Raw genomic sequence first — 72,089 nt, forward strand, 5'->3', positions numbered from 1 at the left:
AGAATTATATGACTTCTATGGTTACATAATTAATTCATGATGTTTTTAAATTTTATGCCATATGTATCCTGATAATCCAACCATGTAACAACATATATAATTTCTTCACATAGATATTTAAAGAAGAGAATATCAATTGTAGATAATAACAACATAGAGCTGATTTTAAAATGAAAACATCCACAACACCATTTGCAAATAAGGAAACTGATTTCTGTATATTACTTTTGAAAATAAGAGTCTTGTTCTTGGAACATGAGAACTGCTTGAAACTTGAACTTCTAAAAACTTGTAAAAGCTTAAAACATATATCAACTTGTCCTTTGTAAATGATTACATCAAGTACTTATAACACATCACAGGGTTACACCCTTTGAAAAAGTCTTTTGGAAACAAATTAAAACATTAATATTTAAATGAAAGTAGTTATCATCTAGTAAGGTACAAATGCACTTTAGTTAAGTGTGCCAAGTATTTCTCACTGAAATGAGTATCACAATCATGAACAATGTCTCATGCCTCCACCTCCATTAGCACCATTCCCTCCATGTATTTTTCCACTTTGTCGATGTCCTCAGCTTTGGAAGCTTTCATTACATCATTGAGCACCTGTTGGCATTCCCCAATCTATTATGTTGAGTTGTTGAGATTTTTGGGAGATTTTTGTAGTCTGTTAGATTTGGTTGATGGACTTGGATATGTTGTTTTTATTTATGTCAACATATTCCTATGAGTTTTTCCTATTAGCTTGTGAAGATTTTCTAATCCGGTTTGTTGTTCTTTGGTTACTGGTTCCTGGTGTTCATGTTGGTGTTTCGGTTGATATTCCCTCCAGTATATTCTAGAATGATTAGATCTTGTGCTGAGACTTTGAGATGTTGTTTGGTATGATCTTGTGTATCTTCATTTCAGGTGGTTTGTGATTTGGTGACCCGCAAGTTATCTTTTTTTGTGACAGTTGTTGTTTGGTTGTGTTCTTGAGCTTTGAGACATTGACTGATGAAGATTTGATTTGAGGTGTTGGTGCAACTGTTCTGGATGATTCTAATGTGTTTGATGGTGTCTCCTAATTGTGTCCTATTTGTTTTGGCAATCCACATTGATCATTCTCTGATTTTTGCTCATTTCTATCAATCGGTGATGATTTGTGTGTTATGTGGTATTTCTGGTGGTGTAACATGTTGCGGTTGATCTTGGTGTGATTTCTGGTGGATATGATCATTTGGGAATTTGAATTATGTCCATGCTATGTAATTTAAATCATAATGTTGGTCTGGTGATCAATCTTTATATCGTCTAATGTAATTTTTGTATTTATGAGTTGAGGGTTGAGGGTTTAGCCGACCTTGCTATCAAGGTTGATATACTTAGGTGATATACTTATGCAATTTAGTTGTTGATGTGATATCTTCATTATCAGAGAGATTTGTGTGTGTGAACAAGAGATATATCATTCAGTGAAGTGTTATGTGAGATTGGTGTTGTAGAGTAGATAATTGTGCTTAATTGGAATTATTATCAAGCATATGTAGATGTTATTATTGCATTTCATTTTTTCTAGATTGTAGTCCAATTCATTTTGTCAGTCAGTGAAACTTCCCTGAGGGTTGGAGCCTTTCGGGCATATATCTTTTGGGCAGTGAGCCTAGGCAGTGTGCTTGAATGTATGTGCATTCCCCATTGTAATATTTTTACATACTACTGCAGAGTATCATCTTATTATGGGTAGGTTCCCACCGTGGTTTTTCCCTTGACCAGGTTTTCCATATCAAAAATCTTGGTGTTGTGTGGTGTGTTGTTCATTTTCTTATCTTTCAATTGCTACAGTTTATCAGTTTATGCTTTGGTGTTTGATTATCTTTTTTTTGGTGAAGACTGATTCACCCCACCCCCCCTCTCAGTCTTTTTCTTGATTGCTGCCAATAATTGGTATTAGAGCTAGATCCTCTGGTAGAAGCTTAATCACTTGGGGAGATCTAAGATGGAAGCTCAAGGTATTCTTTTCAAGAAGGACAGTCTGAGGTTTGATGGAAGCAACTATACTGTGTGCAATAAATTTATGGTTGCACTTGAAATTTCTTGGAGAAGATTAATAAGAATGTCTATGTTGCTCCTCATAATGGACCATCCACTCCTGATGAAGATAAGGTAGTTGAATATAATATCAGAGCAAAGGTGAAGCATTACTCAGTGCCCTGACTGATTCTGAAATGGAAAATGTAATGGAACTTCATACCACACATGCGATCTGGGTGAATCTTGAGATCCTATATGAAGGTGATAGTCAAGTGAAAGTTGCTAAGTTGCAGAGTTTGAAAGGAAAGTATGAGACATTGAAGATGGGAGATGATGAGAACATACATTCATATATGGCTAAGGTGAATGAGCTTGTCCTTGGTATCAGATGTGTTGGTGGGAAGATTGAGGAAGATGAGATTGTTGCTAAGGTTTTGAGATCTTTTCCTCCTTACAAAAATTAAGGTTGTTGCTATAGATGAGATTTAGAGTGTAACTATAGTAACAAGAGATATGTTGGTTGAAGAAAATGTTGCATTTGAGCTGAGCGAATTTGGAGAATCACATGGAAAGTCTAAGACAACATTTAGAGAATCAGCATGTATCTTTGGTAAGCAGAAGTATGATCTTGATGAATGCAGGATATCCAAGTATGAAAGAGAGAGAAGAGAGATTGCAGAGCAAGAGAGAGAGCTTGATGATCTTGAAGCATTGATTGCGTGGAGATTGCCTAAAGGTGTCAGTAAGTATGATGGAAAGTTGCCTTTGAAATGTTTTACTTGCAATAAGATAGGCCATTTTGCTTCTAGATGTCCGGAGAGAATGGCTAAGTATGATAGACATGATAAGTTTGATAAGTATGATAGGAATGATAGATATGAGAAGCATGAGAAGTATGATAAGCCTTATAAGTCTAATCAGAAGTTTAGGAACCAGAAGAACTGTTATTATGTTGCAGATGAAGGTGTTATAGATGTAGAATCAGAAGGAGATGAAGTTGTGTTTATTTCCATTAAGGAAGATGGACCTATACCTATTGATTCCACTAGTTGTTATGTTGAAGAAAAGGCTTTGGTTGTAAGAGTTGAAGAAAAGAGTGTATGGGTGATTGACAGTGGTTGTTCACATCATATGACCGGTGATAAAAGAAAATTTGTATGGAAAAGTATGATGGTGGAATAATCAGATTTGGAGATGACAAAGCCTCTATAATCCGTGGGAGAGGTTCTATTTCTTTTTATGGTAAGTATAACACCGATTATGTCTTGTATGTTGAAGGTTTAAAGCATAATCTTTTGAGTGTTGGATAGATGGTTGACAATGGTTATGATCTATAATTCAAGAATGGTAAATTCAAAATCTTGAATGCCTCTCGTATAGAGATTGCATCTGGGACTAAGACTGAAGGTAACATTTTTCATTTGAATGCTAGTGAGAGAAGTTGTTTGATTACTAAGATAGATGAGATTTGGTTATGGCATAGAAGGACACATCATGTAAACTTTGATTCACTAATCAATATTAGTTTTACACATGTTGTTAGAGATCTTCCTAAGATTGTTAAACCTATTAATTCGGTATGTAAGGAGTGTTAGTTGGGTAAGAAAACAAGAATTTCTTTCAAGAACAAATGATATACATCAGATAAATTTCTGGATCTTGTGCATACTGACCTATGTGGACCTACAAATGTTAGAAGTGTGCAGGGAGATAGACACTTTATGCTTCTAATTGATGATTATTCTAGGATGATGTGGGTTGTCTTTTTGAAGGAGAAATCAGAAGCATTTGAGAAATTCAAGATATTCAAAGCTAAAGTTGAAACAGAGTCTAGATTGAAGCTGAAGTGTCTAAGATCTGATAGAGGTGGAGAATTATGTTCTGGTGAGTTCAATTCTTTCTGTGAGATGCATGGAATCATAAGACAACTTTCTGCTCCTAGAAACCCACAATAGAATGGAGTTGTTGAAAGGAAGAACCGTGCTATTTTGGATGCTACAAGGACTATGTTGATTGAAGGAAATGTTTTGAATATCTACTGGAGAGAAGTCATTAGCACCGCAGCCTACACATTTAACAGAGTTCATATCAAAGGTGATATTGGTATAACCTCTTATGAGCTTTGGTTTGGTCATGTTCCTACTATGAAATATTTCAAAGTTTTTGGTAGAAAATGTTATATCAAGAGAGATGGGGATATTGGAAAGTTTGATGCTAGAAGTGATGAAGGTATCTTTTTGGGATATTACACAAAGAGTAAAGCCTACTGGTGCTATAATAAGAGACTGAGAAATATTGTTGAGAGTGCATGTGTGAAGGTGGATGAGAACCTTGGAAAAGATATCAGAGCTTATGATGAAGGTCAGCATGATGTTTGAGCTCCTATTTAGTCTTAAGGACTGTTAGTGAACAGATATGCCCTTTGTTTTCAAATGATTAATCTTAAACTCTGTTACCTTATTCTAAGAACAAATGATTCACTGAACAGTTGGGTAAGTGTTGTTCAAATCACTTCCCTCTGAATTTTGCATAGGTATAGCTCCTTATCTTAGTTTTTCATGAAATGTGTTTTATTTCTATTTATATCTGAATGAAGCTTTTAACCAGAAAGCGTATAAGGCCGCCTATTTCATTCTTAGATGAAAGGCCATAACTTTCCTCATGTCTCATAAATAATGGAAAACTATTTTCTTTAATTTTTCAATACATGTAACTACAACAACTGAAACAAAGTTCAATATACTTCTTCCACCTAAACTAATTAAAGATGAATAGATTCAAGAAAAATAAATCCGCCTTCAATCATGAATCTTTTCTAGAGTAAACAACATGTTCAAAGGAAAGAACATCAGAAGAATAATGAAATATTGCAATGAAATGATCAATTACTATTACTTGATCGGATGAACATATGCAAAGACATGTTATCTATTCGGATTCAAAATACACAGATCTTTCTTCTCCCCAAAAAACAATATGATCAGATTTCATATATATCTCCTTATGCAACAAAGACACAAAAATATATCTGCTAATCTTTTTCACAACAGGTTCCAATCATCTGATTCCTCCTTTGAATAAGAATAGAAAATACCAAAAACAACGCTTCAGTCGAAGTTAACAAAATTAGTTACTAAAATCTAACCCTTCTATCCTTTGTTTTACTTAATTTATAGTCTAAACGGGGGAGGTCTCCCTGAAAACTCGACCACTCCCCGATAAAATAGTTACGAAACCAACAGAAAGTATTTTGGGACAGTTGTCCCGAAGTTTTTGCATAACTATGAAAAATATTTTTAAAAATAAAGAAAACTAGCCCAAAGTGGATGCATTATGTCATATTTCATCATCATCATCTTCTTCATCTTCACAAGCATTATGAGCAGCTGTGAGTTCTTGGATCATTGATTGGCTTGGGACTTTTATTGCATTGAGTTTCGCCTTTGCCACTTCTTTATTCCACTTGTGTTGCACCATCTTCTCTGAGTGCTTCGGCAGTTGATCATTCCCAATGAAAACCATAGATTCGATCCTAGCCACCTTGGTTATATCCTCCAGCGTGAAACTACTCTTAACTCTGATCTTCTCCATATTCAACCGGAAAGACTTGACTACTTCCTGTGTGCTTGACCCGCAGATTCCTAGCTCCCAGTCATGATCGGGATTAACCACTTTATTATCCTTGACTATACTGCTTTGCAAATCATGGAGTTCATAGATAGAGGTTTTTGCATCCGTAATTACCGACTGAAAGGTGAGCACCCGCCACATGATAGTTTTCTTTAGCATGAAAATTTGGCATTCATCAGCTACCAACTTAATTGAATGTTTTGTCAGAAATCTAGTAGCTCCATACTCTTTGATTTTGGTAAACAGAGGCAGGACATTTTGCCATTTGTGTTCTTCTTTCTCCCACGATACAAGCTAGTTTTGGATTTCAGAAATCAAGCTCTGTACTTCATCACACAACTTCCGAGAGTTGGTAATGTATTTTCACCATCTTTGATTACCTGTTCAATCCACTTCTCAACCGCTTCAGCGATGCTCTTAGCCCATTGAACTTGGTTCATCAACTTCTTGTTTTCCGGAGAGGTTGGGTCAAAATTCTCAGTGGCATGGGATATTGGAATTGCTCCAAGGCAACCGATGCTATCGATGAACTGAGCCAAAACACTTATGTGTCTTTTAAGTTCTCTTTTCTCCCGTCCATCCTTCTCTGACTGGGTAAGCATTTTCTTTGCTGACACTTGGAAAAAATGGTTATCTGTATCCCTGCTCATCCTTCCCAACTCTACTTTTGTGATTTCAAAATCGTCAAAACCAGCCTCTTTGCTCTAATCTTTTAGTTTGTAAGAAGCAATTTCTGCCGTCCATTTACCAGTTTCTTTGTCATTGTTTAGGTGAGCGGTGGTCTTGAACCTCTTTGGCTTTGGATTCTTCTCAGAGTACTTGGCAACCATCTCCTGAATTGGAATGGTCACAGGAAGAAAGCTCCTTTTCTTGTTCATTGAGGTTGTTAACCATTTAGGGGTTGCAGCAGAACAAGAAGTTCCTTCAATCATTTTCGGTGGTGGTGTCATTGCCATAGTCACTATTTGGGAGTCTAGAGCAGAAGCAACTTCACCATCCAAATCTTCAATTTCAAAAATTTGAGCCTCAAGCACGGTATCTTTTACTCCCATATCCTTGACCTGGTCCATCTTCCTCTGGGTGACACTACATGATCGAGTATGCCGAGGGGTACTGAAATCCAGAGTTGGGCTAGACCGGCGTCTAGGCTGAGCCGACTTGATTTCCTTACCTACACGAACAGGAGCACTATTAGAAGGATGTTTTGGTGAAGATATATTTCTTGTAGAAAGGGATTTGGCACCTGGCTTCATTGCTTTCTTTTTAGCCACCCATGCCACGGTTCTTTCTAGAACTCATTCGATTCTCAATTGTATGTCATCATTTTCCTCCTCATCCCAATTAATTGGGGGCATTTCAGTCTCTGCATGGGCTAAATACCCTAGTTCAAATAGTTCAAGATAATCTTCTTCAAGCCCTTTAATGTCTAACCTTATTTGCAAAGAGATAACCTGTTCCAGCACCAATCTCATGTTTTCCCTTTTGAAGACTTCAAGTTCATCTAAACAATCTTCCCAAAAATCTTCTAACTATGGCGTGGGAAGATAAGGAATTAAGCCAAGGCTTCGAGAAAATATTTTATTGTCAAACCCTTTTCTTTCAGAATACAAAGAGAAATTAAAATTTCTAAGGTCTGCTCCTATACTTATTGCATCAAACATTGAATTACAAGATAACACTCCCAATTGTATTGGAAAATGACCTTCCCACTTGTCCTTAGCCTGTGCCTTCTTGACCATGGAAGTCAGTTTTCTGCATACTTCTTCTAGGACAAAACAATCAAAATAGAAGTGTGGAAGCTTGAAGGGTTCCTCTTCAAAGCCTCCTACTCGTATATAGCAAAAGCATGGGAACTGGATGTAAAAGCTACCGAACTTCTTAATCAAGGTTTGTGCATCATCTAAAATCTATTTAGCCTTTGTACCCTTCAGTTCATGACACATATCACCCAGGAATGCATTGTGTATCCTTCTAAAATCTTGTAGGGCATTGTCTTTTTGTAGCATTGGATAGAACTCGTACACCGAAACATCTTACTCAGTGGGCTGCTTGGGTATACCCGTTAACTCTTTAACACAGGCCAGACAATACAAAAGATACGAGGACATGAAGAAGTTTTGTTGAAACTACTTGGCTAGACTCAACTGCTCTCTCATTGAATCAGCAATTAACTCTGCCCAATCCAAATATTGTTTTCCTTCCAGAACTAATTGCACATAGCAATATATCCAATCATCAAAGCTATAAGTCTTGGCAGAACCTCTGGCTTGATGCAACAGAAGCATCACATTGTGGATATGTGGCAACATGTGGTTCTTGTTAGGATTTTTATGTAGTCTAGAACCACCTCTCTGAGGGACCTTCAACCAGAACTTCACCACATTATTCCTATGTCCGGCTCTATCTGCATTGAACTCACTAATTGACTGGGCAGGAGAGAAATTAGAAAACTAGTAATCCGATATCTTGAAAACTGAAGCAATTACCTCGCGGTTAATGGTAAGAAGGGTTTTGCCATTATCTCTCTTAATAGTTTCAGATACAGGGTCATATCTAGCAATACACTCCCGAACCAACTCTGGACAAGGAATTGCTGGAGGAAAGGTTGCGGCTTCTAAAAGTCCACTACTCAAAATCTCTATACAAAAAAACTTATCAGCACCCTTGAACACCCTTTCTTTCAAATCTTCAAGGTTCTCTCCCTTCAGGTCAGTATCACTAACTATGGCTTCTGTGGATGCCAAGCTAAAGACGTTTCCAAACAAGTGTAGGGTGGACTTCATGATTTCAAAACAAGAAACCTAAATTTGATTGCAGTGAAACCTTTTGTATGAGAGAAAATGCAAGGGAAAACACTGGAGAAAATAAGGAAAGACTCACCTTCACAATTGTCTAATTGGACGACAGCTAGCAGTAAGAAAGACTCCTATCCAGGGATAACATAAACAAAAATCTAGCAGCCAGTAGCAAATGCAGAACACAAATGATTTTCATACCTTATTGAGAAAAGTAATGATACAGACACATTAAATGCAATGATTTCACAATTTCATTCCGAACGTGGCAAATTGGTAGATTAGACCCCGCACGCATGCATTGAATGCATGGCTGCGTACTTTAAGAAACTGCCAGTTCCCAAAACGTTCACTTATTTTGAAAAAGCCAAAGAATGACATCACTTTACAATATGGTTTTGCCTCTCTGTATTTAGCAATAAGTGCACTTCTCAAAACATTAGAACCACGGGACCCACCAACATTGAACCTGTATGAACATCTTGAACCAACTTCTTGAGTGTTCAAGTAGTTCAAGATGTACACCGCGTCAAACTATTGACCACTTGCCATGTTGAACACGTTGAACATATTTGAACCCTTTGAACTCAGTTCAATAAGTTCAACACAAATGTTATATCACCGAATAGGAAAAACCTTTTGGAAGAGCTGCTGGAAAATACTTAGAGAAAACGTTAGTATGAAATTTTTTTCCCTGAACACCTTGGAACCTATTGAACCTAAATGAACCTGTTGAACCTAGTTCAGAATGGTTTAATGTGTTCAAGGAGTTCAATCAATTGTCTGAACTTGACTTAAATGACTAGAGAAGGGATTTGAGGATGCATTAAGGACTTGAACCAAGGTAATATGGCGTGAACTAGGACTCCAACATAAAAAGGAAAAGATGACCCACTCTTACCATGAGGAATAAAGGATGTGGTAACAAGGACCTAAGCAAAATGATCTGGTAGAGACAAATATTGTTAATCCATATGTTGTTATTGTTGATGATGATGTGCAGGAATCTAAGAATCAAAAGACTCTAAGGTATGTTAGATGAAATCACTCTGAGAATCAGATTATTGGTGATAAGAATATAGGTGTGATGACTATAAGAAGTTTAGTTGTAGAAGAGGTATGTTTGATATCCAAATTTGAACCTAAAGATGTTGCTAAAGCTTGTAAAGATGAGAATTGGATAAGGGCCATGGAAGAAGAATTAGATCAGATTGAAAAGAATAATACTTTGGAACTTGTGCCTATACCTAAGGATAAAAATGTTATTGCTACTAAATGGGTTTTTAGGAACAAATTGAATGAAGCCGGTGAAGTAGTTAGGAATAAAGCTAGACTAGTCTACAAAGGGTATTCATGGCAAGAAGGAATTGATTATGAAGAAACGTTTTCTCTGGTTGCCAGAATTGAAGCTAATAGGTTGTTACTTGCTTATGCTTCTTATAAATATTTCAAGGTATATCAAATGGATGTCAAATTTTCATTTTTTAATGGTGATCTAATTGAAGTCTACATTGAACAGCCTGGTGGATTTTCACTGTCAGATGATGGTGATATGGTGTGCAAGTTGAAGAAATCACTTTATGGATTAAAACAAGCTCTTAGAGCCTGGTGTAGACGTATAAAAATAACCACTTTCCTAAATGAATATTTAATATTCCTTTTAACTGCATTCCTCTATTTAATTAAATTATTCACATTCATCTATTTGATAAAAAAAATTATTTAATTTATTTAATTAAGTTCACCTAAGCCTTTCATAGCCTTTAATTAAATAAATCACTTTATTTATTTAATTCCCCTTTCTCCCTTTTTAATTACATTTACATTTAATTAAATTGATCCTTGCAAATAAATAAATCTAATTTATTTATTTTAATCCCCCACTTGTATTTATGCAAGTTGCATCTATTTTTGTTGAAATAAAGTAATTTATTTTAATTACAATTCCCCTCCATCCACTTGCAAAATCCTACATGTCCCACTTGTCTCTCTAAACCCCCTTCTAGTTTCTTCTAATCACTTCCAATTTACCCTAATCCATCTCTGAAATATTGTCACATCCCTAAGAAAAGGGAAGTCACTTCTCAAACCCTCAAAGTCTTCAATAACCATTAAAGGCTTTATGTCTTCAACAAGTTAACCTTCAAAGTCTTCCTAACCATTAATGGTTAACTCAACCTTCTTGCATGATTAGAGACTTTCTCTCTAACTCAACTCTCATCTAACCCAAGGGTCTCATCAGGAATTAATTGCTTTGACCTTGGTTATCCCTTTAACCCTTGTACAAGTGTTTATCCTTTGGGTAAAAGCTTTATCCAATGGATGACCCTAGCCTAACCTTAACCCTTACCTCCTAAGGTAACCATCATGTCTTCTCAAGAATTTAATGCTTCTTATATCTCCTCTCAAGAAGTCTCTTGTTGACAATTGTCACCATTTCATTGGTGAGAATTGTAAACATGGATTGATAACTTTCAATTCTGGCCCTTGTTAATATTATCCAATCCTAACCCTCCATTGCCCTATTTTCCTATAAATAGAGCTCTCATTCTCTCATTTTGATATCCAAGTTTTATACATCTAATCTATAGTCATTTTACTAACCATTTAGCCTCTCTTTGATAAAATCATTTTAATAAGCATTTTAGAAGTAATTTTAAATATCATAGCACATCCATGTTAGACTAGTATATATTGTTAGGATAGGATTAGACATCTTTATCATAACATCATATTCACGCTAGTTTAAATCATTCTAGTTTCAATATCATACACATCTAGGAATGCATTCATGATAAATTAATAAAACATCCCTCATTCTTAGAGTTGTCATTCCTGAAGTCACTTTGCTCAGTGATCTGAGAGAAAAGGCATTGACTTGAGGGATCTTGTGAGATAGAGAACAATGGAACATCCCTTGGGGATTTGAGCTATTCAATATAGCTCCATAACTTGTACCAAGAGTCTCATTGGTGTATGCACCTTTTTGAAACCAAATTTTCCATTTCTTTGCACCGCTTTTCCCGCACACATTTCTGGAGCCCACCGTGGGTCATAACCCCATAATCATTTTTCATGTAGGGGTAACATTGCAGGTGCACATAAAAGATGAGTTAGTGCATTGGACCATTTTGTTAGTGCGTAGAAACCTTTTTCTAGCGCGTCCAGTTTACTATTTAGCGCATAAGACCCTTTCATTAGCACATTTGGCATTTTAGTTAGCACATAATATTCTGACTATCAACTGTAAAATTATAGTGCATTAGGAAAAAAGACTAGCACATCCAATAATCAGTTTAGCGCATAGAGATCATTTTGTAGCACTTCTGTGTGTTTCTGTAGTGCATAGGTGTAGCAGTTTAGCGCATTGTTGTAATAGAAAGGAAAAATTTATAACCGAAGGAAGATCACTTTAGGCTTGTAGAAGCCCACACTAAAATTTGATTTTTCTTGCTAACTGGTTGTATGCAGGTTCTAATCTTTTTGTGCAGGAGCGACAAAAGTTAGTTTAAGTTTTTTTTTCTTTCTTTCAAAAGTTGAATAGAAAGAACTCACTCTTTTTTTTGCAAAATCTTAAAATAAACCTCATAATTTCATTTGGATTCTTAAAACAAACTTCATACTTCCTTTTGGTGTTCAAAACAAAACTTCATCTTTTCCTCATTGCATGGTAAAAAGAACAACTAAACAAATCTCTCATTCCTGCAAGTTAGGAAAAACATTTTGTTTGGGGCTCTAAAAAGAACAAGCAAATTTACTTTTAGCAAGGTTAAAACAAACTTCGCCCTCCTTTGGTGTCTAAAAGGATCAATTTCAATTAATTGAAAAATTAAAAGAACCCCATCTTTATTTTGTGCAAGGCAAAGAGGGAAAGTTTTCATTTATCGACTTTAATTTTGTTGACCAAGCATCACGATTTATTTTGTTGACCAGGCTTGTTTTACAATTTTTTTGGAAATACACACTTTGCTGTGAAAGATTAAAAGTAACATCATGCTTGTTGGAGCAACATCTCCAAATAGAAGTTAGCAAATCATTGCCTTAAAGGTTAAAAAGAAGATTGTTTTCTTTGTCTTGAAAGTGGAAGGCATATGCTCTCCCCTTAACTGGGTGACCAAAAAGCCACACCGTTCTTTCATGCTTTCTTCAATTCAAGTACTTAAAACCTTTAGCAGGCCTGCCCTCTCGAGTTTCTCTTAGAGCCCCATTTAAATGGTCGGTGAGAGGGGAATGACCTAAGTGGGAAACGACTTTATCGCCAAGTGTTCCAACCCACTATAATCAAAAGTGGAGGTTGATGAAAGTCCCTTCAACATTTTTTCTTATAGATTAGCCTTCCCCCACTATCTTTAAGATACGTAAAGCCTTTGTTGTAAAGGTTGGGAAGCCTCTTGAGGGATTTTATCACTGAAGACCGAACAAAAGCCTGATTAAGAACTTTAGAAATAGAAACTTTGAGCCGAGTAAATATCCAAACATATTCAATATCATAGTGCAAGGGTGGAGAAGAATCTGCCCCCAAGATCACTCACCATATATCTCCCAAGATAGCTACTCAATTGTGAAGCAATTCACTTTGAGTTAATTTCTGGCAAAAGCCAAAAAAAATGGGCACCCCCTAGGGGGTGACAAGGTTGTTTGAGTTGACGAAGTATAGAGACTAGTGGGCTATGATATTGATGATGACCCTTGAATAAAGAGTCTATCTGATTTGTATTATTTGTTATCCAAACCTGTGAAAACATTGGGGATTTGAACACATCCTCACAGAACATACACTATCTATTTAGCATAGGCAAAATTGGTTATCTCTTTTATGTCATGTTTTCAAGTTATTTTCATAAAATCATCCATCAAAGCAAACAAGTGTTAAGATTTCTAAAAACAACCAAAAATAGAACAATCGGGACACTTTAGTGCGTAGGAGCAACCTCCTAGCACGTCTCGACCATTTTATAGTGCATACAAACTAGACCATAGCAATTTCATTAGTCAAACTAGCGCATAATCGATATCATAAAATTTAGAATTTCAGTAGCGCTTTGGGAGACCATACTAGCACTTTTAAGCATCAGCTTAGAGCATTGGAGGCATAAATTAGCACTTTCAGTCTAAACTACAGCATGCAATCAGGACATATTAGCGCATAACCTTTCTAGTCAGAACTGTTTTCAAAACTCTGAGTTAGCACATAACATAGGAAGCTTAGCGCATAGAGAAGTCTCTGTGGCACATCTAGATCATTAGTTAGTGCATCCAGTCTCTATTTTAGTGCATGGTAAAAACACAGAAAAAAAGAGAGTAAACCAGGCATTTTGGAAAAAAATTATCACCAGTCCTGAACACCCTTTTGGGCCTTTTGTCAAACTCACCAATCAAAATACAAACCAAATCATTAGAGAAAACAATTCCAAAATCAAGCAAGCATCCTTAGAACAAAATTATTGAATCTTAAACTAGCTTGAGATAAGACTTCATCCAACCAAAATTAGGCAGTATCATCACATTGATCAAAGTTTCACCATCTAACGGATCCTATCACAAACAAAATACCGAGTTTAATCCTTAAGCTATCAAATCGAGTTTCTATATTGGGAGACTCTTATCCATATCATTTGACACACTTTGTCGTGGGGGTGAATCTAAACCTCTACTTGATAAAGTAAGCTTGATTTTTTCAAACAAAGTATCACAATCCAACATCAAAGGAAACCCTTGATCATTCGTGTATGACCACTCCTCATATTTTGATAAGAACAAGTCTTCATCACAAAACTGAGTTGAAGAAGAGACAACCTAGTTCTAAAAAACTTGCAGAAAGGAATAAGTCTCTCTATATCAATCGCCAACTTTTTGAATCACATCATGCATTCTTGCGTCACATGCAATTGTATATTCAAGGCAAATCAAATGAGTTTGACAAAGAACCTTTAAGAAGCAGAGCTTATATTCAGAAAGCAACATTCAACCAATTCTTAAATCATGGAGGAAGGATCAATCCTTCTTTATTCCCACAGTTTTGTATCACTTATAACGAAGCTCGACCTGAACCACCAACCCCCAAGAGAGAAGAAGAAGACAAAACTCCCTTTGTAACTAAAAGTTTTTATTGAGGAACATATTCTATCCACCAAACACCATCAAAAACTCTGATACAAATAAATACTCGCTGTCACTCGCTCTCAAAGAAACTTAGGAACAAAGATCACTGAGGAACTTCTCTAGGAATGTCAAGAAAACCCCTCATTCCAAATCTCATGGAAAGACTCATTGAAGCTGACAAGGAAAAATATATGCTCATGCTAACTAGCAAAGGAGTTAGACTTCCTGAAGATTTCGACGCTGAGAACTTAAGGAATGTAGATGAACAAATTTTTAGGACAAGGACTAGAAATTACACCTATCAATACCATCAAAGGGAAGAATAAATGAATGACCTTGAAATCATACCTGAACACAACCATGCCCAAAATAGGGATAATTAAAGGTAAGAAACTTTCCCTCAATGTACAAATGCACCCATGGTTGCTCTTACACAACAAATTCAAATGTTGCAAAGGCAAATGCAGGACATGCAATAGGGGACCACAGTGCGATACTCCTTAGAAGAGATTTTTCCTTACCCCTTTGATAGGAGATTAAACATGATACCTTTTCCCCCGAATTCAGATATACTAAAATATGATAAATACGATGGTAAAAGTGATCCCCACGATCATGTTCGGGAATTTTGTACCATAAGCCTAGAGTTTTCTCACGATGACACTTACTTAATGAGACTATTCCCAAGAAGTTTGGGAGGGAAAACAATGGAGTGGTTGTCTAAACTCACACCTCCCATCAAATCCTTTGATGATTTGGTAAACAAATTTATCACACAATACTCCTATAATATTTAACACATGATCACCATGTTGGATGTATGTAACACCAAACAAAAAAACAATGAAACATTCATGGTGTTTCTTCAACGTTGGAGATGTATGGTTTCAAGATATCCTCGAGACATGTCTGAAAAGGAAAAGATGGAGATTTTTATCGATAATATAAATGGTGAGATCAGTTATCAACTCAAGTTCCAGTGCATACCATCTTTTTCCAAGTTGAGAAAAAACGGAATCCAAGTAGAGGAAGCTTGCATCAAGAAAGGAACATTGAAGTTCTTTAAGGAAGGAACTAACTCATCCAACACTCACTCCTTTAACAACCAAAACAACAACAACACATTAGACAAATCCAGATTCTGGACTAGAAACAAAAATGTTGTTAATGAGGGAGGAGTTGATGCTAATGATATGAAGTCCAAACAACCAATATTAGCTTTATCAGGTAATCCACAATCTAACAAGAATCAAAAAATTATTAACCAAGGCACTAACACTTATCCATAAAATACCAATCAAGGACCTTCAATTTCAAACACCAACAACAATACACAAGGCAAAAACAATAACCAAGGCAACAACACTAACCGAGGGAATAATACAAATCAAAGAGGTAACACCAACACTTTCCCAAATAGACGCATCTACACACCATTGGGTAAAACCTTAGAATCAACATTTTGAGAACTCCAGGCAAACAAGATTATCACATTGCCAGCCATAAACAACTTTCAACCCCAAATCAAACCACCATGGTGGAATGACTCACATTTCTATGATTGTCATCACAACAAAGGACATCACACAAATGATTGTATGAGGCTTAATAATATTGTTCAAGATATGATCAATAGAGGTGATTTAACGATTGATGGTCTCAAAACAAATGGTGATCATGATGCCTTTTAAAATCATCTTTCGAATTACAACAAGGAAGGAGCTTCATCATCAAATGATACAAGGGAAACTCATATAAATAACTTGTACAACAATACCATTAATCACATATCAACAGATGATAACCAAATAAATGTCATAAAGATCAAGAACAAACAAGACCATACATCAATCAATGTGACAACCAAAGCTCAAAAATACATCTTGAAAGGGCATACATCAACATCAACCACTATCCCCAAGACTCAATATGATTTGGTTAATCAACTGCGGAGAACTCCAGCTCAAATATACATACTTGATTTAGTCGAACTCTCACCGAAACATAAGGACATCTTAGAGCAAGCACTAGTTGAAACAAATGTTCCTCAAGATCTGGACATTGATAAATTTCAAGCCATGGTGGCTCATATGATAGGGCCTCATAATCTCACCTTTTCCAAACATGATAATATCTCTTTGAGTCATCTGCATAACACTCCCCTTCATATTGAAGTCTTAGTCTACAAACATCGAGTTAAAAGAGTATTAATAGATGGAGGAGTTGGTCTCAATATCTGTACTTTAAAACTTATATGTGCATTAGGCTTCTCTGAACAATCTATTGATCCACACAAGAAGATCACCATCAAGGCCTATGATGATGAATAAATATCATCCAAAGGAACAATGATACTACCTATTTAGGTAGGATCGATACAAAGGGACACTATGTGCCAAGTCTTGGACATAGACTTAACATACAATATTTTATCGGGTTGTCCTTGGATACATGAAATGCAAGCAGTGCCTTCAACATACCATTAGTGTGTCACATTCCTATATAATGGACAGGAGATTTCCATATATGCCGATAATAATCCTTTTTAACATTGCAATGCTATGGGGGCAGCTCAAAACAGCCTAGTTCCACACAACAGGGAAGCTCTAGCTTCCTCAACATTAGATCATCATCAAGAAAAGCTCAAGTCTTTATCCATGGATTTCAAACAAAAGATGAAAATCAAAGAGCAAGGCATGGGAGAATACTATTTTGAACCCATGTGTCTATCCAAATTGCCAACATCACCAAAATCTCATGGACAACCTTCTACGTCAACTCATCAAGCAACACAGCCCATCACCAAGTTTGATGGCAAATTTATCCAATTGGGCACACTAGAAAATGAATCAAAAGATAAAGACATCCTTAGTTGGCTATACAAGGATGAGGAAGAGGTCAGAGCTGCTACTCTAGAAGTGGCCATACCAACACAACAATATAGAAAAGGATTCTTGATCATGCAACAGATGGGATACAACGGTAAAGGACCTATAGGCAAACGTCAAGAAGGCATCACAGAACCACTAGACCCTCCTTCACAATTTTCTCGAGACAAAACAGGATAGGGATATGGACACATCATACCCCCAAGGAAAAAACAAAATAAGTATCAAAAACCTCAGTGGAAAGAAAAGAAGAAATACAATGAGGACTCATGGCAAGAGGCACTACACCAAGAAACAAAAACAACAAGGAAAGAGCGAGAACACTAGGAAAAAGAGAAGCAACAAGAAGAACTGATCATTCAAAGGGGAGAAACATCTTATGAGAAATTACATCATGTACAAGAACCTATTCAAAACAAGACAGAGTCACCACCTGAAGACATCACTACTCCCCAAGGAGAAATAGTGTATGAACAAATGCAAAGGGTACAAGCCGATTCTGATTCTGAATCTGAAAAAACTACAAGATTGGTATCAATTATTAGAGATCTTTTCTCACCCTATAATGTACCTGTCAGCAGCACTAAAAGCCTCTGGGACAGTACTTCTGAAACTGATTCTAATGACTATGAATGGGGTAGTTGTTCAAATATTACTGAGGATGTCACAGAAGGTACTATCCATTCACACACACCCCTTTCTCAAGAGGGACAAGGTGTAGAGTCTCGATTACTTGAATTCGGTCCACAACATATCTATGAAGCTAAGGAAAATGAGCAACGACACTACAAACAAGTCTACACGGAAGATGATACCATCAAAGACCTTGACAATATCATTAACCTAACCAACATCCCAGATAGTCTTAATGATACCTCTATCATGACACTTACCGCAGCTGACCTTGACCCACCAAATGACTCTCTACCGCTCGTATTTCTAGATTTGATAGACTGGGATGAACCTGAACACCATGATATACCTATTTTCTCAGATGATGAATCCATTACCTATGTGTAGTCAACCCAGAAACAGGCTCTACCAGTGAACAAAATAATGATATCTACAATCGAGAGAGTGTCAAGTCTCTCAGTCACAAAAATGAAAGAAACAAAGGATCTAATGCTGAAAACCAGTCAATGGCAACACTAGATCACAAAAAAGTCAAGATAAAGGATGCATCTGAAGGTGCAAACATTTTTAAGGCACCTAAGGATGGGAGACTTGACACCCTTCCTGAACACTATCAGGAGCGATCACCCATATTGATTGATACAACTCAATCAATAAACATCAGTATAGAAGCAGCAGTTAAAAATATACACCTAGCAGAATCACTGACAGAAGAGGAAAAACCAGAGTTTATCAGATATTTCACAGAAAAGAAAATCAATTTTGCTTCGTCCTATGTTGATATGCCCAGAATAGATCCAAACCTAATCATGCATCATTTATCTATCGCTTCAGGAGCTAAGCCATTCAAACAAAAGTTAAGAAAGACGAATCTGCATGTAGCATTAATGGTCAAAGCTAAACTAAAGAAGTTATTAGACGTCAGATTCATTTGACCTATAGACTATGCTGAATGGATTTCAAACATTGTACCAGTTTCAAAACCAGATGGAAGCATCAAAATATGCACATATTTTAGAGATGTCAACAAAGCCTGTCTAAAGGATGACTTTCCTTTGCCAAGCATCGACATAATTGTGGACCTAACAGCGGGCCATGCAATTCTCTCATTAACAGACAGTTTCTCTAGCTATAATCAAATCAAGATAGCTCTGGAGGATCAAGATAAAACTGTGTTCACCTGTCCTTGGGCAACGTATTGTTGGAATGTCATGTCTTTTGGCTTGAAGAATATTGGGGCAACTTATCAAAGAGAAATGATGATAATCTTTCATGATATCATGCATACCTTCATGGAGGACTATGTGGATGATTTAATGGCTAAGTCATTCACCTGGGCAGAACATCTGGGCATATTAGATAAAATCTTTCAAAGATTGGAGCAGTTCCAAGCTAGGCTAAACCCTATGAAGTGTGTCTTTGGGGTGACATCTGGTAAATTATTAGGCTACATTGTGTCTGTAAAAGGCATTGAAGTAGATCCAATGAAGGTACAGGCCATCATGGAGATGCAACCTCCCAGGAACATTAGTCAACTCAGATCTCTACAAGGACAGTTACAGTCAATCAGGTGATTCATAGCCAAACTAGCAAATAAAAGTCTACCCTTCAATCATCTGCTACATAAGAACATACCATTCAGATGGGAAGCCAAGTGTGTAGAATCATTCTATCAAATCAAACAATATCTAATGAATCCACCAGTTTTGGTACCACCAATAGTAGGGAAGCCACTCATTCTCTACATATCAACAATGGAAGCATCATTGGGGGCACTGTTAGCACAAGAAGATCAAGAAGGCAAGGAACAAGCTATATATTACATCAGCGGAACATTAAACGAATATGAGCTAAATTATACATTCATTGAGAAGGCTTGTTTAGCTGTGGTATTCACCTCTCAAAAGTTTTGGCATTACATTCTAGCTCACACAATCAAGCTAGTAGCAAAAATTGATCCTCTCAAGTATTTACTCAGCAAAGAAGCTCTTACAAGCCAACTAGCTAAATGGGTCATGATTCTTAGTGAGTTTGATATCCAATACATAGAACGTTAGGTTATCAAGGGACAAGTAATTGCAGATCAATTAGTTGAAGCACCCCTACCAAATAAACAACCAATACAAGTAGAATTTCTAGAAATGGATGTCCTTACTGTTACACTCAATCAATGGACCTTGTACTTTGATGGTTCCTACACCCAACATGGATCAGGTGCCGACATCTTGTTTGTCACCCCTAAAGGACACACCATTCCAAGATTGTATATACTCATGTTTCCATGCACCAATAACATCACTGAATATGAAGTCCTGTTCATAGGAATCAAAATGGTCGTGGAATGGAGAATCGCAGAATTGAAAGTCTATGGAGATACTCAACTAGTTATAAATCGAATCAATAATGAATATTAGACAAATGATGATAAGTTGTTGCCATATAAATGAATGGTGGATGACTTCAAACAATACTTTGTACACATCACCTTTGAGAAAATACCAAGGTTGGACAACAAAGCGGCCAATGCAATGGCCACTATCGCTTCACTGCTACAAATTTCAGAGCAACAGAGTCGTTATGAGCTCTTGGTGGAGCAACTATTTTTCCCTGCCTATGATAATTTTTCTTCCCATGTCATCTATGCCTTAACCAGTTCAGACTCTCCTCTATATGGGACAATCTATGAATATCTTAAAACCAATACCCTACCCATTGACCTATCTTGTAATAAAAAATGCAACTTTATCTGGCAAGTCGCCTGTTATACCTTAACCGCTAACACACTTTACCGTCGAGGTCTCAATGGTACTCTTCTTCATTGCCTTGATCGTAATGAATATGGCTCTTCTTTACACGAGCTTCACGAGGGTATCTGTGGCACACATTCAAGTGGTCCTACTCTTGCTAAAAAACTTCTAAGAATGGGATATTACTAACCTGACAATGGAAAAAGACTCTTATCAATTTATAAAGAAATGTCCTAAATGCCAAATTCATTGCAATCTTACCATGCACCAGCATAGGAGTTGTAGCCATCTATGACATCTTGGCCTTTATTTCGGTGGGGACTTGATTTAGTAGGGAAAATCCATCCTTCCTCTTCAAATGGACACAAGTTCATTATCACTGCAATAGAGTATTTCACAAAATGCATTAAAGCAGTCCCAATGACCATAGTAACTGGAAAGAAGATTGCCTCATTTATTCTCAATTATTTAATTTACAGATACAACATTCCAAGTTCCATCATCACAGATAATGGGCATCCCTTCAAAAATCAGGATGTGCGAGAACTATGTGAGTGATTCAAAATCCAACATCGCTTCTCTACACCTTACTACCCATAGGGGAATGGTCAAGCAGAAGCATCAAATAAAACAATCTTGAAAATCCTAAAGAAAATAGTAAATGATGCGGGTAAGGATTGGCATGTACAACTCAATTCGACACTCTGGGCATACAAGACTAGCATTCAGACACCTACAGGGACTATGCCATATTCATTGGTGTATGGATCATAAGCAATTTTACCTCTTAAGTAGAAATTCCATCACTCGAAGTATCTTTAAAAGGCCTCATACCAGATGAGGAGTATCGGTTAAACAGATTGCGAGAACTAGAGCTTCTGGATGAAAAATGACAACATGCATATGATAATCTCAAAGTATACTAGTAGCGCATGTGCAGAAGCTACAACCACAGAGTCATCCCTAGGATTTTAAAAGTCGGTGAGCTTGTACTCAAAGAAAACCCCAAAAATCAACAGGATCGAGAAAAGAAGGGGAAGTTTGAACCTAACTGGTTAGGTCCCTATGTTATCATATCAGCCTATGGATCAGGTGCCTATTAGCTAACAACTTCAGAAGGAGATGTGCTCGATGAACCAATCAGCATCATCCATCTGAAGAAATTCTACACTTGAGTGGTCTAATGCACGGAAAAAGTGACAATACAAAAAAATCAGAAAAATAACAAAAAGGTGCAATAAAAACAAGTGGTGAAAACCTGACAACAAGTGCTATTTGTGAGAGAACAGCTCCTCTATCTATCACTACTCATATCTTTTACATCCATCCAAAGTCAAAACTAATGGCCATCGCCCAACACTATTCAAGCAGCATTATCCTAGACATACTTAGCGTAGTCACTGTCCTTGATTATCTAAAGAATAGTTCATCATATCCCACCATGGCTTGGTGATAACTATGTATATCCACATCGATAGATATCTATAACTAGGGGTAGTATTCCTTTGACTTCAAGCATTCCAACAACAAGTAAACAAGAATCACAGCACGCTAAGGAAACCCTGTCAACAACAGTTCATCAGCCAAGAAAACAAGACACTGATCCAATTAACAACTTCCACACACACATGATGGATGATTTTTTAAATTATGATTTGTTTACATCTAGCATGAAGTTTGACTATTTTGTATCTTAATTTTTTTTGAATCATTGGATCTCCTGAATCTTTCAACGATGCATTGAGCTAGAGAAAGCAATGGGGGAGTCTGATATTTTTTGGTTTTTTGTCTGTGAGGTGATCACTTGTACGGTGCAAATTTGTCTTGAGACATGATTGGAAACATATCATTGAAGACATTGTTCCACTTTGCACATACAAATGGTTAAATCTTGTTTGTTTTACACAAGCAACACTCAGGTCACCTTGGTTCAATTATACCTCGATGCTTGTGCCATCTTGCAATATCAAAATCCATGTATGTTTTACTTAGGTCATTATGGTTCAATTATACCATTATGCTTGTATAAACTTCCAACATATCAAAATCTCAATGATAACAAACCAAAACAAAGAAAAAACACATGACTAAACGGGAATGACAACACGAGAATGAAGATGAGCATTTAGTTGCATATCATTTTAAACTTGCATTTAGTTTCATTTCATTCTTAACTTGCATTTAGTTGTATATCATTTTACACTTGCATTTAAAGCATCACATCATTATCATTATCATACATCTCATTTTCAAGATACATCTCACATCATTATCATTATCATACATCTTATTTTAAAGATACATCTCACATCATTATCATAATCATACATCTCATTTTCAAGATACATCTCACATCATTATCATATCATACATCAACAAAATCAAGATAAAAAAAGCATCATCATATTTTCATCATTATAGCTCATACATCATAACCAAAATCAAAAGCATTCCTATCTAAGCATTACATCATCATCATAGCAGCATCATATCAATGCATATCATAAATCATCATCCATAACACATCACATGTAAATCAGAGAAATCAGTGTCATATATATATCTCTCAAAAATGGTTGAAATATACAGGGGGTATCATGTCTGTCAAAATACAACAAAATGATAAAAATGCAACAGAGACAAGTCTCTCAGGTATGACTATCTCCTAAGGCTAAAGGTCTCACAGCAAATGTCCTAGCTCTTGGATCTCCCCTGGGTGGATCATGTCGAGAAGGCCCTGTAACACCTCTACTCTCCGTCCCCGTCTGACTCCGAGTAGATCGACTGGTTGCATAGCTAGGAGCTCTGTGCTCTCTAGGGACTAGCTCCTCATATAACTACCTATAGTACTCGACCTCCTTGGCCATGTACCGTATCTCCCTCAATGTGTCTCACATTGGGGCACCACTTGTCGCTCTCTGTAATCTCTCTACAAGCTCCTCTACCCGACCTCGGTGCTCTCTCTGTATCCCACTCTGTATAATCTGTGTAATCTGGCGATGTTGTGCTAGCACCTGTGCTTGTAGCTGCTACACTATGACCTGTAGGGATCTAATCTGTGAGTCATGTCAATGGGTGGATACCCTAATCTGAATGGGTACCTGTGTTATGGTCCCACCCATACCTATCCTTGTCTGAGGTGCCGGTGGAGGTAGAACATCTGATCTCCTCCTCTGGGTGGGTTGCCTATCATCCTCTATACCCCCCACCACCACTAACACAACACCTACCCTACTAGCACCAACAACAGGGAGAAGTCCTCTACCTCTCTCACCATCACCCCCTCATCCTCTATCTCTCCCACCATCACCCCCTCATCCTCTATCTCTCCCAAAACCTCCTCCTCCTCCCCCTCCTCCATCATCCCCACCTCCCTCTCTGACCTCCTCTCCCTCCTCATCTCTTTGTCTAACTCCCCCTTACCTCTCTGGCTACTCATCCTCATCATCATCAAAAGTAGGTAACATCTCTACTAGATCTGATATTTGTGCCATGAAGTAGGTTGAGAACTCCTTTGTCATCCCCGCATCAACAACCCCAACTCTGTAATCCCAGATGTGGCTTGCCATTATCATGTACTCCTCTACTGCCGCTACACTATCCATCATGGGGCCCCACTCGAGCACATCCTTTCTTTGATGAGCATATAAACACACTCCCTGTGGTATCCCCTGTTGTCTCCAATACTGTCGTTGCACATGACTATGTAAAAATTGCTTAATGATAAAGAGTGTTCGCCCAATAAAATATCTAGACATATACACATAGGGCATCTCTAGCCCATCCTTAGCCCACACCTCACAATCCACACATGGTCTCTAGATGAGTATCAATATCACCCAATGCTCTCTGCCAGTGCTCTAGTTTTACCAACTTATGCTTGACAACTATACATGTATACCCATAAGCATATGCTCGCCCAACTGGCCTATCCCTATCTGCATGTGGTCTCACCATAGGAATGTACTCCCAGGCCCACACCTATAGTAATGTCACCCCTACTGATAAACTATTGTATCCTAGATATACCACCTGGTGAAGCTCTCTATAAATATGGGCTAATATACAAGACACCCATGCAAACATGTGTCCCTGCTTAACCATATGCTCCAAAACCAATCCCCATCCCACTGCTAGTCCCTTCGACCTACGATCGGGACATAAAAATCCACCAATAAAACCTGCTAGAATTGAAGGTAAAGGAGCATAATCTAGATCCACAAACTCCTGCCATGAGATCTCATATCCACAAATCTGGTCATCTTGGAAGATGCATCGGAAAGCCTCTGTCCCACCCTCCTCAGTCTGCTCATATGGCAACAAGGCCCCCACAATCAAAATCCATAGAATGTGATAACAGTCCTCAGGTGTGACTATTATCTCGCTAGTAGCCAAATGGAAGGTGTTCATGTCACTATGCCACCTCTCTGCTAAATCTATCAACAAACCCTGGTTAATGATATACCAAGGCATGTCTTGTAAGGATGATAACCTGCATCTCTCAATCACATCCCTATCAACCTGTGACAATCATGGAATCAATGACCATGATCGTAGAAATGGCTCTCGTGACTGAAGTACACCAAGTTGTGCCTGCAAAATAACAAGTGTCCATCATCAGTTCCCACATCTATTTGATATATCCATATCAAAACAAAATCAACTTGAAAAAATGAAGCATCAAATCAAGACCCATATCAAAAATCAAAGACCCATATTGACAATCAAAGCACCATATCGCAAATCAAAGACCCATATCGACAATCAAAGCTCCATATCGCAAATCAAAGACCCATATCGACAATCAAAGCACCATATCTCAAATCAAAGACCCATATTGACAATCAAAGCACCATATCGCAAATCAAAGACCCATATCACAAATCAAAGACCCATATCGAAAATAAAGACCCATAACGCAAGCATCATATCGAGAAATCATATCAAAGACCCATAATGCAAGCATCATATTAAGAAATCATATCAAAGACCCATAACACAAGCAATTCAAAATCCATAACGCAAGCATCACATTAGGAATCATATCAGACATCAAATTCATATTGCAAGGCAAAAATCAAAGATCCACATCAACAGAAAATCAGGATCCTCATTCAAACAATCAATCAGCTTGGCACTTCATAACAAAAGAAATTTCAACAACAGACTCTCAAACATCATATCAAGACTCAGACATCATCACAATAGGCAAAACATTAGCTCGTAACCCATCTTGAAATACTCAGTAGGCACCTATCCGCTCCTAAGCCATCTACCTCATCTATCCCCCCACGACGCATTTTTCCAAGTTTCTTCTACCCATTTTTTCCCCCATGCGCCAAAAAAGACCTCCCATGTGCTAAGCTGCTAACTATGCGCTATCTTTCTTCACCAACATGCTAGAAAGTTTTCTCTACTCGCTACAATTTTCTATGCACTAACAGGTTTTGCCATTGTGCTACCCTATTCACCCAAAGCGCTAATCTACCTGGCGTGCTAATCTATCTACCCTATGCGCTGACTTGTCTGCCCTATGTGCTAAGACATCCTATGTGCTACCCTAACCTGCCTACGTACAACATAATGCAACCTAAATGCTAACCTAGCTAGGTTAACCCTACGCGCTATTGTTCCTATCGTATGCGCTACAAAAAGAGCCCTACATGCTAAAATGACAAATTTTAAACTACAAAATGAAAAACGCGATTAAAAAAAGCAAAATCAATCAAAAGCGAGGCAAAAATTAGATGCCTTACAGGTGGGGCATACACGATGGGCCTCTGGTATCGACGAACACGCTCGAATCAGTGCGAAGCATAGGGAACCAACATTTTTGTCAGAGCTAAGGTGTCACAATCACAAGGAGACAAATGTGCAAATGATAAGAATAAAATCACTTTTTCCCTTTTAATAGGGTTTAGTCAACAAGGTTTGTAAGTGGGGCATGTATTTTTCTCATTTTGCTCACTTTTAACCTTATCAACATCATTTTCAGGAGATGAATCAATTCAAACGCATTCAACACAGTCAAAATTTTCAAAATGCAATTAATTCAAAAACTCTCATCAAACCAACAAAATTTTCAAAATCCTTGATTCATCTCCTGAGGGGGCATCATCAATGTCATTCATCAAATCGGGGGCATCATATCGATATTTTGACACAAGCATCATATATGGCCAAAAATTTCTTTGAATCAACATGTGCACACACGTCACTTCAAAGAGGGGAAAAATGTAGACGTATAAAAATGACACTTTCCTAAATGAATATTTAATATTTATTTTAACCTCATTCCTCTATTTAATTAAATTATTCACATTCATCTATTTGATTAAATGAATTATTTAATTTATTTAATTAAGTTCACCTAAGCCTTTCATAGCCTTTAATTAAATAAATCACTTTATTTAATTAATTCCCCTTTCTCCCTTTTTAATTAAATTTACATTTAATCCTTGCAAATAAATAAATCTAATTTATTTATTTTAATCCCCCACTTGTATTTATGCAAGTTGCATCTATTTTTGTTGAAATAAAGTAATTTACTTTAATTAAAATTCCCCTCCATCCACTTGCAAAATCCTACATATCCCACTTGCTTCTTTAAACCCCCTTCTAGATTCTTCTAATCACTTCCAATTTACCCTAATCCATCTCCTAAATATTGTCACATCCCTAAGCAAAGGGAAGTCACTTCTCAAACCCTCAAAGTCTTCAATAACCATTAAAGGCTTTATGTCTTCAACAAGTTAACCCTCAAAGTCTTCCTAACCATTAATGGTTAACTCAACCTTCTTGCATGATTAGAGACTTTCTCTCTAACTCAACCCTCATCTAACTCAAGGGTCTCATCAAGCATTCATTGCTTTGACCTTGGTTATCCCTTTAACCCTTGCACAAGAGTTTTTTATTAATGAAAAAGTAGGTTTTGAAGGGCCCCCGAAACCTTTACAAGCAAGACTTAAACAACAAAGCCACGAGAAACAGAGGAATAGAACTAAAAAGAAAAAACCAGCAGAAAATCGAAGAAAACCCACAAAACCCTCGAAAAGCCAACAGGCCTTCCAAGAATCAGAGTTTATACTTTGGGTAAAAGCTTTATCCAATGGATGACCCTAACCTAACCTTAACCCTTACCTCCTAAGGTAACCATCATGTCTTCTCAAGCATTTAATGCTTCTTACATCTCCTCTCAAGAAGTCTCTTGTTGACAATTGTCACCATTTCATTGGTGAGAATTGTAAACATGGATTGATTGTTGGTATTATGGATGACTTCATCATGTGTTGAATTGGTTTTTTCATTGATGTCAACACTTATCTTCTTGGAGGTTTACATTGTGTACACCGATATGGTTATTGACTTATGCACAGTCACCGGTATATGTTCACCAGCAGGTTATATGGTTCACTAGTAGCGATGATAACTTGGAGATCATTTGGTTATGTCTAAGACATGGATTGGAAGCTTGGATTTGGTGTTTTTCTTATTGGTCTAATCGGGTTGACAGATTTGCCTTTACCGGCAGATAGGTCTAGGTTATGGACCGGTACTCCAGATCAGCATGACACGTTATGGAGATTGTTTATTGATTGGATATTGTGGTAAATGTATTGAGCCAACATGTTGTATCGCATCAAGACTTATTTGCAATTGATTTAATTGTAATATCTTTAGTGAGTTGACCTATATATTTGGTCTTAGGTTTTGTATAAATGATTGTAAGATCTTATTGAAGATTGGGATATGGTTATGGTATGAGTGTGTTCGAATATTGAAGAGAAAAAATAAGCAGATCCTTGTGCGAATTACGTAGACATTATTTGAAGGTTGAAGGAAGGTTATGAAGGTGCTTTAACACTCATGTTCAGAGCTTAACCGGTATTGAATCCAGCATTGGAGATGCTATTTTGAGCAGTACATTATCATTGGATTTAACCATCCAATTGTGTAGTCAGTGTGACTCCTATTTTGTGATTGAGCAGTGAGCTCTGGGCAGTTGGCCTTTCTGCATGTGTAGACCCAATTTGTATACACATACTATCTGTAGTAGTATCATCTTATTGTGGGTAAGGTTTCACACCGTGGTTTTTCCCTTACCGGGTTTCCACATCAAAATATTTGTGTTATGTGTTGTGGATGTTGTTTCTCTTTATGTTTTATGCATTAAGTTACACCGGTATTTCTATAATTGTTAATCTATTTTACTAGCACTTAAGTTTGGTTTACCAACATTAAGGTTAAATTGGAATAACTTGCATTTGGATTATAAATTATTGACAACTGGTTCACAACTGATTCACCCCCCCCTCTCAGTTGTCCTTCTCGGGACCTAACATTGATAACTTTCAATCCTAGCCCTTGTTAAGATTATCCAATCCTAACCCTTCATTGCCCTATTTTTCCTATAAATAGAGCTCTCATTCTCTCATTTTGATATCCAAGTTTTATGCATCTAATCTAAAGTCATTTTACTAAGCATTTAGCCTCTCTTTGATAAAATCATTTTAATAAGCATTTTAGAAGTAATTTTAAATATCATAGCACATCCATGTTAGACTATTATATATTGTTAGGATAGGATTAGACATCTTTATCATAACATCATATTCATGCTAGTTTAAATCATTCTAGTTTCAATATCATACACATCTATGAATGCATTCATGATAAATTAACAAAACATCCCTCATTCTTGGAGTTGTCATTCCTGAAGTCACGTTTCTTAGTGATCTAAGAGCAAAGGCATTGACTTGAGGGATCCTGTGAGGTAGAGAACAATGGAACATCCCTTAGGGATTTGAGCTATTCAATATAGCTCCATAACTTGCACCAAGAGTCCCATTTGTGTGTGGACCTTTTTGAAACTGAATTTTCTGTTTCTTTACACCACTTTTCCCGCACACACCTGGTATGCTAGATTAGATAAATACTTGTTGAAATTAGGATTCACTAAAGGTGTTGTTGATAGTAATTTGTGCTTTAAAATTGAAAATGATAATATTCTGATTGTTGAAGTCTTTGTTGATGACATTATTTTTTGGTGGTGATGATGATATGAGTATGAAGTTTGCTGGTGATATGCAAAAGGAATTTGAAATGTCTATGATTGGTGAGATGAAATTTTTCTTAGGTTTTCAGATTGCATAGATAGAGAAAGGTATCTTTATATCTGAAACTTAGTATGTGAAGGAATTATTGAAGAAGTTTGGACTAGATGATTCCAAACCTATTGGAACTCCTATGGTGACTAGTTGTAAATTGTCTAAAAATAATGAATCTCCTAAATCTAATCAGAGTTTGTATAGATCTATTCTTAGTGGATTATTATATCTTACTCATAATAGGCTTGGCATTATGCATGGTGTCTATATGGTTTCTCGGTATCAAGTTGATCTGAAGGAAAGTCACGTTATTTTTGTTAAAAGAATATTCAGATATCTTAAGGGAGCTGTGGATTATGGTTTATGGTATCCTAAGAAAGATGATTTTATGTTATGTGCTTACATTGATGCGGATTGGGCAGGTGATGTAGATGACTGGAAGAGTACTACTGGTGGAGCATTCTTTTTAGGTAAGAAGTTGGTTTCATGGGCTAGCAAGAAACAAGACTCGGTATCTTTATCTACTGTTGAAGCTGAGTACATTGTTGCTTCTAGTAATTGCATCCAGATAGTTTGGATGAAGCAAATGTTGAAAGACATCAGAATTATTTATGATGAGCCTATTGTCATATATTGTGATAATTCTAGTGCTATAAACATGTCAAAGAATCTAGTACAAAATTCAAAGAATACACATATATCAATCAAATACAATTACTTGAAGGAGCAAGTCAATGAACAGAAGGTAAAGTTGGAATATGTATCTATAAAGGAACAAATTATTGATATTTTTACTAAGCCATTGCCTTGAGATACATTTCTCTATTTGAGAGATGAGCTAGGGGTAACCACCCCTCCTGATGAGAACTAGATGCATTGAGTTGCATTGATCTAGTGGATTTCAAAGCCTTATTCTTTTTATCCGGATTGATGTGTTGATGTTGCTCCTCTGCCGGAGTAGTCTATTATTTTGGTTGTGATAAATTCATGTTTTTGTGTTTTGGTGGAGAGGGATCTGTATTTCATATTCAAAGGGGGAGAATGTGTTTGGTTTTCTATTTTTGGAGAGATTTGGCATTGATGTCAAAGGGGGAGATATCATGTAAAAAACTACATTATCTATCCTGATCTTAGTGGGAGTTTTTCTAGAGATATCTTGTTTCTTTGCATTGACTATTTTTCACATTCATATGTTGCCATCAATGCCAAAGGGGGAGATTGTTGAGTTGTTGAGATTGTTGGGAGATTGTTGTAATCTATTGGATTTGGTTGTTATAATTTGATATGTTGTTGTCATTGATGTCAACATATTCTTGTGAGTTTTCCGGATGAGATTGTGAAGATTTTTTGATCCGGTTTGTTGTTCTTTGGTTACTGGTTCCTAGTGTTCATGTTGGTGTTCTGGTTGATATTCCCTTTGGTATATTCCAGAGTGATCAGATCTTGTGCTGATACTTTAGGATGTTGATTGGGATGATCTTGTGTATCTTCATTTTACATGGTTCATGATTTGGTGACCCGCAAGTTATCTTTCTTCGTGACAGTTGTTGTTTCGTTGTGTTCTTGAGCTTTGAGACATTGACTGATGAAGATTTGATTTGAGGCATTGGTGCAACTGTTTCGGATGATTCTAATGTGTTTGATGGTGTCTCCTAATCATGTCCTATTTATTTTGGTGATCTGCATTAATCATTGTGTGAGTTTGGGTGATTTTTATCAATCGGTGATGATTTGTGTGTTATGTGGTATTTTTGGTGGTGTAACATGTTGTGGTTGAACTTGGCATGAATTCCGGTGGATATGATCATTTGAAAATTTGAATTAGGTCCATGCTATGTAATGTAAATCATAATATTGGGCTGTTGGTCGATCTTTGTATCATGTAATGCATTTTTTGTATTTATGAGTTGAGGGTTGAGGGTTTAGCCGACCTTGCTACCAAGGTTGATGATTTGTATATATAGGTGATATACTTATGTAATTTAGTTATTGATGTGACGTATGCATTATCATTGATATTTGTGTGTGCGAACAAGAGATATATCATTCGGTGAAGTGTTATGGTGAGATTAGTGTTGCAGAGTAGACAATTGTGCATAACCGAAACTATTATTAGGCATATGTAGATGCTACTATTGCAGATCATTTCTTTTGGATTGTAGTCCGATTAATTTTGTAAGTTAGTGAGACTTCCTATTGGGACTATTTAAAACTAAGTCAAGTTTTAAAGGCCCATTTCAAAATTTTGCCCTGCATTTCCAAAGGATTACAATAAGTCAGTTTGAATGGCCTAGTTTGTGAGAGGGTAAAGTGGAGCTAGTTGATTTTCAGAGGGTAAGGCTCGGGATTCATGTCCCACAAATTTCATTTGGCCTATTCAGTGATGTGCAACTCTTAGAATTCAGTTTGGAGAAGTTTACTAGGTACCCATTTCGAGGGGTGAGCTGAAAGTGCATTTTAGGCACAAATGCAGATTTTATGGAGTAGCCTACTTTGAGCGATTATATCTTTTGTCCTGTTGATCGTCATGGAGAAATTCAAAGTGGATTCAATTCTATGCATAAATGTGAGTCAGTCTACAAAATTTCAAGTCTTGACGAATCCATTTGCTCAGTTTTTGAAGCCAAATCTGTTTGCAGTTTGTGTGTTTTGGCAAGTCCCTGTTTCGACAGCTAGTCGGAGCCCTGTTTCACATAAGTGTAAAAGTTGCCTCAGTAAGTGTCATGTCAAAATGTTTGTTCCGGGTTAATGCTGGTATAAATGATGAGCTACGTTTCAAATTTCAAGCCTCAGTCAATCCATTTGATCGGTTTTCAAAAGGGTTTCATTTAGCCATCGTTTTCAGTTATCCGTACTTTCAGTGTCGTATCAGTTAATGTAGCCATTTTTGTGAGTGCACCATTTGCATCCTGTTAGCCTTGTGATCGAATTGAGATTTCCAAGTTTTAATATGTACTTCAAGGTACCTATGTTTGAAATTTGAGGGCCTACGAAGGTCGTTTGGTATTTTTGAGAAAGGCGTCATGTGTTGCCAGAACATTGACTTCATCAGGTCCGCAGTGTCGACAAAGCCAGTTTGTCAATTTCATCGATTAATATCTCTTCGCTCAAGACTCATCTTGAGAAACCATTTGGTAGAAGTCATCCTTGTATATCAGAGTACACACCTGTCAAACGACGAGATCCAGAAAGGCGTTTTTACAGGTTTGAAAATTACGTCTTCGCGATTAAATGTGAAAATGTGGCGTAATCGCCTGAAGGTTGCAAATTTCAGTCTGATGATCCAAAAACAATGTCGATCGTTTCTAGAGGTATGTTTGAGGTCCGTGAAGCATTTCAGAGGTCAGTTGTATGAAAACGAAAAAAATTTTAGTCAGACCCACTTTGGGCCCGACCTGGCTCGACTGCAATTCGCCAGTGGGATGGTGAGAGGTGACTTCAGTTTACTTGTTGTTTATGGATTGATGAGTGTGTGTCTTGCATTCTAGTTTCAAAACTTAAATAGTTCAAATGGAATGTCAAATTGACCAATATATTATTAAGTAAGAACGCTGAAGCTCTAAAGAAGTCTTATGACTATTAAAAGGTGGATATCATGGGCCTAGCATAGAGCGATGACCGATTAAAATAAAGATCTTTCTTTCAGTCAAATATTTGTTGGTACCAAGCAAGTAAGATACCATTCTATTGGTCAAAAGAAATAGGCATAGTGTATAGATACCGAGTGTTTCGAACTGGATATAAAGCTGGGAGTTTAAATTCTGCAATGAATTGCGATTTTGTTAGAGATTATGAGTTTGTTGCAAATTTTTGATGTCGACTTTCAGCCAAATCTTGATTTCCTTAAGAGAACCATTCCACATTTCAAAGACAATCCAGCACTTGGCTTAGTCCAAGCCCGCTAGGCATTTGTAAACAAGGATGAAAATTTGTTAACCAGGCTCTAGTACTTCAGTCCATCTTTTCTTTTCGAGGTAGAATAGCAAGTAAATGGGACTTCTATTGATTTTTTTTTTTTCAATGGGACAGCTAGTGTTTAGCAAATGAAAACTTTAGAGAATGCAATGGGGATGATAGAAATGGCATATAAAATATCTATCAAATCCAATCATTGGCCATGAGAACCTTCAGGCCATTCCAAAGCCAACTTCCTCCTTTAGCAAATGCAGAAAATGGTGTGTGGCGTGATTACCATGTTAAAATTTCTGCAATTTTAATGGCAGCCTGCAGTTCCAAAAGTGCATGTGGTGTTTTGGAGTTGCAGTACTATGGCAAGTGCATGTGGTGTTTGAAGAGCTCCAGCAATAACTCCTCCATCAATCATGCGCCCCCCCTTTATCCCTCCAACCTTCACGTGTTGTTGGGAGGGTTTTCCTTCAGCAAAGATAAACATTATCTTCTTCTCCTCACGTGCTCTCCCCCTAGCAGCAACATCAACTTCCTCCCTACGTGGAAGCCAGTGGAGGGTAGAGAGATTTTAAACCATTTGGAATTTCAAACAACACTTGGGCATCGATATATCAGGAAAGAGTTTGGAAAGGTTTCTCGCATAGGATGGTAGATTGTTCCCTTTGGGCATTATGTTGTTCAAGTTTATCTTCTCAGTGCTGAGGTTGTTTTCGATGCATTGTTCTTTGCAAGAGCTGACTATGAAGACATTACCAAATGAAGAGAAAACCACACTATGGTGATGATATGTTGTGCTTCTAAGTCACCTGGATTTACTGCACAGGTTTTCACTGGAATTCTTTCATATCACTGTGATCCTCCTCCTGAGTTTCGTTACGATATTAAGACAACATAAACAACTATTCAGTATGATCCTTTTCTATATGATTATAACGTTGAGGAATGGGTTGATCTTTTTGTCCAGCTTGCTGAGGAGCAGGCCAAACAATTTTGTACAAATTATAGAATGTGGAGTGTGGCATTTCTCCTTTGAGTTGAAAAGGGCGTTTAGCAGGTTTTCAGAGAATGCTCTTGACAGATTGTCATGCATCCCTTCCTCTCACATGGTCTATAAACCTCCAGACAGGCTTGAAAGAAAATAGCCCCCATCATGGTATGTTAAGAGGGGTTTGAGAGAAATAAACTCCAACAAACACCCAGGAAAATTGCCATTAAAACCCAGGAAGAAAGCTTCAAAATGTAGCTACAGGTAAAACATAATATCCCACATTGACTGGGAAATGGTCTATTTTAATGTTTATAAGCAAATTCACACCCAACTATAATGTCAAAGCCTTTAGGCTTTTGACGGACGGTGCCTATGGGCACCCAAGGTGGGCCCACGCATGGGCGTAGATCCTGAGGCAATGGAGGAGTTGATTGAATGGAGACTAGGTGGACCCCAAGCAGGCACGCTTCCCAAGGCAAATAAGCAAATTCTGCAGAGAAGGGTCGGCTTAACTAGTGAGTAGGTTGTAGAGGATCCGACGAAGTGCGTGATTTCGTGGGCCGAAGATGCATGTGAGTTACACCCTACGAAATGGCAAAAAGAGGTAAAGATCATGCATGTTTCGGGAGATGAGACGGTCCGCACTGTTTCGCGAAGGAAAGGTGCTCACTGGTTAAGGTCCGTGAAACAATGAAACGTGAAATGACGAAAATGCAAGGTTAAAGAACATGCAGGTTTGATGAAGATCGAGGGCTCACACGATTTCGTGGAGTGGAGATGCATGTCGGATAAAGGCTGTGAAATGGCGAAAGCCAGGTGGTGCACAAGTGGCAGGTCCAGTCAGCGGTCTAGCAAGTGGGTCTCGGTGAGGTGGAAATGATGTGGCACAGAGGTGGCACCTAGGTGGACGACAAGCAAGCAGACACGTGGCGGAGTGACGAGGTGTCATCCCAAGTGGTGCCCAGTGGACCCCATCAACCAATCAGGTCCTGCCACATGGCAAGGCATCAGGACCAAATGGGAGCAAAAATCAGAATTAAAATCAGTAAAAGATATAGTTTCAACTATATTAAAATTCAAAAAATTTAAATGATGTGCCCATGTTGAGGATTAATTCGCCCAGGGTCTCAATTTTGGCCAAAATATGAAGTGTTATATATCGTCGGAAAGCTCTCAGAATGAGGAATGCGGTTAGGTAGTTAATTTTGACAAATGTGGGATATTTCGAGAGCAGTTTACATGGGAGTGAAATTTAGTTAGAGAGGAGATACTTGGCAATTTCAGTTGCAAATTTGATTTTCTTCCCTCCTCTTTTTATTCCCAATTCTTCTCATTTTTAGGGGTTCCAGAATTTTGGAGGAAGTGCTCTAGTTTTCATGGCTTCCATTTTTTGAATTTCTTGACCCAAACTTGTAAAGTTCTATGGATCTGTTTAGGGTATAGAGGCTACATTGCAGGATGATAGATTGTTTTCTAGTTGCAGGTCTTACTTGTGTCAGGCATGAGTAAATTTCCCATGATATTGTCTATGTGTATGCATTTCATTGTTATGAATCAAATCCTCAAGGAGGCTTATAATTTGTCATCTCAAGGAGATTGTATGATTGTTTGTAGGCATTCTTCAATGAAGAATTTAAATTCTATAATCAGCTATAAACAATGGAATGTGTCCCAGATCTGATAATTTTATGAATGGATTGAGTAATGCATTAGTATAAGGTATTAGTGTAGGGATATTTTGTAAGGAGAACAAATTTGCAGCTGTAATTGGCATTTCATAGTTCTATGTGTGACTCTATTGCCCAATGAACAAGGCACTGGTCTTTGATAGATTTGGGGATGGTTTCAGATATATATTTTAAAAGAAAAATCTATTTCCCTTTATGTTTAGGGGTGTGTTCTTCTCATTCCAAGCTCTGTTTTCATTTATGATTTATATTGATCTAGCCAATCTATAGTGTGTTCCTAATTTGGTGAGCTTGTGGAATGGTTTGTCTGCTTATTGTTGATGCAGTCTTATGTTTGTGATTGCCATATTTAATGCATCAAAAGGGTGTCCCCTCCTAGGTCTAGCAGAACTTGAAGTGCAGGAGGATCATTAGGATCCTATGTTATGTTGTCCAATCCCTAAGGTGTTTCATTAATTGAGATTGGCTATCTCATAGATAGATTTGCAGGTGTCTTGGGTTATCAGTTTTGGTGAACAACACTTCCCTAAGGGTTGGAGCCTTCTGAGCATATATGTTTTGGGCAGTGAGCCTAGGAAATGTGCCTAAATGCATGTGCATTCCATATTGTAATATTTTCACATACTACTGCAGAGTATCATCCTATTTTGGGTAGGTTCCCACCATGGTTTTTTCCTTGAACGGGTTTTCCACATCAAAAATCTCGGTGTTGTGTGATGTGTTGTTCATTTGCTTATCTTTCAGTTGCTGCAGTTTATCAGTTTACGCTTTGGTGTTTGATTATCTAATTTTCAGTGAAGACTCATTCACTCCCTCCCCCCTCTCAGTCTTCCTTCTTGATTGTTGCTAACACATTTCGCTTTCTCCTTCTAATCTCCATCTTCATCAAGGAAAGGAGTGATGTTGTTTGATCCATCACCAAGGAAATCAGCACCCTCAGATATTTTTCATGATTTTTTATTAGATATTCACAATTTTGCATAGCCTCAGGGTCTGCTTCATCTTTTCCCTAAATCTCTTTAATTCGTTCACTCGGTCTCTCATCCAATCTCTCATGCTCCTCGATGACAATCTCATTCTTAAAGTACATCCCAATATTTATCCATCCATACCATTAAATTTGTGAACCTCTTTTGTATGAGTATAGATAGAGTTTCATTCTTGACATTTGTCAACTAGGCTTGGAGTTGAAGATTCTCTTCTTTCAATTTGCCAGCTTTGGTTTGAGGCTATGAGCTTTCACCTTGTATCAATAGTTTTTGTGGCTCTTTTTGTTTCAACATTTATTGCAAATGATCAATCTCTTTATTTAGTCTAACATTCTCAAGTTTGGTAGACACATTTTTTTTAACAGCAATTGAATATGTTCCCTATTCTATTTGGCAATATTCACTCCCAGATCAACTGTAACTATAGGATATGTTTCTCCAACCTTCAGAGTCATTATGTGCCCAAAGGCCTTCTGTGTATCAATCACCATGGGTCTTTTGTGTGGAGGGTATAAAGACCAAATCAACATAGAGTTCTCATCTGGGTTGTACACAGACCCCATGTACACTTGGGTCACGCCTTTTGGAGACAACTTATGTTTTGCATCAATATCATGGAGAAAACTATCAAATATCAGAGCTGAATTTAGATCCCATCCAGGAAATATTAAGATGCCTACATCTTCAAGTAATTTCCTCCCTCTCTCAGGAGTCATTTGATTCATTTCCTGTTCTACTTCACTTCTCAAAACAATCAATAATTGGTTTTCATTAGAGGCATTCACCTCTCCAACACTCTCCCTAATTTATTTACCTTTTATTTTATACAAGAAAGACTTAAATTCAGAAGACTTTACAAAACTGTCATCAGACACGAAATCTGTACAAGCCAATTGCCTTGGATCCTCTTGTATGGGCACTTCTGCATCTGGATCCCTAACTGAGGACACTTTCTCTTCAATTAGCATTTGGAGAGCTTCTCAAATGAAATCTCATCTCCTTCTGATGATCCCTCATCATTGGAAGATGATACATCAATTGTCTGCATCTCTCTCGCCCTTAGCTCCATTTTTCTATTATGGTTATCAATGGCCAATTCGACCTCCTCCTTATCCATCTTTCTTATAAAGTCATCCCTTATATATGGGATATGCACATATTCACCAAGTTTTTGTTTCTTTTTTGTTGAATGAATATATCCTTCAGGGTCAAAGCCTCTCCTTGGTGCTCCTAACTTTAAGTTGAAATGGGCTAGTTTATGCCATGTGAGCTCTTGACCTTCTTTCCCAATAATAGTGAATTATCCAACACATAAATTTATAGGCATAAAGGATTGCTTGGCATGTGAACTCAAATGCATGTGATTTGAAACTCCCATCTGCCTAATGATTTTCAAATAGGCAACTCTGTCAGGCACTGTCTTGGGCAGTAGAAGTGGAGATTCCTCAAAGCCATAGACTTTATTCATTGTTACATCAAAAAAGCAATACCAGTCACCCCAATTATGTTGAACTATCTCAGGCCCCCCAAAGTATACAGGCCTCAAAAATTTCTTAACTTCTTCTGAAAGTGAAAAATTGCATGGGTGATCATAGAACCTGTATAAACTTTTTGCAAAGAACTCTTCAAAATGAATATAACTAGATCTCACAAATCTGCAATCCCATATCAAAGTCCATAATTGAACTGGCAAAGGTTGATTGTCATCATCAAATTTCTTTATTCTCATCTCCTCAGGCCACAAACCAAGCTCTTGACCATAGAATAACACAATATGTATTAGCAGAGAATAATGGGGGAAGTAGATTTTGGAAGAATCCTTCTTGATGGAAGTGAGCTCTATATCAAGCCATCTTTCTACAAATATAGCATAGTCAAATTCTCTCGCATTCAGGCTCTGCACATCTATTGCAATGACCATGGATTCAATTTTCATGAAATTTGGGGTGTCCAACCCTAGGACATAGCCAACTGAGTAATAGTTATACTTCAAGTAATTTTTGAATAAATTCACATGAAAGCCAAGTCCTTCCTCTACCTCCAATGGTACATCATGACTAAGCATATGAAGAGGCAACCTCCATCCTATATAGGTGGTTTCTAACCTTCGGTATTCTTTTAATAAATCTTCAAGAATAATGGGATGTTCCTAAATCCTGGCCAAATAAAAAACTTCAGAAATTGCATCCCTTGACACATAAAAATAGGGCTTTCCATCTCCACTACAAATTGCCCTCTTCTTGGGGTCATAGTTTTGTGCCAACAATTTTAGTATATACACATTAACGTAAACAATGGGAACAACTAGTTTTCCCAAGCCTAATCTCCACAGGTTGCAAATCGACTCAGGACTATCATGCCTACAATAATGGAACAAACAAATCATAATCCCTGATAGTTGTATGCACATCTCCCACATTGTTATAATTTTCTTCTAGTTTCCATGCGCAGACCTCTTAGGTTTAGGGGTAGAACTAGGCAATTGGTCTAACAAGTCATGGCTTAGTTTTCTCTCCTCTACCAGAGTTTCTATATTCACCTCATCAGTTTTCTGCTTCTTCCCTTTACCCTTACTTGTTTCCCCTCTTTGCCTCTTCTTGACACTACTAGAACTTTCCATTTTATAGGCAATTTGACTAATTTCTTGAGGAAATCACAAAGGAATTGCTCGAGATACTTACTTGTTTGTTCACTATTATTGTTCTTCTCAACCCACTCCAATTTCATCCCTAAATGTTTGCAACTTTGTTGTGAAAACTTTCCTAAATGTATTCTTAGAGAATGTCGTGCGTGCAATAATAAATGTTTCAGCCTGTTAATGAATGGAGTAGTCTTTTCAAAATTTGAATTGTGCTATGTACGTGTGACATCGGCTTAACTCTTTTCTATCGATGCCTCTAATTTTGGTGTCATTCTAACAAATTTGTCACTACAGATAAATTTCCTCTTATTTTCTTTTATCAAGATAACTCACATCATCTAGATAGCCTTCTAGTCTTATCCCGGTCTTCTATATGATTCTGATAAAACTTGTATTGGCATAACATATTCTGAAATAAACATGTCAAAATATTTTTCTCTATTAGCATTACAAAATTATGCTTCTTTGCCTTTGGTAGTCATTTTGATAGACATCTCAAGTGTTGTGTTTGGTATAACTCAACTAATGGAACACTATCGGAATAGCTTGTTTTATTAGAATCACAAAGAATTGTCATTCTGCTTTTATTGGTTATTCTGATAGGTGTTAAGACCTCATATTCGGTAATGTTATCCTGATGTTGATGTTTATCATTGACTTGTTAGATCGGGTAATATATCCCGATATATACATAAAGTTTTTCTCAATGATGGTTATTTTATTGATCTTCCTTGGGTCTTATCAGATATGCTTTACATAGGATCTGGGGCATAATGGAGATGAGATGTGGGGCTCTATGCTAGATGAAAGAAAAATTTTGTAGCTTCAACCTTTCACCCTTTTAAATACAAAAGCTTGGTCATGACAAACATGCTAGGGGTATTAAGCATCATTATGAAATTTTAGGGTTACAAAAATTTCATGATCCCTTTTTTAATGATAGACATGGTTACGTTAGGGTTTAGATTAAAATTAGAATTTGATTGATTAGGTACATTTGATGGATCAAAAAATGACATATTTGCTAAACTAAACATAGGTTGATAAGATGAGGATAGTTGACCCACTATGGCTTGAAATTGATCTAGATTAATATCACTAGAGGTGTGATCCAATATGTCCCTATGGATAGATGGATATAAAAGAAGCTCCAAGATAGATAACTATGCTATAGTCTTATTAGGCATGCTTTACACAGGATCTAGGGCATAATGGAGATGAGATGTGGGGTTCTATGCTAGATAAAAGAAAACTTGTGTAGCTTCAACCTTTCACCCTTTTAAATACAAAATATTGGTGATGACTAACATGCCATGGGTACTAAGCATCATCATGAAATTTTAGGGTTACAAAAACTTCATGATCCCTTTTTTAATGACAGACATGATTACATTAGGGTTTAGATTAAAATTAGAATTGTATTGATTAGGTACATTTGATGGATCAAAAAATGTCATATTTGCTAAACTAAACATAGGTTGATAAGATGAGGATAGTTGATCCACTATGGCTTGAAATTGATCTAGATTAATATCACTAGGGACTTATGATTCTATTAAGGCATGATCCAATATGTCCCTATGGATAGATGAATATTAAAGAAGCTCCAAGATAGATAGCTATGATATAGTCTTATCAAAAATGATTTACACAGGATTTGGGGCATAATGGAGATGAGATGTGGGGCTCTATGCTAGATGAAAGAAAACTTATGTAGCTTCAACCTTTCACCCTTTTAAATACAAAAGCTTGGTGATGACTAACATGCCAAGGGTACTAAGCATCATTATGAAATTTCAGGGTTATAAAAATTTCATGATACCTTTTTTAATGACAGACATGGTTATGTTAGGCTTTAAATTAAAATTTGAATTATATTGATTAGGTACATTTGATGGATCAAAAAATAACATATTTGCTAAACTAATATTGATTCATATAAGATAGATAGTGTTGACCTTGATTTCCTCAATGTGACCCACTAAGATAGACAACTCTCATTATGTTTGATTAGATATGGCTAGAATTATTATGTTTCATGCATTTGGACATAGAATGACCTTTTACATGATAGTGCTGAAAGTATTAAATTTATTTGTATCATGTAAGTTTGGGTGCATTGTAACTAAAATCTATGGTATGTGGGAATTTAATAAGGCTAGCTTCAACTGATTTTTGAAATACTACTTTGATATCCCTAAACCCTAACCCTAACCATAATCATAAAGCTAGACCAAATCCTAATCCTAATGTTAATCTTAACCCTAATCCTAACCTTGACCCTAACCCTAGCCGTAACCAAATCAAAATCTTCACCCTACTCCTAATTATAATTTTGATCCCAACCCTAATTATAATTCCAACCCTACCCTTGATCCTTACAACGTCGAATCTAGATTGGATGATACAGACAAAGAGTTAGATGAAAAACAAGATCAATGACATTCAAATGTATGAGTTATGTAATTATATTATCTATTGGATATTGATTTCTTGATAGAGTTATATTTGAATTATATGGTTACATAATTAATTCATGATGTTTTTAATTTTTATGCCATTACATATTTAATTCATGATCTATATTTTGTTTATGGAACGTACCTATTGTTGGAGCTTAAAATCACTGGTTTTATAATAGAAGCTAAAAAAATGAGTATATTTTGTTTATGGAATGTAACTAATGTTGGAAGCCTAGTATATATTTATATTGATATTTAATAAAAGTTTAAAAATGTATAAAAAAAGGGGGGCTTTCATCAGCCATAATTTGTCTAATATTTTAAACAAAAAGTAACAAGTATTCTAGGCCTAAACAGCTTCCAGGGTTACCTATACATATCAAATTAGGCTTGCTTCCATAAGAAAAAAAAGGAAGCCATAACACATGCTAAAGTAGGATTACATATGAGGATTTTACATTACATCCATGAGACAAAATTGGAACCAGTATTACAAAAACATACTGTCTATATCGTTCATTCTTCCATGACTACAGGAGCAATAATATTATGAGGAAACTCATTATACTAGTTGATAATGAAACTCTTCCCCTAACTATGTGTCATAGGTACTATCATGTGCACCCATTCTTGAATATCCTAAAAATTGTACGCCGAACCCATTGCAACCTGCTCGCATAATTTAATAATTTCCTTGAAAATAACCTGAGAGCAAAATCACACAATGATATGCAAATATCACGGCAAATGAATCCATCCTTAACACATTTGTTCACATGAATTCATAAGAAGATAATTTAGGAGACAAAGCATATGACAATGGAAAAATTTATTTCATTTTGAATTGAATTCTTACAATGATAAAACTAGCTTATACTACCCGACTTGCTAAGGTGAAAATATTTTTTTGTTCTCTCCCTTTTTCTTATAGCCTTGGTATTCCTTTTATATCATAAGAAATGCACAAGCTACAGGCTATTTACATCTAGCAAATTCATTATGACACATCATTTAGCCCATAACAAGAAAATAAACTTCTACAAAACCAACAAGAAAAGAGAATATATCCAAAAAACATTTTGCTGGAGTCTTAACTACTTCTAAGTCATGCCACCATCATGTTGTAGATGCTTCCAAATGGAGGCATGAATTCCACCACTTAATCCCATGAAAAAGCCCAACTATTTTGAAGTTGTGCCCTAAGGGATGAAAAATTGAGCACCCTCAGGCCTAGAGAAGGATCCCTTTACCCTGAACTGGCAGCAATGAGGGTGGAAAGAAGAGCTCATTCAAAAAGCCTGTGAACTGAGAAGGGGTCGCAACTTCCATATGCCGATAGGATCCAACTTTTGCAAACCTAATCCATCCATCCTCCTCAACTGCTCCTCTTCTTCGCTCTTCCACCCCCTCTAAGTGATTTGGTGGTGTAGGGGGAAAATGGACTATCCTTGAAAGGATCCTCACGATTGAGAAGTCCTTCCAAGATCCCCATGATTATCCATATCCTTTCCAAGATCCTCGTGATTATCTAGCAATGTAATGGCACTCTCTCCAACCAGTGTCATAACATGAGAACAACACAAAAAAGCAACTTTTTTACTTCATCTCAGGCAAGGCTAGTAGACTTCTTCAAGAAATAAGACTCATTGTGTTTTCTTATTAATGAACAACTTTGTTGATTTTATAGAAAAAAGAGGATTCCAAAAATAGTCTTGTAGCTACTCCATCATGCAAATTATGAATCATTCTTTTTTTCTTTCAAATCCCTCCTTATCTGCCATCTGTAAACTTCAAAAGACTCATATAGGATTTTACTCATTTTGTTCAGCCTTATTCTGAATCAAGCAATTATAACATGATCTTATCTATCCTTTCTTGCCAAATCGCAATATTCACCAATTATGATATGTACTCGACAAGATATTCACTTACCATGTATACTTTACTAATGAAGGTTGCATGCAAGTCGAGAAGTCACGCAATCAACTCTAGGTTACTTAAGATCTCAATTCCATATTCTGGGCACCAAGCTTAAAACTTCAATTATCAGCATTTGATGTTGTTGAGGTAGCGTAAAGAAATGTAGGGTTTAAGAGACTTCAAGTACTTTGCCAACAAACATTCGATGGGAAGAAAAAACAGCTTATATCATCGATATAACCTGCATGACTTACCCCGATCTATCTTCTCTTCATTGTAAGATGTACTTTCGAAAAAGTACTTTTATATCTGGTAGAATAGATACAATACACCGAAATTTGTATTTTCAATATATCAAATGTGATTATATGTTGATATGAAATCCCTTCTTAGTACAAGTATCCCTTTCGGAGAAGGTCATACTTACTTTGTCAGAAAAATAGGGTTCCAACTCCTAAACCACAAGGTTTGTCACTCTAATGCTAAAACCAAGTCAAATAAACCCCTAACACCAATTGGAAAAGTCAAAACATGCCTTTCTTTCAAATTCACAAGAACTTATAAACGTCCTTTTTGAAACCACACATGCATGTTATGAAAGTGTATGGTAATCCTACTTATAGTGCAAGTTCACATGATAAGATAACCAATGGCACTATATTGGAGGATAAACCCACCTATGGAAATAATTTAAGAGGTAAGGGATGCCTCTTAGTGGAATTCATATATTTCATTTCGTTTTGTTACTACATGCTCGGCTCGACCCTCATGGGAGTCTCATTTGTCCCCACATATAGCACTCATGTTCATGTATTAAGCAAACTCTATAATTGATGCATATTTAATTGTTTTATCCTTCATCTCTTTCATTAATGAACTTCAACAACAATGATCAAATAAACCATTCTTATCAATCCAATGTTTGTAGACAACTTGAAAAATTTTGAGTGGAGTCTTAGAGAAGAATTTCTCTTTCTGGTTGAATACAAAAGCTTGGTGATGACAAGACCAGTGGAGTTAACTTATTATTTGAGAAAGACTAAACTTTATCATAAAAATAGGGTTCCAACACCTAAACCACAAGTTCTGTCACTCTAATACTAAAACCAAGTCAAATTAAGCCCTAACACCTATTGGAAAAGTCAAAACATGTCTTTCTATCAAATTCACAAGAATGTATAAAAGTCCTTTTTTAAACCACACATGCATGTTATGAAAGTGTATGGTAATCCTACTTATAGTGCAAGTTCACATGATAAGCTACCCAATGGCACGATATTGGAGGATAAACCCACCCATGGAATTAATTTGAGAGGTAAGGGATGCTTCTTAGTGGAATTTATAGATTTTTTTTTGTTTTGTTACTACATGTTAGGATCGACCCTCATGGGAGCCATATTTTCTACCACATATAGCAAACTCATGTTCATGTATTAAGCAAACTCTGTAATTGATGTATATTTAACTATTTTATCCTTCATGTCTTTCATTAATGAACCTCAACAACAATGATCAAATAAAACATTCTTCTCAAGTTGAATGGAACCTTTTTTACCAATGCATCTATTTTTTCCTACCCTCATGGATCAAGACTTGACATCACCTAAACAATCTTCTTTATGTCATAGCATTTCTTTGAAGTGCCTTTGGCATGCTTTATATGTGTCAATATTAACTAGATTGAATATATTTTTAAAGTCTCTTAACACATTCCATGACAAGAAAATGACTCATTTGGATTAAGGAGTACTTTCCTAAACTATTCCTTTATATTCAACAATCCCTTCTCATACCCACATCATAATTCATATCCATGTTAGTTGCAATGAGTGTTTTAAACCAATAATCAATGAATCATAGGATAGAAGAAAACTCGTTATGTACAAGGATAAGTATTTCAATCACTGATTCTTAAACATCCATCATGATTAAATATCACATATCATAAGCCTTTTTAACAATCACTGTGACTATACATAATATTCAATCATACCATAGGATATAAATAATCAATAATTATAAAGAAAGAGAAAGGCAACTATATAAGCTTAGCAAGCCACCATACAAAAATTATATTTTGTAGAAAATAAAATAAACTATATGTTGATATAGCATATATATAAACTATATATTTCGAATTTCGACTACGCACGCGCAGGAGCACGACATAGCATACTGCACTAAGGCCCTAACTAGATAGTTGCACCAAGAACCACTACATCTAGCCCCTGACTGGAGAGTTGCGAGACTTCACTAGGCGAGTGTTGCAAGGCTATTGAGTCGAGGAGGAAGACTAGGAACCATTTGGCAGGAGGAAAGCTAGAGCGAGAGTTGAGGGCACTCAAAAAGGGAAAATTGACCAAGGGACAATGACTGTAAGTGATTTTTTCCCACATTTAGAAATTACATTCAAACTTGCTATCTTGATAAAGATTAAAATCTTTGAGCTCATATTTGTTACAATATTATTATTAATTAGCTTTATATTGTAGGAGAAGTAATTTTTCTAGTATAACATATGCTTTTTTTTGGATCGATAATTAGTATTTATATTATTTTATAAGAAAGCGAGTACATTTGAACTAGAGAAAATTGGTTTCATAAAACCACCAGTTAGCCCTACCACCCAAAAAACACTTCTACAAAATGGCCTATTCAGACCAGATGTAGAAACGCCCATGGCATACAAAAAAAACCCATATCCACACACCCATAAATACAAAATTAGTGTCCATGACACCAGCTTGAATTTATAGAGTTGGGGACTAAGTCCTAGACACAAAAGACATGAAACAACATTTTATCAAAGTAGGACCCAGACCAAAAAAACTGCAATCCAAACCAGGCACAACAATTAACCCATAAGTGGCTTTTACACTAGATCATTGTTGAAGTCGGAGAGGGACTTCATTGCTTGTGTCATCCTCTACCTTGGTTGCAGCTCTCGACCCACCTCTGCTCTCGCCACCTCATGCAAAGCCTGCAGAATCTCCTTTATCCTCATCAAATTAGAAAAGGTTTTGAATGCTTCCCACCAACGATGAGCCAAGTCCCTGCAACAAGCCTTCAAGCTGTAATGCCCCTACCCTACTCGGCCTTGTAAAACCGGTTTGACCTTGGTTGACTTCCTATGTGGCATTCTTGAATGGTTAAATTTCCGTTATGTAATGTTGTAGATTAGATAATATGAATATTGTGCATACCTGATTATTGTGCTTTCGCATCGATTCTTGTGTAAGTTTAATGGTTTCCCTAATTCTTATTATAATTCTCGAGCTAACGCCTTTATTGAAAATGTATATATATGTATGCTTGCATGACTCATGGTTGCAGGAGATTGCAGGTACAATTCTGCATGGGTGCGAGGTTCGACTACCATCTAAATTCATAGGTTTGATTGCTCCTCATTAACCCTTAAAAATTGGATTAGGAGGTTGGGAGACCCTCATTTGACCCTAGTCGTGCTCGTGTGAGTGTGGTCAGTCGTCTGTTTGCTTGGCCTTCATGGATTGCGTGTTTTGTGATTTGGTAAATTGAGTAGTTATCCTTTTTATTTAATTTGTTAAATGTGTGTTTATGCATAAAAATAAGTAAATTAAGGGACTAGATTAAATAGACTCCCTTTATGCGATTAGTCATTATTTAGAATTGCTCAATTTAAATTTGTAGCTAGTTTAATTAAATGATTAATTTTGATTGATTAATTTATTTAGTTATGATTGTGGAAAGGAAAGATTTAAATTAATTTTAAATAAAATTAATTTAATCTCTTGGCCTTTTATAAAAAAAATAGAAAGGTTGTTTTCTTTTAGTTAATTAAGAAAATCAATTTAATTAGAAAAGCAAGATTAAAATATGTGATATTGTTTTAAAATAAAAGAATTAAAAATAATAATAATAAATAAATAAAGCAATATATTTTACCCTCATATAATCTTAAAAAAAATGCTAAGTTGTGTTATTTAAAAAAAAAAAAAATTAGAAATTACTTGAGGGAGAGAAAAGCATTTTTTTGATTTAGTTAAAACAAATAAAACAAAATGCTCTTTTGAAATATTTTAATTATTGGAAAATATTTTTTGGGGGAAAACCTAAAAAGAGTTTAGGTTTCATATATATTTTTTTTTTCAAAATTATTTTAGGGGGAAGTTCACGGGAAGGAGGCGGCAGCCTGTGGAAAGAAGAAATTTTCATGCATGTTGAGGAAACAAGAATCTGGAGCTTGGAGATTTGGGCTCTACAACAAAACTCTCCCAGGATTGCGTATGGAGGTAGGGTTTTGTTTATTTTCCCTTGCTTGCAAAAGAATCTTACTGTTTGGCTTGGAAAGAATAGTGCTGGTTAATGAAAAATCTTACAAACTTAATTTTAGATTTATGTTGGAAAAATAAGTAGTGATTATTTGAATGGATATTTACAATAAATTTGTCAATTTAGTAATCCATGGGGTTTCAAGATTTAAAATGGGATTACCTCAGCCTCTGAGTGAGATTGTGGGAAATACACCTATTAAAGTTTTATTCTTGTTTTTATATCAGCCTCTGGGTGAGTATTCAGACTGGCATTTATTTTTGTTTTCATTTCATCTGGGTGAGTATTCAGATTGGCATTTATTTTTGTTTTCATTTCATCTGGGTGAGACATACAAATTGAAGTTTTATGATACACTCCTTTACCAGTAATTAATTTTGTGGGGTTTATAGTTTGTATTTTGTTTTTTGTTTTTTGTTTTTTTTAAAAAAAATTTGATTACAAAATACAAAAGAAACAGTGCATATAATTATTTTTGACAATTTCCAAAATGAAATCTATTCCCCAGAAATTGACTGGGAAGTTCCTCTCAGATTTGTTTTAGTTGTATTAATATTGTTTTAAAAAAAAATGATTTGCAAAATATTAAAAAATAAATAAAAATAAAAATTTATTAGCTACCCTTGGCAGCGATTGCTACCAGTTGGTAGCAGTGCTACCAAAGGTAGCAAACTGCTACCATTTGGTAGCAGCGCTACCAATGGTAGCGTGGGCTACCAAGGGGGCCCACGTGGGGGTCCACGTGGGTACCCCCCCTCTCTATTTGACATTTAGTAATTTTTGTTTTTATATTATTTTTTATTATTAAAAAAAAAAAAATATTAATAATATAAATTAATAAGTGGCTTTGGATGAAATTTAATTAATTTAAATGCAAGTTTTGGTTGCTGATATTTAATTATTTAAATGCAAGTTTTGGTTTTTATATATGTTAATTAATTCTAGTTTATCAAATAACATTTGGATTTTAGATAATTGATATTTAGTTATTCCATACTTTAAAATATGTTATTAAATATATATTGATCATGGCAAACTCTGGATAATATATATTAATAACATATATTAAGTATTAATTGTGGATTAATGTGGTTTGTAAATAAAAGTTAATTTAGAAAATCCATAAACTTGATCAACTTTAAAAGTTAAATCAATATGGTAAACAAATGCCTCTACCGGTTGATGCCTATGCAAATTTAAATTTCTATATTCACTTTTGGTTATGTAATGGTAAGATTTGATACGCTTTTGTAGTTGGGTCAAGTCCCTAGTTAGGGAACCGTCAGAAAAGAGACCTTTGTAATTGCTTTTGATGTGTTCAGTTGGATCCGCTTCTATGAAGGGATCTTTTATGTATTTATTGACCGAAGTGGTCGTTGTATAGTGGTTGTGTTTGCCTATAAGGCAGAGATGTAAATGACATGAACCTTATGTAATCCTAACTATATTAAATGTCAGAGGGGTCTTGCAGTTGAGCAGACCCAGAGATGTAGCCCTTTAAGGGTGAACTCCGAGATCATATCTGTGTTATGTGACTATTTCATTCCTCATGTTTCATTCTTAGTGCTAGCATGTATGGATGCAATTTGTAACTATATAATGGGAATTTAATTAAGTTAATTCTTGAACGCTTAAATATAATCATCTTGTTTAATGAAGTAATTAGAGTCATAAAATATTGTAAACATGATTATGGAAAGTAATTTGTTAACGTTAACAAAAAAGGAGTAAGCATGGAAATAAACTCACTAGGATGCAATTTTTGGATTAACTTGTCATAAAGCTTGCAATTGAACGCAATAAATGTAAAATCAAATATTGTATTTACTATCATAATATCTAAAACGAAAATCTAATTGGATGAACCTCTTTCGATTATTTACCGATTTATCTTAATAAATGTACATCGTCATATTAGCTTTATCTCACTAAATTGGATGAATGCATTTAGTTATTTATGTTATATTCTAAAACAAATAATCCTCGCCAAATTAGTTTTATAATTGGATGAACTCAAAACTGGCTATCCACATTATAACCTTAATAAATGACCTTCTTCATGATAGTTATAATTGAACTAAAATGGGAGAATACATTTAGTTGTTTATATCTTAACCATAGTAAATGTATTTCTTCATATTAACTTCATTTTAACTAAAAAGAGTGACACACATTAAGTTAGTTATATCTTAACCCTAATGGAAGAACATCACTATGTACTTATATTTTAATCTTGAAAGAATGAATATCATCTTGCTAACTATATTTTAATTAAGGGATGAACTCATGTGGCCCTAATACATTTTCACCTTAATGAATTGAGCTCCATCTATTAGCATTATTTTAACTCCAATGAAAGAACTCTATGGCTACTTACATTTTATCCTCCATAAACGAACTACGACTCATTAGTTGGTTTTTCTTAAAATCAAATGAAGGAACCTCATTTTATTATCTCCAGCTTAATCCTTAATGGATGAATCTCATCTTATTAGCCAAACTTTTAATTATAAAGGATGATATCAATTGTGGGTGGTTACCTTTAACCCAAATGAATGAACTTCATTATATTAGTCGCATTGTACCTTAATGGGTGGACTCTTAAGTTAATTATGTTTTAAAGTGCATTGAGTAAATAACCTCACGTTAGCCTCCTATCCATTCAAAATAAGTGAACACGTCCTAAAATTCTAAGATGTCAATTTATCGAACAAAATATATAACCATGTCTTAAGTATTAACATGTAATTAAGATATCCAGCTTAATTGGATCGATTGTCGCGAGTTGAGTTAGGTGTAAGGATACGTAATTGTGTTGGGAAACTCCTTAGGTTCGTTTAGTCTTCCGCTATGTTATCTAAGCTTTAAATAACTTCAAATTATCTTAATGTTGTAACTTATTATTAACACTCGTAATTATTATTATTATATTAAAAAAAAATATTTACACTCTATTTGAGTGTTTTTAACTTAAACCCTTTGGGGTTTCTTGGCGGGGCATTACACAAGCCATCCTCCTGCCATTGGATAAAAGATAATGGTGCACCTGGTACATCCTAGCCTATAAAGGCCCTAATGCTCACACCTTGAATTGCTCATTCACAGATATCATCCAAATTCAATAGGTAGTCTGAATCAATCAAAGTTATCAGAGCCCTCTTCACCTTCACCAACTCTTCATCAAATTGCAACCCCCAAGAAGCAATCAAAGAGTACACTTCCATGTTAGTCTGATATCGATGACTCACATGGTTGAAATCTTCCCCAAGCAGCATTTTAACTACTTCATACAAATGTTGGTCTTTGAAAATGAAAAGACCTTTCATCCTCCTATATGTTATCTTGCCCAAAAATGGCACCAATTTCTTGTCAGTCAAGAATGTGAAATTTGCTTCCATTCTGCATTGACCAAAACCACCATGCATTTGCAGCTTTCAGCAAGAAAACAAAAGTGACGATCGCAAACAAGCCCAAGGTTTTAAATGCATTGACATCATTCGTCGGAACTAAAGGCTTTAAATTCATTAACGCACAAAACATCATTCCTCACATCTACCAAACTATGTGCACTATCCTTCTGCACAGGCTGGCATTGAATACACATTCGTATATCAGAAATAATAATAATAGTATATTAGAAATAATGGATGAACATTTTATGGATTAAACTAAGCAGTAGTTTGGGGCAACAATTAGAGATAAGACAACTTACACCTTTGACCGAAAGAGGATTTATATAGTCATTACATACCCTCTCCAACTATTTTAACCAACTTTCTAATTAGTTGGTTATTTGGGAAACAAAATGCTACTTTTTGCACCAAAATTGCAAAGTTGCTTATTTTCAGCTTTTGAGCAATTTTGACAACTTTTGCAATTTTCAACCAAATGATCTCCTATCAACCTAGGACTCCTAAAACAAGCTAAATATGACATAAAACCATGAATTACATCAATTTCATCACTTTTGGCCACCTCTAGAGGCATTGACCATTGTTGACCTATTCAGGACCTAGTTGGCCTAGACATGACAAAAATGACACAATGGCCTTACAAGTTTGATCCAATACATGGAGTGTAGGTACCACCAAATAGGTATTTGTCAGATATGTCTTCTTTGAGTGAGGTAAATTCAGGAAGAGAAGAGGAAAGTGAGACATGTAGTAGGTCTAAAAGAGGGAGATCAACTAGAGGTCAAAAGTTTAGAAGAAAATTTTGTAAATGCATGGAATTTTTTCTTGCTGAAGGGGGGTCATGTTATTATGATGATGAGAACATAGGAAAAATCGATGTGCCCTTAAGGTACAAACATCTATGGAAACAATGGGTACCCAAGGAACTTCCTCCAATAAACATTGATTTTTATGTCAACGAGAGGATATATCGCATAGTACCATCATCATTACATGGTTTGGGCCTATTTTGTATGGACGACATAAAGGTTTGTTATGACAAAGTTACTGAATTGATGGAGTATGTCAAACCCTGTTACAATTACAAATATTGGATGCAACTGGTTTGATATTCACCAATTATGCATAGGTATGCACTATCAGCAAATTATATATAGCTAAGAGATAAGGATCAAAATAAAGGAGTGGCTATGTACATTGATGCAAGGCCAAAAGAATTAGGGAATATTGCAGGGTTTATAAATAGTACACGACCTGGGTCAACAAATAAGCAACCCAATTGCATATTTGATGTACGCGAGGGAAACCGTGTATTCATATGTGCGATAAAATCGATAACTACAGGGGAAGAGTTGCTAATCTATTACATTTTAAATCGCAGAGATACAAACACAGTTACTATGGGGGTGGTACATACTATATACCATTTTACCCAACCTCCAATTAATGACTCTAATATACCATTTTATTATTATGTTTTTTTTCGTAAGTCTATTGGTTTCATTTTGGTAATGTTTTTTTATATTTAATTTTTGTCAGAGCGGGACATTGATCATAGTGGGAAGGCTTCGGCCCAAAGCATAGATCATGATGCATCTTCAGGTGCTTCTACCCGACAGGTTTACCTCGTTGTAATTGTACAAATTAGATACAAGTAAAATATTTTATTATTATTTTTTTTCATAATCTTATTGGGTTAATTTCGATAATGTTTTTAATATTCTTGTTGCAGTTGGATGACCGGGGAAAGGCACCATCATTAGAGGAGAGCATTCATAGGGAGGTGCATTCACTATTATGTGATGATGACATCGCATATTCCACAAACCCTCTGGATATGATAAGGAAGACCCAAAAAAATGCAATGAAGAAATCCTTCAGTTGTTATTCATAGTGCCTCAAACTAATGAGATAAGAGAAAGGGTTAAAATATTGACTGAGAGAGAACGGTACTTGCAAGTAAGATGTCATAAGATCTTTAATTATAACACAAGTTCATTCATGGTTTTATATTTTGTGCTCTTTTATGTCATAAACTAAAATATGAGTTATTTTTACAAGATTTTTTGTGTCCTCATGATGTTGTTGATCATGATCAGTGTACTGTAGGTGTTTCTTGAGGAGGAGGGGTTGGTTCAAGTGTCCATCATGATCTTCTTGTGCATACATCACATCATTTGAACCCATCATTCATTCTTATACTGTCGACTGAAATGTCGACAACATATAGCATGCAAGAATCGCATACTGCACCCTCTAGTAGCGAACAAATGCCAGAACATTCATTAGGACATGTACCTGAGGATGCAAAGGCCACTAGTACTAGTGATGTTTTAGCAACATTTCCTGGATCTTCCCGTATTACTAGTATGGGAACATTGTCGGTCACATTTGTGGTGGCCGAGGATTTCATTCCCATAAAGATAGAGAAGGTCCCAGGTACTTTAAAATGTTTTAGTTATTATTATATATAATCTAATTGAAATTTACTTATTGATCACTCTTTTTAGACTAATGATCCCATGATATTTTTGCAGGAAATGATGTTTCTTATAAAGATCTAAATGATATTACATTGGAGATCTTCGGACCCACCATACGTACATGATGGAATGCCCAAAATTAATATTTAAAAGATGATCTCATTAACCATTTAGTTGTGTTGCTCGATAATAACACATTCAACTGAACCAAGGTCCTTAAGAAAGTTCGTACCTATCTAAATTATGTGAGGGACCAATATAGGTCACATTTAGAGAAAAACAAAAAGTACGAGCGCCCCCCATGATTCTGGAGAGGGAGTGGAAGACATGGTGTCAGATGGAAAGGACAAGGTTAATAAGAAAAAAGGAAAGATGCCACTGGGCCAAGGAAGGTATGTGATACTATCAACAATGTAATTATATACTGATTACTCTTTCTTTTTAGATAATCTAACATATTTCAAAATTTTCATAGGCTGCCCGACACATCGAAGGAAACAAAGGTAAGACTAGAAAAACACAAGAAAAACAAACTTGGCTCTGGTGGTTATATGAATTTTTTCACATGAATTGTAAGTATCAATAAATGAATTATTGCATCCAAATAATAAATTGCAAACAATTTTGGTTTCATCACACCACAAAAGGAAAATTCATGATCTTATGCAAAAATGCAGGGCTCTGAATTCAATAGAGTGCCCATAGAAAAGGACCTAAAGATTGCCTTTTAGCAAGGCTATGGAGCCATGGCTGAACGCCTAAGAGTCTTGATTGGGCAAATAAAATATTCCACTACATCCAACATGCAGGTAAATAAACTCAATGAAGTTTATTAAAATTTAATAGTTGTGCAATCTATTCAATATTAATTTCCACCATAAAGTAATTAAGTGCCTATTTGTTTTAAACAAGAAAGCAATGAAAATAGTGCACATGACATTCAAATGCAGTTTCATAAGGGTGGAGCACACCTTGCAGATAAAGGTCATGGTGTGCATCCCGGTACTGTTGTGTATTCATGTGCTATACAAAATGTAGTATGGATTAATACAATTAAACATCTTTAATTTCAATTGGTGTATTAATTAATGTAATTTTTTTGTTTCAACTTTAGAGCTTGTAGAGCGTGATCAACATGTTGAGCACGAACAGACTAGACAAGATCAAGAACATTATGTGGCCCCATCAGGTAAAGAGGACCACTCTAATGTTTTGGATTAAGGCAAAAAATAGGTTTTGAAGGGGCCCTAAAACCCTTTACATAGAAAATTATAAAAGGCTTAGAATAAAAGCATTAGAAGATCCAAAACAAAACAGGCTGCAAAAGATAGGACAATACATAGAGCAGCCAAGAAATCAGCAAACGCCCAAATGGGCAAACAAAAGACCAACAAAAAACCAGAACACAAAACACAAAATCACAAAAACACAGAAAAGATAGCACAATTACATGAGGCTCTTAAGGGTCTCAATGACCTCAACCTCCAACAGGCTCATCTTGTCAGCAGCCATCCCTATCTCTTTGTAATCCATGCTCTGAGTTGCAGTTTTTTTCTTCATGTTGCCCCAGGTTCGCTTATAAGGGCCTTGATCGGCTTGACTCTTCTCATTATCATCACCAATTTTTATCGGAACCTTCTCCTGTTGCACTTTGTCAAAATTATTCACCATGGCATTCATGGCTTTCACAGTCTGTTTCACAATCTTGTGACTGTTGTGTTACAAGTACGGTTGTCATTGCACCAAAAGATTGACCTCTTAATGCTCGGTACCACGACTAGACTTATAGAATCCATAGGAGGCGGTTAAGCCATGTCAAAAACCTAAGCATTACACTGCACAACACAAGGAAACCAAGGGCACACACCTTGCAACAATCCCCCCTAGCACAAGTGAGGGGTTTGAACCTATGACCAAGCTCTGATATTATATTTTGCTTCCTTAACCTCATAAGGATTGGATGGTCCATTTTGAGGAACAACATAGACATTCTTAGCAATCTTCTCCAAGACATTTCAAATGCACCTCCATCTAGCTCTTCCATATAGTATAGTTACTTCCATCAAACCTTGGACTATCCTTCTTGAAAAGAATACCTTGAGTTGTCATCCCGGATCTCCTCAAGTGATTAAGCTTCTACCGGAGGATCTAGCTCTGATACCAATTGTTACAAGTTTGATTGTCGTTGCACCAAAAGTTTGACCTCTTAATGCCTGATACAACCACTAGACTTATAGAATCCATAGGAGGTAGTTAAGCCATGTCACAAACCCGAGTGTTGTGCTGCACAACACAAGGAGACCAAGGGCGCACACCTTGCAACATGTTGGCCATAATTGTCATGAGAGTGGCTTGAATCTTCTTATAGTTTTCTTCCACATGGGTGAGCCTATCCTCAAAACTTTTTTGCATCTAATCAATGTCCTCAACAGCTCCGTTGATGTCTTCCACCACTAATTTCTTTTCCACTTTCATCCATTGCCCGTTATATTTCTAATTTTATTGAGCAGTGACCATAAGAATAGCTTCCATCTTGCTACCCAAATCCCTTTGGTTGATTCTTACCTCTTAAAGCTCATGAAAGAGCCACTTAAACATGCTAGAAGTATCAATGGTGTAGTCCCTGTCCATTCCCAGAACATTCTCATAGTCATCCCTCTTATCAATCAGCTCTGTACTCTTTGCATGAAGGTCCTTGGTGGTATTCTAGGAAAGTGACGAAGGGGGATTCTCAAGGTTCTGGTTGTCAAGCTTGATGCAAGCCCTATTACCTCCCACAGAGCCCTCATAATTAGCCTTATTACCACTAGACACAGGGGAATCCTTACCAGCCAAAGTGGACAAGGAAGAAACAACCAATTGCTTCCGCACATTCTTACCCTTACCCAAAGAATATTTATCCTTTGGGGAATCTCAGATTTGTCTTTTTGATAAGGGGGAGGAGAATCCGCCTCAAAGTTTGGGTTGGACTCCTCACCTTCCAAATCCCCACTGTTAGTCTCATCCTTAGAAGAAGTAGGGATATAATTAGACAGGGCAAGGAGGGCATGAAAATGGGAGTCAATAAGCACCAAAAGCCCTTCATGGAGGATAGGGAACTTGACAGGGTTCTTTTTTATGGTCCCTAAAATTAGCCCTCAAGGAAGACATCAAATAAAAAGGAAGGGACACCTTGACGCCATGACAGAAGTGATTCAGAAGCACAAAATGATGACCATAAACCCTATTGAACCAACTATCAAGAGTGAAATATTCCATAATTACCTTAAGGATTTTCACCCAAAAGTTCCTTAATGACAGAGATGTCATAGTAGCTCACCGATTTCTTCACCATCTTAGCCCTCTCCTCTTCATTTTTATGGAAGTTTTGCACCGCCATATCCATATAGTTTTTATCCCTATAATATTTCATCCCATTAGCTGAGAGGCCAATGACCTATGCAATCAAACTCTCATCAATTAGCACCTTGTGCCCATGTATATTCATAGTTCCATCTTTCCAATGCTTCCTCCCCCTTTCTCCAGGAGCCTCCATATTCTCTTGGCCTTCTTGAGTTGCACATAGCTTGGAGGTTTAATTCTCTTCCTATCCCCAACCATTATTCTCTTCACTCTATGACTGAAGAAACTCGCAACTTTCAGACTAAGAAAGAAAGCCCAAATGAAGCCAATATCGACCCACAAAGCATGCAAATTAATTCTGCAATAATGACACAAAACCACTATAAACACATGCCATATGCGGGAAGGGACCGATCTTTCTAGATAAATATCTAGTTATGATGGCAAAAGTACTCATAAAATTAGCTGCCTCAACTTCTATCATGAAGAGAAAGCATATAGAGTTAAGTGTCTGATTTATCCTCATTGGTCCAACTAATTTGGCAATTACTTCTCACTCCCTTATTAGCTAAGCGGTCGGCCACATAGTTGGACTCCCTAAAGACATGGGATATGAAGCATTGAACAAAAGAGTTAATAATTCACCTAGCCTTATTAATCCAGACTTCGACATTCCAAGAGGGCTTTGATATACCTTTAAGATAGTTAATAATATTTTTGGAATCACCCTCCACCCACACAAGCTTGTAGTTATGTTTTCTAGCTAAATTGAGTCCTTGGTATGCTCCTATGGCTTCAACAAGGTAGTTAGTATGAATTCCCAAGGGGAGTGCCACCGGTGAAATAAGATTGACATTATGATCTTGCAACACTCCCCCACAAGGACCACTCTAATGTTCTTTTTAACATATATATTTAATTGCAATTAGTGTTTTAATTAATGTAACCTTTTGTGTTTCAACTCCAGAGGATTTAGAGGGTGTTCAACATGTTGATAATGAGGCTATAAGACATATCAGAAACATGATGTGGGTCCAACAGGTAAAGAGCACCACTCTAATGTTCTTTTAAATGTATATATTTAATTAGAATTGGTGTATTAATTAATGTAACCTTTCATGTTTCAACTTCAAAGGATTTAGAGGGTGTTCAACATGTTGAGCATGAGGCTATAAGACAAGATCAAGAACATGATGTGGGCCCAATAGGTAAAGAGAACAACTCTAATGTTCTTTTAAACATATATATTTAATTGTAATTGGTGTATTAATTAAACTAACCTTTCGTGTTTCAACTCCAGAGGATTTAGAGGGTGTTCAGCATGTTAAGCATGAGGCTATAAGACAAGATCAAGAACATGATGTGGCCCCATCAAGTAAATAGAACCACTCTAATGTTCTTTTAATTAATTAAATACTTGTAACAATAATAATAAAACATATCAATTAAACATTTCTTTGTTATTACAATAGACCCCCCCTTGCAGCGGCATCCACGTTGTGAGTACATGACTAGGCATACAATAAGATCATGAGCAAAGGGCAAAACAACTGAAGGGGGACAAATGATTTAGAAAATGATACTCCACTTCTTCTTTATTTAGCTGCAAAAAAGAAACCAAAAAAAAAGAGATTGTAATCATATTATGACAACCATATTTTTGATAATATGTAAAAACTGAAAGAATGAATGTTATATGTTTATGAATGAATGTGAATATGTTAATGAGTAAATGTTATGTGTTAATGATTTAATGTTATATGTTATTAATGGATGAATGAATGATTAATGTTATATGATTAGGTATGGGGATAATCTATGAAGGTATATTTAACATGATTCCATCGAGAGATGGCAGGTGTGGAGGTTTGTAAGGAGAATTGATAATGAAAACTAATAAAATTTGTCATTTTCCTTCATGTTTCAATTCTTTATGACAACAATACTTCAAGGATATAATGTTATTTAGTTTCAAATAGTCTTATATATAACAGGGCATGTTGATAAATGTCTTTCCATTCATTAGAGTCCAATTTCAAAAGGAGGAAGTATAAGGAAATGAAGTTTTGGTAATAGGATGACCAACTCTCATACGGTTTTGCAACTTTATGTATTTCTGATATCAATTTTCATTATTCATGTTATCTTGATGTGCATATAAATGCTTTGATACTTTTGATTCTTAATTTCTAACCACTAAGTTGTTGTTTATTTCATTACATTGTCCTATTACTACAAATTAATGATGTTTCCTATAGCTTCCATCATGTGGCAATGTACTATTACACTATCGGCATAACAAAAACCTGCTAAAACAACAGTATAAGTCATTTTGATGACATAATATCAATTCTCCTCTATCTACATTGGTATCCTAAAACGCAATCCCATCGAAATCCACAACACTATCGTAATTGCACAAAAAGGATAAATGGACAGTATAGACTTATTCCAAAAATGCACCTCGGAACACTATCGGCATAGCTATATTGATCAAGACTCATCGGCTAGATTTATAGTATCAGAATAGTATGAAAAAATTAAATTGACAGTAGAAACTATTCCAATCACCTATCCATCGGCTAAGCTATCCCCATAAATCTTGTCAAGTTGAAAACTAACCATCGGTAAATTATCCCGATATGCTTCCACTAGAATAATTTTGGATCGAATTTTTTTTTTCAACTATTTTGTTTCATCGTAATTTCAACCAAAATAGATATCGGCATATCTTAAACTGATAAACAAACTTCCTCAAAGATGAGCTTTTTGAATAGCTATACTGGTCACTAAAAGGATATTTATATCGGAATACTTATCCCGACAACACAAGTCAATTTTGAAAACATAGAATTATAATAGCTATCCTTAACAACAACTCATCGGCCACGCTAATACTTTCAGGATAACTTGAAAGGGGTACAACGATTCTAAAAGTTATTCCAATCATTTATTGTTGTCCAACCTTTGACGTACAGAGCCCGATGAACCACAAACATTTCCAACAAGGTTGTTGTACACACAACATTGATTTCATCGAAATGACAATGAAAGTTTGCACCACCTCATCAAAAAATAGATGACAATTCAGTGTATTTTCAATGATTTCAAACGAGCGGTTTGCAATGCTCTATGGTTTTTTTCTTCAATAGATGGAGCAAAATTTGCGACAAACACTGAAAAAATTTCCCTTGCCACTAACCGATGATTTTTGGTCATCGTTCCAATGAAAAAAGGAAACGTCATTATAGCGACAAAATTCCAGCAACAAAATTCAAACCAAGGTTTCATCTGTAATTCAACAATATTTTGTCGCTATGTCACCAAAAACTCATCCAAAATTGGAGTCAAATATAGTAGTTTAGAGTCACCACGCAAATGACCTCAGAATTCCAGAGTTCCAGAACTCCAAAGAATAAACAAACAAAACAAAGAGAAATTGGGATTCTCGAATCTTGAGGCTCCAACAAGAAAATGAAAAAATACTTTGGAACTCTCGAGTTCCAGAGTTTTGAAGTCAAGAAAATGAAAACAAACGGGACACTTTGAGACTTTGCGATTCTGGAATCCCAAGGCTCCAAAAGGAAGAAAATGAACAACTCGGCATTTTGGGAACCCAAAACTCTAAAGCTGGACCAAACAAGAAAAAAGACAAACAAAGCACATTTCAAGATCCTGAGGTTCTGAAGTTCTAAAGTGCACACAAAAAGAACACTAGAATCACACTCCAAGGTTTTCGGAATCCTAAAAATCCAAAGAGACCAAACAAAGAACACAAAATTAAAAAGAAAACAAAAGAAAAACAAGACAAAAAAAGGGGACCCACATTTCTAGGCATGAAATGGAGGGGGTGAGTATGCAGGGCATAAAAATTTTCTCCTCCCTCCTTCAAGACTTAGTTTCACCCTTTTACTTTGCACACACTCATAGCCTATCATTCCATAATAAATGTGTTCATCCCCATCATGGCTTGTTATTGATCAACCCAAGATTGGTTTGACATCCATAATAAACACTTTCCACCCTTTCCTTTCACCTGTAATGAATCAGGTCCTATCTATAATTGGCGAAATATCCTAAACCTAGTGATGGAAGTGGATCCTTGGCATTGCATATTTTTAGGAGCATTGTCTTTTCATTCCTTCCTTCTTTTCGTGCACAATTCATAATAAAAGATCACTTGCATCGCCAATCCGCAATAAAGTATCAATCTCATGGAGTAAATCAGTTTTAGATGAGACACAAGCAGCAACAAGCTTTCAACAAATCAACTTTTGGCAGACTTTGACTACAACAAGGATTTTCAGTATTATATATCCTTTATCTAGATGACAACATTGTGACTAGATCAAATATGTTAACAAATGTGGCAAGATACACCTATAACTTGAGAATTTTAGTTTCTATTAGTGTCAAGTTTTTTATTTTATTTTGACTTGATCTTTTGTAGTGTTATGTTTCCTATGCTTCTCAAGGATGTCTATGGACTAGAATAGCTAGGATGGGGCATGATCACCTATTTTGTTGTTTATGGATTATTTCTTAGTAACACTATGGATTGTCCAAGGATATGAGGACACGATGGGTCTAGTGTGAATAGGGTCATTCCTTGTTTATGAATGTCTAATATGATAAAAATAGGGTAGAAAAATGAGAGGGGGGTGAATCAGTTGTCACAAAAAATTACACAATTTAAACTTATTTTCATATCTAATAATTAAATATGAAAGCATAGATCAACAACACAACATAACACCAATATTTTTAATGTGGAAAACCCAGTCAAGGGAAAAACCATGATGGGGATGAACCCACAAAATAGGTATACTTTAATAAAAGTATTACAATGGGTGATGCACATACATTTAGTCACACTGCCTAGAGCTCATTGCTCAAAACAAGAAGGCTCACTGCCAAAAGAGAGAGGCTCACTACCTACAATAATAATGGATCACATCTGGAAATCAGGAATTGAGAAATAGCATCTCCTTAATGCCTGGATCAATCCCTTTAAAGCATAAAACAACTTTCTTCTTCACACTTCTTCTCTACCTCTGAAATATGTATACATTCAACTCACATACATGCTCATCCACTCACTCTCAATTATCACCATACCAAAATAAAAAGATATTACAGTTATTTATACATGACATCAACCTTATTTCTCCAAGGTCGGCTTAACACTCATCACCTAATTACAAAAATACAACCACACTCAACACAATATAATATGCGGACCAAGCAATGTTGGTCAAGACATAGCATGGACCCAAATATTTCAGCTTGAACATGTTACACCTCCAAAAATTACACCACAAACATCCGCAACATGCTACAAGCATCTGGTCAGCCAAGAACATGAAGAAAATCAATATACCAAAGAAAAACATCAATTATGAGCACAACAATCAATTCAAACCACCAAAACAAAAGTAACATGATCCAAAAACATCCACAAGCATCATGAATTACCATAGCAACATCTGCACCAACACAAATTACTAGAATCATCAAGATCTTCATACTGAACCCTAGGAAAACTAACTGCAATGGTTGTCAACCTAGAAAAATCACTTGTAGACCTCCAAACCATGAACCACTTGAATTGAGGAATCACATCAATGTCCCAAACATTCCTCCAAATCTATAGATCAAGATATTACAATACAGAGAAATGTAGATCAAAATACTAACACTCTATCACCACTGAACAACTGAAAAACTAGCCACAACTCAAATACCAATAACTCAATCAAATCTTTATGTGAACCTTTGAAACTTAAACTAAATAAACTATAGACAACCCTCTATAAATCCTTTAATCCGCAAACTCTTATCTTCATCATGCTAAACAAACTAACTTATTGATCTTCACTACATCACTGTCACAAATAGAAAAATATGTTGACATCAATGACAACACATCTCTCAAATATCTCTTAAGCATATATTTTTAGCATTCTTCCAAAAATCTCCCCTTTTGGAATTGATGGCAACATATGATGTGAAAAACAATCAATGACAAAGAAATCAACAGCTCCCCCTTAGACCTTGCACACTACTTTTCTCCTTTTTATATCTTTACAGTTTTTCACATGACTCTCTCCCCCTTTGACATCAATGATAAACACACATATTTCCAATCAAACCACAACACTGACTCACAAAATTGACTACTCCCCTTGAGTAGCAACCACCACTTATCAATCCAAATCATAAGATCTGAATGTGAAATGCATCGGACTAATGCATACTAATGCATCTTAGTTCTGATCAGGAGGGGCAATAACTCCTAACTTCCCTTTGAGATACTCAAAAGTATCCTTAGGTAAAGGCTTCATGATGATGTTTGCAATCTATTCCTTAGTAGACACATACTCCAATCTTACTTCCTTCTCATTGACCTTTCCTCTCAAAAATTGAAACTTTATAGATATATGCGTAGTCTTTGAGTGCAACACTAGATTCTTAAAAATGTTAATTGCACTTGAATTGTCACAACAGATAACAATAGGCTCATCATACACTACTCTGATATTTTCAACATCTGCTTCATAGATACCACCTAAGTATAATTGTTTGCAACAACAATATATTATGCCTCTATAGTAGATAGAGAAATAGAGTTCTATTTTTTTCTCAACCATGAACCAATCTGTTTCCCAATAAAAATGTACCACCACTAGTACTTTTCCTATCATCCACATCTCCTACCCAATTAGCATTATTAAAAGAACTCAAACTAAAATTGTCATCTTTAGGATACCATAAGCCAAATTCAACAGTTCCTTTCAAATATCTAAAAATTCCTTTGACGGCTACAACATGAGATTCCTTAGGATCAACTTGAAATCTAGCAAAATGTTAAATAGAATTCATGATATAAGGTCTGGTCTAAGTCAAATAGAGAAATCCACCAATCATAGATCTATATCTAGTTTGATTTGCCTTACAGGAATCATCATCTTTGGTCAACTTACATCTGGTCATCATAGGAGTGCCAACTAACTTTGAATCCTCCAAACCAAACTTCTTCAATAACTCTTTTATATACTTGGACTGAGATATAAAGATCCCTTTTTATGACTGCGTGATTTATAAACCTAAAAAGAATTTCATTTCTGTAGAACACAAGATACTATTGAGAGGGGAGTGAATCAGTGGTTATCAACAACTATAAGCCTTTTTAAACTAAATGTGTGTATCAGTTAACAATTCAAAGACTAAGTGAGTATATCGGTGATATAAGGGAAGAGATCAAGATGCAAGAACACAAAGACACATCACATAACACTGGATATATGAGGAAAACCCAATTGAAAGGTGTGTCAGAGATATCACTAAGAGGGGGGTGAATTAGTTATTATAAATAATTTTCAACTATGTGTGTGTAACCGGTAAAGTAATGAAAACACTAATAATCAAACACACACAAAGAATGCATCACACAACACTGGATATACGAGGAAAACTCCATGTGGGAAAAACCTCGGTGAGAAATGTTGTTCGAGACTACTGCTCCAATCCAGCCTCACAATGAAATAACAATTTTATAATAGTTTAGGGCACTAACCCAAGGAGCACCAACCCCTAGAAATTTATGGGCACCAACCCCTACACTATTTTGAGCACCGACTCAAGGAGAACCAACCCCTGCACTAAGCACCCACTCAATGAAATATAATGAGATAAATGTTATGCAATAATCCATACAAATATTTCTTCAATTGGCATACCATATCTCCTTGATCAAACAATTGAAATCCATTTGGTTTCTATATGTACACCTCTTCTTCCAAATCACCATTCAAGAATGTTGATTTGACATCCATCTCATAGACTTTGAAATCCTTGTAATAAGCAAAGTCAATAAAGAATCTAACAGCTTCAATTCTTATTACAAGAGAAAAAGTTTCTTCAAAATCAATTCCTTCCATTTGTGAATATCCTTTACAAACAAGTTTTTCTTTGTTCCTAACAACTTCACCTTGCTCATTCAATTTGTTTTGGAAGACCCATTTGGTTCCAATTACATTTTTGTCCTTAGTTCTGGAAACAAGTACCCATGTATTATTCTTCTCAATCTGCATCAATTCTTCTTCCATTTCTTTCACCCAATGTTCATCTCTACATACTTCATTCACATCCTTAGGTTAAATCTTTGAAATCAAACAATACTCAACTTGATCTTCAGCAATTCTTCTTCTTGTTTGAACACCTTTATTTCTATCTCCTATGATTTGATTTTTAGAATGATTAAATCTTACATACTTGGGATTCTTAGGATTTTCTTGAATTTCATACTCTTTTTTTCTTTCTTTAGCACTTGCACTAGTTCTTTCTCCTTGAGGCACTAGATTCACCAGAATGATTTGAACTTGATTATGAGTTTGAGGTTGCTTCCCTTGGTTCTTACTATCATTATGATCATCTAAATCATATCCATAAGATTTGCATTATCTCTCATTGCTTTCATCAACCTTGACATTTACACCCTCAACTATCTTTCTCAGTCTCTTATTATAATATCGGTAGGCCTTGCTTTTAGTAGAATAACCAAGAAATATTCCTTCATCACATCTAGCATCAAACAATCCTGGATATTCATCCTCCTTGATATAACATTTACTTCCAAAAATTCTGAAATATTTAATAGTAGGAGCATGACCAAACCATAATTCATAAGGAGTCTTACCGGTATCACCTTTGATATGCACCCGGTTAAGAGTGTAAAGAGTAGTACTCATAGCTTCTCTCCAATAGACATATAGAACATTTCCTTCCAACATCATTGTCCTAGCAGATTCTTGAATAGTTTTGTTCTTCTTTTCCACAACTCCATTCTGTTGAGGGGTTCTCGAAATAGACAATTGTCTTCTTATCCCATGTTCTTCACAAAATGCTTTGAACTCACTAGAAGTGAATTCGCCACTTTTGTCACATCTCAGACACTTCACATTCAATCCTATCTTTGTCTCAACCAAAGCTTTGAAAATCTTGAACTTATCTAGAGCTTCAGTAACCCACATCATCCTAGAATAGTCATCAATTAGCAACATGAAATATTTGTCACCTTGCAAACTTCTAACTCTAGAAGGACTACAAAAATTAGTATGCACAAGATCTAATAATCCATTTGAATAATGATTCTTACTCTTGAAAGAAACTCTGGGTTGTTTCCATAACTGACATTCCTTGCATATAGTGTTAGTAGGTTTCATCAACTTAGAAATATCTCTCATAGCCCGAGTAGAACTTATCTTAACAATGTTATCAAAATTCACATGACATATTCTTCTATGCCACAACCAACTTTCATCAACCTGAGCAATCAAACATCTTTTACCGACACTATTTAAATGAAAGATATTACCTTTAGTCTTTTTATCTGGTGCAATCTCAATTTTGAAACTCCCCAAGATTCTACACTTGTCATTTTTGAATTGAAGATCATAACCCTTGTCAACCATTTGTCCAACACTCAATAGATTATTCTGTAGTCCTTCTACATACAATGAATCATCAATATTATGCTTACCAGCAAGAGAAATGGAACCTCTACCATGGATTATACCAGCTTTATCATCACCAAACTTCACAATGCCACCTTCATACTTCTCCAAATTCACAAACTTAATCTTATCACCTGTCATATGATGAGAGCAATAGTTGTCAATCACCCATTCATCTTTCTCTTCAACTTGTGTAGCCAAAGCTCTTTCCACTTTCATGCAGCTAGTAGAATCAATGAGAATTGGATCATCTTCCTTGATAGCAATAAAAACCCATTCATTATCATCATCTGACACACCTTCATCAGTAGCATAATAAAATCTCTTCTAAAATTTAGGCTTGTAAGGTTTTCTAGGAGCTCTTTCCAGACACCTTGAGGTAAAATTACCTATCTTATTGCAAGAAAAACATTTAAGAGGCATTTTTCCTTCATACTTACTAGCTCCTTTGGGTAATCTCTTGGCAATAAGGGTTTCAAGCTCCTCAAGCTCTCACTCTTCTTCTTCAATTTCCTTTCTCTCTTTCTCATATATGGACATCCACCTTAAAGAACTTTTTCCCAGCTCATATCTCTGCTTGTCTTTTCTGGACACAGTAGCTTTGAATGCAGATTCTACCTTAGAAAGAGAATCACTAAATTCACTCATCTCAAAAGATGAAAGCTTACCAATCAACATGTCTCTGGTTACATCTTTCATGGTTTTGATATCCTCAACAACAACAAATTATTCTTGTAGGATGCAGGTAAAGATCTGAGCACTTCAGCAACAATATCTGATTCTTCCAACTTTCCATTAGCACATTTGATATTGCACACAAGCTCATTCACCTTATGCATGAAAGAAATGATGTTCTCATATTTGCCCATCCTCAACGTCTCATATTTTCCCTTTAGGCTCTACAACTGCGCAATCTTCACATAATTGTCACCTTCATACAAGGTTTCCAACTTCTTCCAAATCTCATGAGCAGACTTCAATTCCACAACATTTGTCATCTCAGAGTCAGTCAAAGCACTCAGCAATGCTTCCTTAGCCCTAATATTGTATTCAACACTTTTGATCTCATTCAGAGTTGAAGGTCCATTAGCAGGAACAATATACTTGTCTTTTGTAATATCCTAGTAAGGTTCACCAATGCATCTCAAATGACACTCCATGTGATTCTTCCAAAGAGAGTGGTTAGTACCATCAAATCTCAGACTATCCTTCTTGTAAGATGTCATCCCGAATCACCTCAAGTGGTTAAGATTCTTCGAAGGAACCTTCTCTGATACCAATTGATGAAAATATGGTAGACAACTGAGAGGGGGGTGAATCAATTGTCACAAAACTTACATAATTTAAACTTATTCTCATATATGATAATTAAACATGAAAGCATAGATAAAAAAAAAACATAAACACACATAACACCAAGATTTTTGACGTGGAAAACCTGGTCAAGGGAAAAACAACAATGGAGATGAACCCACAAAATAGGTATACTCTGATAAAATTATTACAATAGGGAATGCACATGCATTCAAGCACACTACCTAGAGCCCATTGCTCAAAATAAGAAGGCTCACTACCTACAACAATAATGGATCACATCCAGAAATCATGAACTGAGAAATAATGTCTCCTTAAAGTCTGGTCTAGTCCCTTTGAAACACAAAACAATTTTCTTCTTCACACTTCTTCTCTACCTCTAAAATATGTATACACTTGGTGCACATACATACTCATCCACTCACTCTCAATTACCACCATATCGAAATACAAAGATATTATAATTATTTATACATGACATCAACCGTATTTCTCCAAGGTTGGCTCAACACTCATCACCTAATTAAAAAAAAACAACCACACTCAACACAATATAATATGTGGACCAAGCAATGTCGGTCAAGACATAGCACAGAATCAAATATTTTTCCTTGAACATATTACACCTCCAAAAATTATGCCATGAACATCTGCAAAATGCTACAAGCATCTAGTTGGCCAAGAACATGAAGAACATCAATATAACAAAGAAAAACATCAATTACAAGCACAATGATCGATGCAGACCACCAAAAAAAAAGGAACACAACCTAAAAACATCCCCAAGCATCATGAATTACCATAGCAACATCTACACTAACACAAATTACTAGAATCATCAACATCTTCATATCGAACCTTAGGAACACTAACTGCAATGACTGTCAACCTGGAAAAATCACTTGTGGACCTCCAAATCATGAACCACTTGAATTGAGGACACATATCGACATCCCAATTATTTGTCCAAATCTGCAGATCAAGATATTATAATGTAGAGCAATGTAGATCAAAATACTAACACTCTATCACCACCGAACAACTAAAAAGCCATCCTAAACTCAGATACTAATAACTCAATCAAATCTTCATGCGAACCTCTGAAACTTAAATTGAATAAACTATAGACAACCCTCTACAAACCCTTTAATCCACAAACTTTGATCTTCATCATACTGATCAAACTAACTCACTGAGCTTCACTACATCACTATCACAAACATAAATTTGTTGAAATCAATGACAACACATCTCTCAAATATCTCTTAAGCACATATTTGTATCATTCTTCCAACATAATCTCCATGCAAATGATATAATGACTATCTAGGTCAAACCTATATCTGGATGGTCCTAATACATTTTCCATAATAATCTCAATGATGATAAAGGCTTTAAGAAGCTCATTTCACCTCCATATCTTCTACCTTTCATTGCCCAATCTTGTCATATCCCTTTATCCTATGTAGCCATGCATCATCTAACTGAGTATAATAACACACCAAAAATAAAATTATGTATACATCATGCATCACCACATATTTAGTCTTGCATATCATCATAATATCATTATCATACATGCCTCCTATATTCAAAGAATTAATACATAAGAATCATAAATACATGCATCCATCATATAAAATCATAATCATTATTTATAACATGTATTATAATCATATTAGGATCATATAAATCATCATAATAAATTGCATCACATACACATCACATAGGTCATAATTACATCATCATGATAGAATATCATAATCATCATATAGAATAATTGTATCATCATGATAGAACATCATAATCATCATGCATCACCACATAAGCATATAGCCTCTAGGAATATGTATCAGCTCATATATATATCAAAAAAATAATCAGCGTCATGATAAAATGATGTCAATATCTCAAAAAGGGCTACAAAATCACCTTAAGGGGTCTACATCATCATAAAAAAATAATAGTACTAGTATAAAATAGATCTAGAAGGAGCTATGATGAAAAACCCCCCTCTAACCCTAATGGTCTATGTGACCTCTTACCTCCTAAAGGACCTGCCCCAGCTAACCCTGTACCTGTCCATGTTCTAGGAGGGCCCATCAGCCCTGCACTATCTGATCTCTATCATCATCCTCAGCTCCTAGCCTTGTATATCACTACAAAACTACCTACTCACTAGATCACTAGCACGACAGACTCATATAGGTTCCGCCAATACACAGTGTCATATGCAGCCCGATACACATAATCCATACCAAAGGCAAGATCATCTCGACCTATCACTTGGGTGCTCTCAATAGCAGCCTCCATTCTCCCATACTATGCTATCATTGTATCTCTTTTTCAACATAGTTCGGACCTACTCCCCGAGTGATGTGATCTATCTAGCCTATACATATATCTAGTCCTCTAGTATCTAAATTCGGGCTCTCATGGCCTCCAAATTAGATGGCTCATCCCAATCATCTTTGCCTCTAGGCTGCTCATACTTTCTCTCCTAGTCTCATCCCCATCCAACTGCCTGTCCCTCCTCTCCCTCTACCTAGTGAGGGGCATCCTATACCTAAACCTATCCACCTTTACCATGTGCTTGTATTGGTGGCACCTATATCCCTATCACCTATAACCTGCCTCCTCTTCCTCATGGTAGCATAAGTTTCCATCCACCCCTCCCTCCATCTCTATTTTCATCACCCTTTGAGCCACTTCTCCATCTCCTCCTCTATCGGTAGGATGATCACTCTCTATCGGTATCATATTCAACCTGGGACATTGGCTCACCAGGTTCAGTCAAGCCTAGAAATGGGTGTGCTTGGAAGTAAGCCTCATAGTCTGATGTCATTCTAGTATCCGCAACATCCAATCTCAAGTCCTAAACCACCAGTGTCATTGCCTGGAACTTGGCCTCATAGGACAAACATGATCCCCATTGTGGAACCTCTCATCTCGTATGTGCAAACTCTATAGAACCTATAGTTTTTCCTTGTACTCGACCAAACTGTTTGGACACCCTGTATGGAAAATGTCTCTCAATGATATATGTAGTCTTGCAAATGATAATTATGACTTGATAACAGTAAGGGAGCTATGTCTTGTCCTCCTCCCAAGGCTCATAGTTAAGATAAGGCTTCTAGATGACAATATAAATATCATTGATCCCTCGCCTCCAATAGTCCATCTTCTCAAGTCAAGG

This window comes from Cryptomeria japonica, chromosome 10 (genome assembly GCF_030272615.1).
Source record: "Cryptomeria japonica chromosome 10, Sugi_1.0, whole genome shotgun sequence".
Taxonomy (NCBI): Eukaryota; Viridiplantae; Streptophyta; class Pinopsida; order Cupressales; family Cupressaceae; genus Cryptomeria; species Cryptomeria japonica.